The 68432-nt window shown below is 43.8% G+C and overlaps 17 protein-coding genes across 17 annotated transcripts; 9 read left to right on the plus strand and 8 right to left on the minus strand.

Moving 5' to 3' along the window:
- Nucleotides 1-3005: 3005 nt before the first annotated feature.
- Nucleotides 3006-4958, plus strand: K444DRAFT_590214 (HET-domain-containing protein; the record flags this gene model as incomplete). The annotated part of the gene is made up of 2 exons (XM_024878143.1): nt 3006-3276; nt 3333-4958. The coding sequence occupies exon 2, from the start codon at nt 3465-3467 to the stop codon at nt 4956-4958; it is 1494 nt and encodes a 497-aa protein (XP_024736276.1). The 5' UTR covers nt 3006-3276; nt 3333-3464.
- A 1281-nt stretch (nt 4959-6239) lies between these two features.
- K444DRAFT_410409 (uncharacterized protein) lies at nt 6240-7201 on the minus strand. Its single transcript, XM_024872606.1, has one exon. The coding sequence runs from the start codon at nt 6983-6985 to the stop codon at nt 6497-6499; it is 489 nt and encodes a 162-aa protein (XP_024736277.1). The 5' UTR covers nt 6986-7201; the 3' UTR covers nt 6240-6496.
- A 201-nt stretch (nt 7202-7402) lies between these two features.
- Nucleotides 7403-9067, minus strand: K444DRAFT_613343 (GMC oxidoreductase). Its single transcript, XM_024880329.1, has one exon. It carries the CDS (start codon nt 9014-9016, stop codon nt 7559-7561), a length of 1458 nt encoding a protein of 485 aa, XP_024736278.1. The 5' UTR covers nt 9017-9067; the 3' UTR covers nt 7403-7558.
- Nucleotides 9068-11146: 2079 nt separating this feature from the next.
- Nucleotides 11147-12459, plus strand: K444DRAFT_653003 (uncharacterized protein; the record flags this gene model as incomplete). Its single annotated transcript, XM_024885846.1, has 4 exons — nt 11147-11511; nt 11561-11819; nt 11863-11954; nt 12127-12459. Exons 1-4 carry the CDS (start codon nt 11299-11301, stop codon nt 12457-12459), a joined length of 897 nt encoding a protein of 298 aa, XP_024736279.1. The 5' UTR covers nt 11147-11298.
- Nucleotides 12460-12983: 524 nt separating this feature from the next.
- K444DRAFT_663807 (uncharacterized protein) lies at nt 12984-14241 on the plus strand. Its single transcript, XM_024886883.1, has 2 exons — nt 12984-13186; nt 13235-14241. Exon 2 carries the CDS (start codon nt 13416-13418, stop codon nt 13974-13976), a length of 561 nt encoding a protein of 186 aa, XP_024736280.1. The 5' UTR covers nt 12984-13186; nt 13235-13415; the 3' UTR covers nt 13977-14241.
- A 1267-nt stretch (nt 14242-15508) lies between these two features.
- Nucleotides 15509-15730, plus strand: K444DRAFT_490462 (uncharacterized protein; the record flags this gene model as incomplete). Its single annotated transcript, XM_024873198.1, has 1 exon — nt 15509-15730. A coding segment is annotated over one exon (222 nt), but the record flags the coding sequence as incomplete, so codon positions are not given.
- A 909-nt stretch (nt 15731-16639) lies between these two features.
- On the plus strand, nt 16640-19072 carry K444DRAFT_653004 (protease S8 tripeptidyl peptidase I). Its single transcript, XM_024885847.1, has 4 exons — nt 16640-16897; nt 16971-17234; nt 17284-17776; nt 17826-19072. The coding sequence occupies exons 1-4, from the start codon at nt 16683-16685 to the stop codon at nt 18855-18857; spliced, it is 2004 nt and encodes a 667-aa protein (XP_024736282.1). The 5' UTR covers nt 16640-16682; the 3' UTR covers nt 18858-19072.
- A 5827-nt stretch (nt 19073-24899) lies between these two features.
- Nucleotides 24900-25865, minus strand: K444DRAFT_410592 (uncharacterized protein). The gene has a single exon (XM_024872607.1). The coding sequence runs from the start codon at nt 25752-25754 to the stop codon at nt 25050-25052; it is 705 nt and encodes a 234-aa protein (XP_024736283.1). The 5' UTR covers nt 25755-25865; the 3' UTR covers nt 24900-25049.
- A 7695-nt stretch (nt 25866-33560) lies between these two features.
- K444DRAFT_630171 (HET-domain-containing protein) lies at nt 33561-35694 on the plus strand (the record flags this gene model as incomplete). The annotated part of the gene is made up of 4 exons (XM_024883163.1): nt 33561-33879; nt 33932-34717; nt 34826-35099; nt 35262-35694. The coding sequence occupies 4 exons, from the start codon at nt 33561-33563 to the stop codon at nt 35692-35694; spliced, it is 1812 nt and encodes a 603-aa protein (XP_024736284.1).
- A 593-nt stretch (nt 35695-36287) lies between these two features.
- K444DRAFT_613354 (uncharacterized protein) lies at nt 36288-37550 on the plus strand. Its single transcript, XM_024880330.1, has 2 exons — nt 36288-36543; nt 36627-37550. Exons 1-2 carry the CDS (start codon nt 36389-36391, stop codon nt 37393-37395), a joined length of 924 nt encoding a protein of 307 aa, XP_024736285.1. The 5' UTR covers nt 36288-36388; the 3' UTR covers nt 37396-37550.
- An 885-nt stretch (nt 37551-38435) lies between these two features.
- On the minus strand, nt 38436-39866 carry K444DRAFT_663813 (uncharacterized protein). Its single transcript, XM_024886884.1, has 2 exons — nt 39274-39866; nt 38436-39222 (listed from the first exon to the last, which is right to left on the minus strand). The coding sequence occupies exons 1-2, from the start codon at nt 39472-39474 to the stop codon at nt 38629-38631; spliced, it is 795 nt and encodes a 264-aa protein (XP_024736286.1). The 5' UTR covers nt 39475-39866; the 3' UTR covers nt 38436-38628.
- A 163-nt stretch (nt 39867-40029) lies between these two features.
- On the plus strand, nt 40030-43856 carry K444DRAFT_613356 (actin-like ATPase domain-containing protein). The gene has a single exon (XM_024880331.1). The coding sequence runs from the start codon at nt 40240-40242 to the stop codon at nt 43366-43368; it is 3129 nt and encodes a 1042-aa protein (XP_024736287.1). The 5' UTR covers nt 40030-40239; the 3' UTR covers nt 43369-43856.
- A 299-nt stretch (nt 43857-44155) lies between these two features.
- Nucleotides 44156-45911, minus strand: K444DRAFT_643457 (MFS general substrate transporter; the record flags this gene model as incomplete). Its single annotated transcript, XM_024884861.1, has 6 exons — nt 44156-44795; nt 44844-45056; nt 45107-45165; nt 45213-45313; nt 45360-45455; nt 45515-45911. The coding sequence occupies 6 exons, from the start codon at nt 45909-45911 to the stop codon at nt 44156-44158; spliced, it is 1506 nt and encodes a 501-aa protein (XP_024736288.1).
- Nucleotides 45912-46865: 954 nt separating this feature from the next.
- On the minus strand, nt 46866-48449 carry K444DRAFT_653008 (FAD/NAD(P)-binding domain-containing protein; the record flags this gene model as incomplete). The annotated part of the gene is made up of 3 exons (XM_024885848.1): nt 46866-47303; nt 47398-47512; nt 47577-48449. 3 exons carry the CDS (start codon nt 48447-48449, stop codon nt 46945-46947), a joined length of 1347 nt encoding a protein of 448 aa, XP_024736289.1. The 3' UTR covers nt 46866-46944.
- A 4219-nt stretch (nt 48450-52668) lies between these two features.
- Nucleotides 52669-54045, minus strand: K444DRAFT_630178 (uncharacterized protein; the record flags this gene model as incomplete). Its single annotated transcript, XM_024883164.1, has 2 exons — nt 52669-53970; nt 54043-54045. The coding sequence occupies 2 exons, from the start codon at nt 54043-54045 to the stop codon at nt 52669-52671; spliced, it is 1305 nt and encodes a 434-aa protein (XP_024736290.1).
- A 1609-nt stretch (nt 54046-55654) lies between these two features.
- K444DRAFT_530049 (glycoside hydrolase family 76 protein) lies at nt 55655-57665 on the plus strand (the record flags this gene model as incomplete). The annotated part of the gene is made up of 3 exons (XM_024874867.1): nt 55655-55742; nt 55797-56500; nt 56559-57665. 3 exons carry the CDS (start codon nt 55655-55657, stop codon nt 57663-57665), a joined length of 1899 nt encoding a protein of 632 aa, XP_024736291.1.
- A 9148-nt stretch (nt 57666-66813) lies between these two features.
- On the minus strand, nt 66814-67563 carry K444DRAFT_613361 (uncharacterized protein). Its single transcript, XM_024880332.1, has one exon. It carries the CDS (start codon nt 67121-67123, stop codon nt 66860-66862), a length of 264 nt encoding a protein of 87 aa, XP_024736292.1. The 5' UTR covers nt 67124-67563; the 3' UTR covers nt 66814-66859.
- Nucleotides 67564-68432: the final 869 nt, after the last annotated feature.

Consider the following 68432-nt stretch of genomic DNA (forward strand, 5'->3'; position numbering starts at 1 on the left):
TACGATAGATAGGATCAAGGATTAAAGGCTTACTGCTGGTTTGGGTTCGCAGGACCAGGACCAGGAGCAGGAGGCTGTACAGGGGGACCTATCTCGCCTCAACTTCCTTCTTGTTTCTTTATTAATACCACTACTTATACAAGAGCCTCTTATTGCTTTCTATCCCTTATAATTATACTATATAATAATAATATATTAAATAATCCAGCGCCTGGTAATAATCCCCCTGTGCAGCCTCCTGCTCCTGGCAGTGGTGGGGTAAACCTACCCCTGTCATTTTTGCCCTACCCCTGCCATTTTGGAACGATTGGAACGTTCCATTACCGATATTACCTAGTACCTGTCGATACCGGCCGGAACGTTCCGTGGAACGTTCCAGGGTGGAATATCGCCAAGCCTGCTAGGTAGTGCTCCTTAATCTACGTAAAGAGGCGCTATAAGATATTCGCATGGGATAAGTAGAACTTCTAGGGTTATAGCGCTGTTAGTAGAGCAACCATAATGCTCGGACGTTAATGCAGCAACTATTATAGGCCTCTTTAGCGAAGACTCCCTTGTAAGTACAAGGGAGAAGCTTGAAAAGGTGTGGTACCCCTTGTCGAAGGCGTAAATGCCTACTATTAGGGGAAGGGCCTGGAAATATAGGGTCTTATAGCGAGTTTACTAGCTTAATCTGTACGCTAGAGAGCCTAAACGTCTCCCAATGCCCTATATTCCCGATACTTTATGCCGTTGTCTTCGTACAGCGAATACTACCATGAAGCTTGACAGAGTCTCTAACGACTCGAAACCCACTGAAAGCAAGATCAGCACTACCCCAACTCGAGTATGGACAATAATCTCCTTCTACGAAACCAAACTGCTGCTGCCTTCCCAAGCCTGGATCAGTTCTGGTAGAGCTTCGGGTTTGCCCAGATGATTGGCTCTCATCAGAACAATATGGTAGATATGAACAGTCCGATTCTAGAACCTGGAAAGTATGAGGAAATTTTCCAGACACTTGCCAATGTGTTTATCTTGGACCGTCTTACGAGCATGGGGACACGCTTGCCCACGGTGTTTTGTAAAGACAATTATGAGTGGCCGGTGACTGCGGACTCGTTCTAACCACAGGCCTAACGACTCAGCAGATTACAGCCGGGATTCAGTGCCCAGGCAGCCACTATTCCTATAGCTTTCTCTTAGAAGAGCCACCAGGCAGCATGCTCTTATCCCCACTAGCGAAGTTGGTCTTCATCTCAGACATCTGTGCTTGCATCGCCGAACACGCAGATTCACCCCCCTCCAACAACAAGGATCAAGCTACACCACCTCCCGAGGCTCCCGCCATAACTGGCTCCATCAACGCCATTTCGAACAACAATTCACATCTCTCTCCTAATCATGTTCCCTCGAACCGAATCCCTACAACATCCTATCCTCCACTTCGTTGCACTAACTATTCTATGCGCTCTCATATATCTCTACAAAGGAGTCATCGACCATAAAGTACAAGTTACGAACATGGAAGCACTTGCCAAAGACTCAATGGTGAAGCGTCTCCAGGCTGCGTTGAAGATTGCTACGGAGACAACGGCATAAAGTGACGGGGATGCAGTGCATGCGCGCAAATACAGGGCTCTCAGGACAATATAAACCCAATTTCTATCAAAATTAACCACTAAAGCCACCTATATCCCCAGGTCTGTACCCTTAAAGTGCGCCGTAAGCCATAAATAAGGTTATGGAAGATCTTTATAGTTTATAGCGTTACTGGCAGGGTGACCATAGCGCTCGGACGCTATAAGGGAAGCTTTTATAGAGCTTTTTAGCGAGGCCCCTCCTATAAGTACAGGGGTAGATCTTAAAAAGTATAGTACCCCTTGTAAATATCTCATGGCCTTAAATTAGGTGGCAAGGACAGGGTTAAATTATATGTATCAGTACCTTCGCAGCCTAAATCTGCCGGTATACCCTATATCCCCGTCACTTTATGCCGTTATCTACGTACCATAATCCAGTCGATGACTATCAAGGAGACTATTCTTGTAAGTCCACTATTTGTGTCGACGGGGAAGTGCTTATAGTTCGAGATTCATTCGTTCTTATTATGGGCGATATATATTGTGCTATAATAGTCACTGCATACTACACGCCCAGGACCAGAGTATGTTGGCGTTGATGGAGACGCAGAATATATTGTTTAGAGGGTTGACCAAGACTGGAGGGAGAAGTGGGAGAGTGGACGGCGGAAAGAATACACCGTTTCCTGGGGTGACCCAAAGAACTTGTTGTGGTAATAAAGTATGCCCTAATGGTTTCCATCTATTCGCAACTTGGAAAGGGGAATGTAGCTGGAACACACGTTGGTTCTTTCCACTCCATACGCCACTGAATCAACGATTCTGCCTCCTTCTTTTCAGCCACTACATAAAGAGAGACGGCGACATTACATCCTATCGTATATTGCTGTTGTAATGAGCGTAGAGCCTTCAAGTTGACGCCAATGCCGAAGCCGCTCATTACCTTTCTAGCCACTCCTCAATCATGGGGGGTAGAACCGAGCAATTGTCGTTCAAGGCAAAGAATGTTCCGGGATTCGGTGTTTGCAACCATTAAGTGCTCGTGACTTTTAAGTCCACATAACCGTATTTCTATTGGCTCTGTGTTGTCGTCAGCTTCTAAATCGAGCGTCCGGGTTAGGCGGGGTGCATCGGGCAAACATACTCGGTGTTAACCCAACAAACCTCAGAGCCTGACCAACGGATCACGGATGCAAATTTAGAGCAGCCGCATAAAAAGACGACTTCTTCACTCCGTGGTTTAATAGCATTCATTTTCTTCTGCAGTGGGTCCTCGTTGCAAGACAAACTCTTTTGGAGTACGCAAAGAGACATACAAATGAGAAACAATACTCCCCTTCTGAAGTGACGATTCAAGATTTTCAAGACCTGGTAAACTTATCCACGGAAAGCGCAAATACAAGATTTTGCGATATTTGCCAACATGAATGCCCTAAAAGGGAGATCAGAATGTGAAAACTGTCAGGTCTTTCAATGGTTCGAACAGCGGCGGACCTTGAGCAGCATTCGTAAGAGCGCGAACGGGGGCTGCCTTGAATGCAAACTTCTCTCCGAATCTGCCGGCTTGTTCCGCGACAAATGGCTTCACCTTGAGAAAGAGGAAGAAGAACTTGTTCATATCGTTGTCTCGGAGAATTTCGCTACTCTGATATGGCCTTCCCAGACGGAAAATTCTGAAGATGAGAAAAAGCTGGAAATTCAGATAACTCTGGAGGTTGACTCCCATCAGTTCAAGTGTGGAAACTACACATGCTAATTCCCCTATTTCAGGAAGCCGGTCCGATTCTTGATTCCCCCTCCAGAACCTCTCGAGTTGTTGCGTTCAGTTCTGCAGCCGCCGAATGTATCGACTTTATCCAGTCAAAACTCGCCTTTTGCGATGAGAAACATGAAGACTGCAGAATGAAGCCTGGGAAAGACGTAGTATGGCCAAAGCGATTGTTGAAAATTGATGTTAGCGGCGATGTTTTGAAAGTCGTTCTTGTTGGGCCCTCAGACACGAGCCAAGAATACATTGCTCTCAGCCACTGCTGGGGAACGAGCAAGGACGGCCAACAGACAACATCGACGGTTCCTCCTAAAACGAACACAACGGATCTAGAAAACTACAAGTCCGCAGGGATTTCAGAATCGAGTCTGACCAAAACGTTTCGAGATGCTCTCGATATTACCCGCAAGCTTGGGGTGGAATATATATGGATCGATTCGCTTTGCATTGTCCAAGACGACGAGGAAGATTGGAGGATAGAGTCCCGAAAAATGGGAAGCATCTACGGAAATGCGTATCTTGTCATTGCAGCGACTCTCGCCAAGGACGGAGACCATGGATTGTATTGCGAGAGAGCCCAACGCCGCATCGAGTTTCAGACGTCCGCTGGTGAGCAAGTGAAAGCTGCTGTGTTCCTAAAAGCACACCATGACATATGGAAAAAGGGCGAGCAGTTTTGGGACGTTCAAGACTTGCCCCTGTTTGACCGCGCCTGGGCTTTCCAAGAACGTTTGCTGGCGAGGAGGGTGGTACACTATACTCCCACTGAACTGGTGTGGGAATGCTCATGCAGTATCGACTGCGAATGTGGAGACTTGCAGAACCCAAATACGAGTTGGGCTGAGTTTAAGCCTGGGAAGAATTTGAAGACCAAATATTCAGATGTTCTCGTCGACAGTAATATGGCGCGGCTCAAATTCTGGCATGATATTTGCGCTCAATATAGCGCAAGGCAGTTGACGTTTCCGAGCGACCGGCGTCCAGCATTGTCTTCGGTTGCGAGAAGAATAGATTTCCCAGGCATGGGAGGGGCGTATCTAGCTGGTATATGGAGAGACAGTCTGCCTCATGGGCAGTTTTGGTGGTCTGAGTTCACGAATCCAAAACTTTATCCCCTCGGTGCCAAGACTCACCGGAGAGATAAAAGTCATAAGATACCAACGTGGTCATGGCTCTCGATCGGAGGGCGCGTGAGTACGTGGGGGATTAGCCAGGCTTGTTTGATCGTGGTGGAGATTCTGAATGTTCATTACATTCCGGCGATGGATGGTGATGACTATGGCCCTTGCGGTGAAGGAATCATCACCCTCAGGAGCCCCGGGGCACCCATTGAGGTAGCTGAGTCGAAACTTCCAGATGGACCAAGCAACAAGGAAGTTCAGCTTGTGGGGAACCAAAACTCATACGATTTCTATGCTGACGAGAATCCTTTCGAACACCCAGCACAAAACTTGAAAGATTCACAACTGTTAGCTTTTCTATTCGGATACTCCCCCTCACATTCCCAAGTGTTTATCTTGAAGCTAGTTCCGGGCACGAGCAAGAGGTACGAGAGACTTGGTATAGCGAATCTGTGTCCACACGAGTGGTTCGCTGGGCAGACAGCGCGGGTGATTGAACTGGTTTAAGTCAGTTTATTAGCATTTCACGGTTGAATGAAAGGATAACAACCTACATGACAGCAAGATTCGGTTATTCTTGATTCGATTGTTCATAAATTTGGGCCAGGGAATAGACTTTACTTTCATTCTCATCTTTTTACCCAGCTCGCTGGGATACTTTTACGAGTCAATTCAAGTGCCGTTTTCAGAAGAATCATATTATGGGCGGAGCTGGAGAACAATTGGGGATTTTATGCTTTTTTGCTACTCGAGAATACTCTTCTCGAGGACATAAGGTAGGCAGGAATAACTGGAGGCTAAATTACTATGCCATCAGGCAATTTAGCGTCTTGTCAAATAAGAAATCGAGGATCTATAAATAACTCCAGTGTCTTGAAGAGCACAGAAAATCTCTTGGTCATCAGCACTCTTTAGATCAACACTTTCCCGACAAAAAAGCTCAGACCGATCGAACGGCAGTCAGAAACCCTGAAAAGTTTCTCTCGGGCGCCGATGTTAAAATTCCGCCATTGTCCTCTCGTAAACTTCACATTCCCTCCAACTTTCTCTCAGTAAAGGGGAGAACACCCACTAAAAGCGCCACATGAGAATACGGCCACCCCGTCTCCGTCTCCTTCCCAAGTCACTGCTGATATGCAATCGCAATCTCATGATTCTGTCTCTCGTTCAATCACCTCACATTAACAAACATCTCATATCCGCCCCAGAAATCTCGAATCTGCCCCGCAATTTCAGTCTTCATCCCATCACCAAAGTTCACCGATCTCAACTCGAAAATATGAGGTCTGTTCAGGGCACGTACCACGGCTTGGTTAATAGCACCTATTTCGCGAGAATCAATTATCAGAGGTCGGAATTCTTGCGCTGCACGCGTGATAACTGTATTAGGAGTGCTCTCTGCTCTTCGTCGGAGTCGGATTCGCTGAACTCATCTGCAAGGATGGGGCGAACGTGGATTGTAAGGCCGAGGGCGCGAACGATGGTGAATAGGGCGACGTCGATGCCATTCAGCGCATGGGGGAGACGCTAGTTTGCAGTCCAATCGGTGTGGGCATATTGGTATGCAAAGTGGAAACCGAGTGTGGTGCCATCTTTCATAAAGGCTGGTGACTCCAAGAATTCTTTGACGCTTTGATACAGGGATAGGTTTTCGGATCGATTGTTGGAAATTGGGGATTGACGGCGCCACCTAGATGCTCGGAGACGTAGAGTTGTTAGGTTAGAATTAATCTATGACCAGATGTAACGGGGAGTACTTCGTGCTCAGTCGCTCTAAAACGCGGCCCATTGAATGGAGCAATCGTTCGAGGCCTTGCTGCCTAGATCAGAGGTTCTCTATACCTTTGTGGGCAATCCGGAGTTGGCTACCTAGGAACTGTTAGTCCCGTTTTGAAGTACTGGGGCACCCTACCGTCATGGGGATTCGGTAAGCAAACAATAAGTGACCCAAATCGTGTGAAGCCTCGAGGGGTATTAACATACCCTTTGAACCTGTCAGCTGGGGTAGAGTACACATTCAGTTTGTAAAGCTCCGCCACAACGTCTCAGTGCTGCTCGTTCGTACTCTCGCCACTCACCTCCCGCCTAGCGATTCCTGACAGCAGTGCCTGTGCAAAAGCGTCGACGATGCCATAATTATATGGATTGAAGCTCGTCGAGAACTCAGAAGATTCCAGCTTCCCAGCACTTCTAATGCTATCATCAAGGATATTCTCACCACCGTAGCCAAACGTTGCAAGTTGGCAATCCTTAACAAGTTCTTCGAGGACTTCATGCTTTCCCTCGGGAACCGGAAACATGATCCTACCAGATACCTCACCGCTTGGAGCATCCCAACGGGTGATGACAGGAGGGGACATGATTGGAGTCTTCGTACTTGTGAAGTCTCCATGGCCAGTCATGCTGCGGATATCAATGGGAAAGGATCCGCCGCAGGAGAAATTGGCAGATGCTTGATATCCAGTTGCTGCGTCTGTGAGCTGCCCGATGAGACGACCTTCCGCCATTTGTTGGAGCGAGCGAGTACCAGCCATCTTGGGGTCTTTCTGGTGAAGTGGAAGAATCCAAGTCACAGGGAGGAGAACGAGCTAAGTTTCCCGGGGGTTTGAGCTTGAAGAATTGTCGGCAAGATGAAGTTGTGGGGGAGCTGACGAGACTCGTGAAACGAAGATATTCAATCTCGAGATTTGAATGCCCAGGTACGTTCAACTCATGATGGGTTGTTAGCTCATGCTGCGAATGAGAAGAAGTGATGAAGACCAGATGAGACAATGTGGAGGTCACGCCACATGAATCTCACAGGCGTATCACGTGATACGCCATGACTTGACGAAATTCTTTCGATTCTCGTTCGTCCCTCTCTCCCTTCTATATCTCCCCCACAACCACTTTTCCATCAAACCCTTCTTTGAAAATATTTACAATACTGAATAGTACTCATTATATTTAAAGCCAGCCCCGAGACGAGCGACTTCACGCTTTTCGCCCATCCAAGCTCGTCCTCAAAGTGGCGTGAGAAAAGGGACTCCTTGAGCCCAATTACAGCCTCGATACCCCCATCGCCAGCATAACTGGGCCCCGATGGCGCATTTCAGAGAACAAAATCTCTATGAATTCCCGATAATAATGTCCGCCGCTATCTCCGCGATGCCATACACTGCAGTCTGCAGATGCGCAGAGATGAGCACGGGCATGATGCTGGCGTCGACGACTCTGAGATTCCTCGTTCCATACACCACCAACTTCGGGTCAACTACACCTCCGTCTTTTTTTGGAAGCATAGCACAGGTTCCGACCGGATGATAAATGGTGAGAGTGGTGCTGAGAACGAAATCCTTCCATTCTGCGTCGGTATTTACCTTGTCCAGCCCAGGCTCGTACTCGGAATCCCACACGCCACTCAATGGTGCCGTGGTTGCGATTTGCCGACACTTTTTGGTCGCAGAGATGGCGGCTTGAAGGTCATAGTCGTTACTGAGATAGTTGGGATCGATAATGGGTTTTCCAAGTGGATTCGTGACGTTAATGTGGACTGTGCCACGACTCAGGGGGTGCATAACGGCAGCGAGAAGAGAGAAGAACCCCTTCCCGTACAATGGCGTTCCAACTGCGGGGTATCCTTTGACTCCTGTATACCCATCGCTCATGATGATCTCGAGTTGAGGGATGCTTTGGTCAGACAGCCACTCCAGTTTCTTCGTATCAGCGGCATGCTTCGAAGACCCCAGCGCAGCCTTGGCTAGAGCTCGAAGTGTCGAGTCGTTACCAATTGCTTGTTTCCACGTCATGAATGAGTATGCACTGCCAGTGTAGTCATATATTGAGTACGTGCCGTCGATCCAGAGCTGTAGCTGTTCGGCCGCGTAAGTGGTGTTGTATCGAAGAATGTCAAATGATGTGAAGTTTGGCTTGACTTGATACGAGGTCTGAATGCGTATATGGTCTTGAAGATTCTCGCCAACTCCAGGGAGGTCGATTAGTTGCTTGATATTTGCAGCCGCAAGGATCGTCTTGTTCCCGATACCAGACATTTCAAGGAGACCAGGACTCAGAAACGAACCAGCAGAAAGGATGACTTCCAGATTGGCATTGATCACAGTCCCATTTGTCAGCATCACTCCACTGGCATAGTAGCCGTGGGAGTCTCGCTTCAAGTTGATTTTTGCTACCGTAGTACCAGTCATGATCGCGAGGTTCCGGCCGGCGAGCGGGATATAGGCATTCGCGCTGTAGGACCTGTTGTAGTGGGTTGGGTCGATGCTACTTGGTGAGTACATAACTCCGAGAGGATTGCCACCCATATACGCTTTATTTGTTTTGATACCGAGGCTGTTCAAAGTCGGAACCCATGGTTTCTGGTGCGCCGGGATGAAGCGATTGATCGTACCTCTCACTGGGCCATCGAAATTTATTCCATCTTCATCGTTGCCATACCATTTGGTGTTGAAACTGGTAAAGTTTTCTGCTCTGTTCATCATTCCTTCGAAGGTATCAAAGCCCCAGCCGGGATTTCCAACCTCTTCCCAACCGTCATACTCGGTTGCTGATGACCTGTCATAGGTCATGAGGTTGAGGGCTGAGGACCCGCCGAGGACTTTTCCTCTGCTCTGTGACAGGACTCTGTTCTTGAGTGCTGGCTGGGGGATAGTGGTGAAATTCCAATCATACTTGGTCGCAAGCGTCGAGCCTTTCTTCCCAGGTACATTGATCCCAAGCTCATCGAAAGCCGCTGGTCCTGCCTCGATCAGGAGAATGTTAGAGTGATGTAAACCCTGGCTCAGCCTGGTCGCGAGAGCAACGCCAGCGGTACCTCCTCCGACAATTATCTGTATGGAATGGCTTGTCAACTGATATTTAATGCGACGATCCAATCCTTCATTGAGGCAGAAGAACTGATCGGAAGGTTACTTACATAATCGTACCCATTCCCGAGAGAAGCAGAATCCCTCGTCAGCGCCGTTCCAGTTCGAGTAGCATGGGTTGATGCCCCGAGGAGAATTGCCTTCACGATGAAGTTCATAGCCCTTCTGTTCGGTGGCAATGACAGTCTGTCACAGCCCGCTGTCTATCCTTCCCTTCACCCAAACAACTTTTCAACTGATGACGGAATTTCTAGTGCAAATACCTAAGGAAAGACTCTCAGGTACCAGACGAAACGCAATCTAAACTGTAGATTTCTTTAGATTGATCCGCTGCGGAGGCGGAGATGCGGGGTATTCAGACTTTATTGTCCGAACCAACAGTAGTCCCATTTTCCAAAATTATCAATCTGTGCCTGCATTTGGAATTCTCAGGGTCAAAATACTGAACGAAAGCGTTCTGTTCTCCGTCGATGCATGGACGGCTGGAAACGTTTTTGGGTAAGTCCGGCTTGGTATTACAGGTCAGCCTGTAGGGAACGATCCCCGAATGCCATGAATTGGTACCGATGCTGACCTGCATACAAGTGGACGCTTCCCGGAAATTCTTCTTTCAATGAACACGCGGTTTGGGCAAGTCTCCCCGAAATGAAGATCCTGTTTGGAAGAAACTGTGACTGAGAAAGCTTTCTTTCTTTCAAGCGAGGAGAATTGTTTCGAATGTAAGCTGCGGTTCGTTGCCATGAAATGGGGATAAAACCCTCCCAATCAAGACTGAACAGCCGCATCCTTTGCTTGGCACAGAAAAGGCTATTTCGGGCCGCTCCCGATCTCGTTCTTATAATCCGATAAGTACTAGTACTGCATCTCTTAGAAGATGCTGTTTTCCAAGCGAGTGCAGGCGAAGTCCCGCCCCGGCAAAGGAGGTTCGAGCGACTCCTTCCACCCTACAGTCAAGACAGTATCAGAATGCTCCTCCTGATTTTTCATTCCCGACCTCCACTCCTGAGATCGTCTGCACAACCTGGTGAAAATTCTTTCAAATACGGAGGTACCTGCCCGCAAAGATGCAGACCCAATCGCAGCACTCCCTCCATTCTTCCATTGAGGCTAAATGATGGGCCGCCAAATTTTCCATGGGGCCATCTGCATCTTTAGTACAAGGGGTACTGGGCAGATTGAGAAGATGTTTCGCCGTTGTAGCCCCGCTTATCCGGAATCCTGGATGCCGCTCATCTAGAGTCTGTGTGTCAGTGCTGGATTCTCATCTTGCAAGTACCGACTCTCTTTTACCACGACGCATTTCAAATTTGTGTCCTTCCTCTTTTATAATGGCTCTGTTTTGCATATCTAGTATTGAATCATTTATAGCGCTGTGTTCCTGTTTTGCTCCTCTGGCAATTGGATTCGTGGCTTTCGAAACTCCAAGACACGGGAGTCCTTTTACCTGAAGCGGGCTCGACGGGAAGCCAAGTCACTGTTCAAAATGACATGCCGCTGCACGCCACGCCAGGAGAAAAAATAAACGAGCTCCCCGGATGAGTTTGATACATCTCATTGGAGTCTCTAAGTCAACAGTTTAAACTGATCTATAGCATATGCAATGATCTTTAAACTTCCGAGAAAACCATACACGCACCTATGTAAGGAGCTGTCAAGTTTAGGTGGAACGCGAGGTCCGTGTCGACTCGGTCGCCCAGCTATTTACCATCTTGTCTACTTATGAAAGGAAGATCCAGGTTCTCATTTTTCAAGCTTCCCGATGTCCACATTTTAAGCTTCAATGCTACTTCGTTCTGTTAGCGGCTAGGTTATAGGCACGTTGTCTCTAACCCCGTAACATCGCTAGTGCCCTGCCTCCTGAACCTTATATAGGACGTTAATGGTACTATTACCTTCAGCCCTACGTCGCATCCACAACATCCACAATAGCATGAGAGCATAATTCGACGACATTCGTGTCTAACTACTCCGCGGTCACAATCCCCATGATGAACGTCAATGACCTCCCTCCCGAAAACGACGCCGGTCCCATTCTGATGTGGGTATCCGGCGTCCTGATGACCTTCATCATCATCATTACCGCTCTCCGCATCTTCGTCCGAATGAAGAATCGTATCGTCGGATGGGACGACGCTACGATCCTCGTAGCCGCCGCCCTCGCCGCCATAAGCCTCGGTTTTCAAAATCGAGCAACCCAAGTGCGGGAATGAAAAACACAGAATCTCCCTAACTCCGCACAATTACCAGACGATCAGTAAATACGGCTGGGCAGCGCAGATTCTTCTCTTTTCTGCAGTTGCCTTCCTGGAAGTCTCAATTTGTCTTTTGATATTGAGGATCAAAGATACGAGGGCGTTGAGGATGGTGGTTTGCAAAGTTATGGCGGGAGTATTGATAACGGATTTCGGATGGGTGATTATTTTGTTGGCGGAAATGCATCCGAGGGGGTCATCAGCAGCGTGCTGGCCGAATAAGATACGGATTTCTTCTATTTATGCTACGATTGGTATGTTCCCCTTACCGTTATCCTGACTGAAGCTAACGCCGAGCGGCATATCCTGTCGTGACTGATCTGGTTCTCTCCCTCGTTCCCCTGTTTGTTGTTTGGAAAGTCAAGATTCCACTACGGACTAAAATATGTGTTTGTGGTCTCATGAGTCCAGGTCTTGTGTTGTTCTTCCCATCCTTCCTTCCCCTTCCCGAACTTTGGTCTAATACAAACCAGCGCCACCGGCTTCGGCATCGCGCGAGCAGCCTCCCTCGGAATCCAAACCACCGATCTCTCCTAGATGTACTACATCGCGGCCATCTAGAGTCACATCGAACTCTTCCTCGGCATCATAGCCGCCAACCTTACCCTCTCACGCGCCGTCTACCTCTTCTTTTTCGCACCCAATCACAACCGTCCGATCAGCTCGCAATACACGCCGAACTCAGAAGCCCTTTCGCCTCGGTTCTCGTGTAGTAGGTTGAGGGGAGATTATGTGAGCAGGACGAATACGATTGTGGAGTATAATGGGAAGCGGGAGAGGACGATGACGAATCGGAGTAGCAATAGTGAGATTGAACTTGTGCCGGGGATTCAGAAGAAGACGGAGTTCTGCGTTAGTGAGGGCGAGGGAGACAAGGGGAGTGAGAAGGTTTGAGAACGGAGAATAACATTGCCTTGAACAAGAACGACCTTGGATAACTCTCCGAGTTGCGCGAAACTCCTTGCGGACCTGAGCTATGAGCATGAGTCAGGACGCAATGGAAGGGGGAAGAATAACCTTGAAGAGGAGGTTCCTCATGAGCCACTGTTGGAATTAGAAGCAGAGTGGCGCGTGAAAAGAAGAGATCCTATATTGCAAGGGTCGGGACAGAGAAGGAAGGACAAGGAGGCATGATGTCCAAAGTTTACAACCTTGGGGGATTAGTTGGACGAAGCTGTAAAAGAACAGGTGGTGAAGAGGCTTGGACGGTCCCTCCTCTGACACTTGAAGTCAAGAAACGACTTAATAGGAGAATTTAATGCATCAATGATCTTGTTAAGGAATAACCTCCACTGTGATTTTGGGTATTTGTGGTTAATCGTTCGGCTGTCAGCGTACTAAGCGAGAAATCAGGTGAGAATTGCCGAACGATTATTTAGAGCAGGAAAGTTTGCCTACAGTGAACAATGTGCTGATTGGCTCGCACGTCCATCGATCAGCCTTGTGTCTCTCGTGTTTTGGAGGCGTGACACTTCAGTGCTTCCTCGTAGCCTTGAGCCTGTCCCGACTCCCTTTTCGAAGAATGTACGCTTCTCGTGCGCGGCAACTCTCACCGATCCGAGAGGCCCAAGATATCCCAGCTGTCGATGCGACTTGAAGCGCGTGAGGGACGGCGTGGAGGGTTTGGGCCACTGGACTTCTTTTGAACATTCACTGACACCTTGAACAGATCTGCCAGAAGCTTCCTCCTTCAACACTCTGTCCATGGCATCGCCCAGTGCCTCCCAGCCATCCCCAGACCCATCAAAATGATCTCATCGAGTCATCGCCGCTCACGACCAGCTTTCGATACTCCGACCACTCGAGCAGCACATATCTCTTCCTTTTGATTTAGACAAATCGTGGACCAAATGGCACAGTCCTTCCTTCAACAGTCGCGGTTGCATCTGGGTGCAGGTAGATTGTTACGCCAACTTTACCAGGGTAGCAAAGCTCTGTTCGAGCTTGTCGAAATTCACATCAACTCTCCAGCAGGATATCTTCTTACGGGCTTGACTTTCTTCCTGGCAGGCACCTTCCGGGGGCAATGGCTACTAGGGAACATGAAGCCAGAGTACTTCAAAATCCTTAGCAGCTCAAAACGAGACCCGCTAGAAGCAACAATCGTACACACCCAGCTGACGGATGGTTCTATTACACTGTGGTCCGTGTCAATACCTGCCACTAATACGGTCAACAAAATACGTCTTCTTGAATTGATGCCGCGAAGCCAAGCAAACCCCACCTCGGTCAATTGCAACTTTCATCATTTTTCACTCAAGGAGATCCAGCCTTATGTCTGTCCTACACGTGGGGCAAGGGTGCAAACAACACTCATTCGATCTGGATTAGTGTACGGCGGCTTCTCACATCCCGCAAGGTGTACAAAATGTTGTTTGATGTGGGTACGTGGAAGGCAGAACCTATCTTGATCTGGGTGGATGCTGTTTGTATCAATCAAGTCGACCTCGAAGAAAAGAACAGACAAAGTAGGCATGATGAAGCCGATCTTTTCATGGGCATATCTGTTGTAGTTTGGCTTGGCGATTCTGCAGATTCCGGGATTGCGATGGAGGTGATTGACGACGTCGATATCACCATAGGCACTGCCTTGGCCGGTGTCACTCGTTCGGAGTACCTGGAAGAACATAAGGACTTGCCCAAAAAGGACACCAGCGGATATCGGGGTAAACCCATGTTAGAAGAAGTGCGCACGTCACTGAATGGCCTGCCAGGGCTGCCGAGTTTAATTCGAGAATGGATTTCGGGAAGAGTGTGATAGAGAACTTTTTCCCTCGCTGCCGAAGAGAGTTGTTCCAGAAGTATTCAGAACTTTGCAACCAACCCAAATTGGCGGCCTTGTTGAAGCTCCTCAGCAATCCTTGGTTTAACCGAGTCTGGGTCATTCAAGAAGTTGTGAACTCAACAGCGGTAATTGTCCGCTATGGACAACATCAGTTCCACTGGGATAAACTGGGCCAGGCTGTGATGGTATTTCTCGACAACGAGGGCATATCCACTATGGCGCAAGCCCGAAAAGACTATGGCCATCACACTCTTGACGGACTTGAATCGGCCCAGCTTATGCATCATCTGAAATGATCTTTGGCATTCGAAACGTATCTGACATTGTCTACGGAGTAAGGTACTAGGGTCCACAGTCAAATCTCAAGCCACGGACCAAACAGACAAGGTACATGCACTGCTGGCTTTCTCCAACAATGGATCAACGCAATTCCTGGTACCAGATTATACGAAACTGGTAGTAGCAGTTTACACTGAAGTGGCACGACATCTCTTAACAATTGGAGAGACATTTTTCTCCTTTAGATATGCGGGAGCAGGCTTATCGTGCAGCTTCAGACAAACGCGCTCCAAATACGGCTACACTTGGGCCCATTGTCAATGTGAAGGGAAGTGAGATTGATACTATTGTTCCATAGGGAGGTTGTTTGATACATCCAGTATCCACGCCTATGTCTCAGCTCTCAGCGACAATGAGACCTTCAGCTATCAAAAATCTATCACATTTATAGAAGGTTTCTCTGACATTGTTCGATTTTTAGACGAGGCCGACGAAAGTTTGAAAGAGTTGGGAGACACCTATATCAATGGACAGCCAATTCAAGAAGCATTCTGGAGAACATTCTTGAGTGATAGGGTCATGCAAATCTGCCCTGCGCTTGATGAATATGAGGAATTTATTCGGACGCTACCCAAATTTTACTGCAAACTTGTGTCGTATGCGACAGGAAGGGAGGAGAGTATCAGAGAAAGCCCAGAGTCTCCGGGTGAACCCCCAGATATACCAACCAAGAAGTTCCTCGAAGGGCTCAACAACGGCCGGGATGAAAGCAATGCGGCTATGTCCCAGTGGATCCCCGATGTTGCCTCTTCAGCAACGATCCGTGACCTCGCGACATTTAGTCCGAAAGCTGCACAGTTCTATTCGGCATTGCAAGCATTCGATCGAAAATTTTGCGTCACGTCTAAGGGGTACATTGGCTTGGTCCCACCATATACTGAGCTTGGAGACAAGGTGTGTCTTATCTACAGCGGAACGACACCATGTTTGCTTCGTGATGTTGGGAAAGAGAAGCATGCCTTGGTTGGGGAATGCTATCTGCATGGGATGATGAATGGCGAAATTTTGCCTGAGTCTGGTGATGAAACTTTGTTTTTCGTTGTGCTGATTGTGATCCAGCGTAAGATCCCAAGGGAACACGCAGTCGTGAACACATTTTTATGGTTGGAACGTACTGATTTTCAATTTTCAACAGGGAGTTTCTGCACAGCGAAATTCCCGTTTCATCAATTCTGGGCAAAATATTTCGTTTGATTTCGTGCTATCCGGTTTGGAAGTCAAGGGCATCCAGCGCAACCCCCATCTCCGCCTAAAGCCCGAATGCGATTGGACCTTGGTGATGCGCTATTATTCTTAAACGACGAATTGAAATGCCATCGGCAGGTTGGTGGTGACAGACATTACCAGATTTGGAGCTTTCCACTGGTGCAGGGTTGTGCCTTACAGGCTGCCTATTACGGTGTTGCTCCGACGTCTATCGGACGTTGACAAGGCCACATGCCCGATCGTGCGTGCAGGTCCTTGCAAGGAATACTACTCTCACAGTTGCAATTGCACATAGAATACTTGAACAAACATCAAGCTTGTTGCAAGACCTTTCGGGATGGAGTTGAAAGAAGGGTATTCTTTTTAAAGTTTTTCAATTTGAATAATTATCTGCAGTGGACAGAGCTTCCCAAACCTTGTCTTCTCATTAATATTACCATTGCCGATCCCCACCTTTCCAGGGGTTGGCCCTACCCTTTCATCATCGCTCCGTATCTGATAAGCATTGTGGTGCTCCGTACTGAGATACTTTGCCTGCCAATTACGGGCCTTCCTCCCAAAGCTTGTCTTCTTCTGGCAGTTGCTACCCTGGCCTCGCTGTGAATGGTATCCTGCTCATGAGCCTGGGCTTGCCATTTGTCTCCGCACGCAGCGGACTGCCCCGCTATGACAGCTCTGCAGTGAGGTCTTCACCGCAGACAAAAAGACAAATGCCCCAGAAAAAAAGCTCTCCAAGGTTGGCTGCGCTTTTTCATCTCCTTCAACTCTCTCTCCGGCCTGCTTCAAGATGAAGTCTATATTCTTATCCGCGGTTTTTGTTGCTTTGCTCAACAATTGTGGTGCAGCTCCAACTCCTGCAAGTTATGCGGTCCATGAAAAGCGAGCTTCGTCCCCAAGGCGCTGGAATCGAGGCGAGCGCGTCGATGGGGAAGCTATCTTGCCAATTCGCATTGGGTTGGCTCAGAATAGTCTGGAAGATGCAGAGATCCATCTCATGGACGTGTAAGTTTGATCCTCAGTTTCTCCCTTCTAGTAGGATTGTGCAGCTCCGAGACAATACCCTAACACTTCACAGTTCTTACCCATCCTCTCCAAACTTTGGCAAGCATTGGACTCAGGAACAGGTTCACGAGATGTTCGCCCCATCTGAGAAATCAGTTCAAGCTGTGCGCGATTGGTTGGTTGCCTCCGGCATCGAAGATGATGCCATCGTCAATTCTGAGGATAAAGGGTGGCTTGCTTTTGACATCCCTGCGCGGCAGGCCGAGGATCTTTTCCAAACCGTATACCACGAACACGTCCATTCAACTTCGGGACAGCTCAGAGTTGGTTGTGACGAGTAGGTTGCGCCTTGTAGAAAACCTCTAGGCTTTGCTAATTATTTGCAGATACTCCCTACCGTCTCATATTCGAGATCACGTTGATTACATCCTGCCCGGTGTCAAACATTCAGCCTCGTTGAGAAAGACTGAAGTCAAAAGATCTGAAGTTAAGAGATCTGCCCACAATCACCTCGGGCCTAAAAAAGCACCTTGGAATCCCCACCCCTCCTGGTCGATGCCACCTGGAGCTGGAAAACTCCCACCAAACCTCCAAAATTGTGGTGTAAACATCACTCCAGTTTGCATCAAGGCGCTTTATCAAATCCCAAATGCTTACCTGAAGGGCGATGTCAACCAGATGGGTTTGTATGAGAGTGGCGATGTGTATTCACAGGAAGATCTGGACTTGTTTTTCGCCGCTTATGCACGGAATGTCCCACAAGGCACTCATCCGAAGCTGGACTCGATTGACGGGGGAGTGGCACCAGAGCCTGTGACAAGTGAGTATGTTACTGGAGAGTCAGATATAGACATGGATCTTGCATTCTCTCTGATTTATGTAAGTTCAGTCCTTCCCATGACTTCTGCCCCGAAGCTGACAATTAAAGCCACAAAATATCACCTTGTATCAAGTCGACGATTTCGTTGAAGCCTTCACGGACGGTGGCTTCAACACTTTTCTCGACGCTCTCGACGGTTCTTACTGCACGTACACAGCATACGGGATAACAGGCGACTCCCCAGGCATCGACGCCACCTACCCCGACCCAGCAGATGGAGGATACAAAGGACCCCTCGCCTGCGGAACCTACAAGCCTGCCCGCGTAATCAGCGTCTCCTACGGTGTCTCGGAGTACGATGCCCCAGTAAACTACACCCGCCGCCAATGCAACGAATTCCTCAAGCTCGGCCTACAAGGCCACACATTCGTATGGGCCTCCGGCGATTACGGCGTCGCTTCTTTCCCCGGCGACGACTCCGCAAATGGGTGCTTAGGCAATGCCTCCCAAGTCTACAACCCGTCCTTCCCGACCTGTCCTTGGGTACTCAACGTTGGAGCTACACGTCTCTACGATTACCAAACAGTCAACGACCCTGAATCTGCTATGCAAGCCAATCTCGGCGTGGGCTTCGAACTCTTCGCTTCCGCCGGCGGCTTCGCAAACTACTTCCCCGTTCCCGACTACCAAAAGTCCGCCGTATCAAACTACTTCAGCTCCCACGAGCCAGGTCTACCATACTACTATGCCAATGACCAAGCAACGAACATCGGCGCCAACGGCGGCTTCTACAACCGTGCCGGCCGCGGCTTCCCCGACGTGTCCGCCAATGGCGCAGAACTGCTCGCATTCGTAGGAGGCTCGTTGGGGCATTGGTTCGGCACGTCGCTGTCGGCGCCCATTTGGGGGAGCGTGATCACGCTTATTAATGAGGAGAGAACGGTTAGGGGCAAGGGCCCGGTGGGATTTGTTAATCCGGTGTTGTATGCGAATTCCTGGGCGCTGAATGATATTAAGAATGGGAGTAATCCGGGGTGTGGGAGTAAGGGGTTCGCTGCGGTGAGTGGCTGGGATCCAGTTACGGGCTTGGGAACGCCGAGTTTTCCGAGGCTGTTGGAGTTGTTTTTGGGCTTGCCGTAATGGGTGGGGTTGAGGAGGAGTATATACGCTTGTAATGAATGATCTTGACTTCATCAAGCTTGATACGCCTCAGGTGCTCTCAAGCTTGCAGACAAGGGTTGTGCGAGGGCCGAATGCTTGATACCATGGAAGGAAGGAATGGGCTGAGAAACCACACACTTCTTCAGCGCATCGTGTTATATATTGTCTTCTACGCTACTACTCTTCGTCTCAACCCTGTTTCCCTTCGTCTCTATATATTCCACCACGTGGAGCGACCGCTCTTCCCCCACCACCGAGCAAGTTGACTCCACGCCATGTACCGCAGGTCTCTTCTATCAAAAGCTACCCATAATAGCACTCTAAGCACACTAATAAAAGTACAGCGGCTCGGGCGGTATGGGTGCACCGCAGTACGAATCATTGACGTAATCATAGAAACCCATCCTTCCACATCTGGTGCAGAACCAGTTGCTGTCTACCAGGAAGCTGGGGTTTGAGGACTTGATTGAAGGAGAAGGAGTGTGGAGAAGAAAGAGAATATGTATAGACTTATGGTTACCCTATCAAAGCGTATAGACTTTGAACTACATTTTGAATAATTTCGTGCCATAGTGTAAGAAAGAGGTTGCCAACGTGATTGAATGGGTTGGAGGTTTGGGGTGTGGGGAGGAGTGTGGAAAGTGATTCATGTCCAACTATAGATAGACACTGCTTTTCTGATAGTGAAAAAGGTTGAAGCTATTAACTTGGATACCGGGGTTTATTAGCTGGAACTCAATGACTCGGTGGGTATTTCAAAGACGTTGAAGACTTGAAGTGAGGAGGACGATCACGTGAAGAGGACAACTGTAGCTTAGTCAGAGTCCAATCTTGTCCAATCTTTCTTTCCTGCTTCCATCAACAACATCTCACCCCCTCCCAAAATCATCGGGAAGATCACGAAAGTGTGAATTCCACGCGACCTTATCACCAAGCAGTTCTCGTCAGGTCTTTCCAGGCTGTGAATCGAGCTCCGTAGTGGGGCTAGAGATCAGCGTTTCAGCCACCAAGACCCCTCATGCTGCTCCTCCAGCTCGAGTTCTTGTGTCGCCGAACTCGCTGAACCGTGTTATTTCCTAATTGCCAGTCTAAGGCTCGGTAGTTGAGCATTGGGGGGGCTGGAGCTGCGCGTCGGGTTTAGAGTCCAGGGTCGCGGATGGGATTGTGGGTCGGTCGCAATTGCTGAGGTTAGTCTTGATCGGACAGTTCAAGCCGCGATGTTTCTCACCATGCTCTCTTAGCAATGAGCTGGAACACTCTCGCGAGGGGACATGTATTGTCATCGCAGCTGCGGTGAACCTTTGTCGATTTTCCCTGATTATCATTCTCGAAGCCGAAGTTCATTCTCATTGCCATTTGTCAACAAGTGCTCCGGGATGATGAGAACCGTGCCTTCGTCCTCGCAAATGCCAGCTTATACTTTAGGCCCTGCGGCAAGCTGCCGGGGCGGTGCTGGTTGGGTCGAGTGCACCACGGATATGGATTGTTTTGCACTTTAATCCTTGGGTTGTATTTCAAATTTTTGTTGATTAGTCATTTACAAGCAGTTAGAACTGGGGTCATTTGCTTTCATCGCTCTTATTCGTCATTGTGTCATTATTCCTCACGATTTCTCGGTTTCTTTCTTTGCAAATGTTGTGACGTTCGGACTTTAAGGTTATTATTGCCGATGCCCGAGTGCGGCGGGGAAGATAAGATTATGTTGTCATCATCTAAACACTAGCATACCTTTTTACACTTTACAGGGGATGGCGTGAAACAGCAGGCAGTGCGGAGAGGCTGCCATCTCGGAGCGCAGTCGGGCTTCCGTGGGGGCTATGAGTCCCGAATCGTGGGATTTAGGTCAGATTCTTTACTCAGCCTGTCGATCCTCTTCGAGGCCCAACAGCCACCGAAACCCTGTGGTTGTCAGATGGAACCTTCCATGCTCACCTCATTGATAAGCTCCGGCAGCAAGGAGAAAGACGAGAAGAGGTCGCCGGTGACAATGTTTGCATTACTGCATGATGACGGGACGCACATCACTTCGCGATGGAGAGAAGCATACCAAAAAACACCTTCATCGTAAACCGAACTGGAAAATGGATAGGACCGCTCGGTCTCTATGTCCGCAAAGGACTATCGAGAAGCCTGGTCCAGGGCAGCTCTCTCCAATCGCTGCGGCGATCATAGGCCTCCACCATTCGCGATAAAACTTATTTCTATTTTCCGGAGAAAGGCCTCAGGAAACAGCGGGCTGACAGTTTTCTGGTACGAAGGCCCTGCACTAATCTCGTGCTGCATTGTCCGCCTGGTGACAAGGCTCCTGCTAGCCAATAAGGCGATGAATCGCGAACTGCTTCAGTCACAACACCATCAGGTCCAACGCATCAGTACTTCATCCAAATTCACCGTCACCATTTGCTGGGCAAGTGAAGCCGCATCACAGTCTCCAAATTGCAGATCGTGGTCTCGTTCACAACTTCACAGCCCAAATTCCAAGTCTCACCTTATGTCAAGTGTCTGAGGTTGCCGTGGAGTCAGCGGTGAGACGGTTTTCGTTGCATTCGCAAGCTTCGAGATAGCCTCTCTGGCCGGCATGTTCTATTCGTCAATTGCAGCTCTGTCTTCCACGACCTCCAATCCACGGCGTCAAGCTGCCAACGGCGTCGAATCCGCAAGTGCGCTGGGGTCGCGGTGTGGAGGGTGCGGGAGGCATGATGGCGAGGCTGAGCGTGAGCTTTCATGCGAACGGCGCGTAGACAAGGGCGCTCGTCCGCCCGGCGCCCGCACAGACGAACCCCCTGGGCACCCGCTGTCTATTTTCAGCTCCAGCCGTCTCTAGCTCAAAATCCTTCCAACATGAGCGTGTGTTGTCAAACATCTGCAGAAAGTTGGGAGTTTGATATATAAGCCTGAAGCGCATTTACCCATCCATCATGCACCCTGCTATCAGTAGACGATCATTTTGCTCTTATATGTGGCCGCCGTGGAAGGCCTCGCTGTCGCAAAGAGAGCATGGAATTGCGGGGTGGATCACGTGATGGAGCTGTTAACAGGACCTTCGACAATGACAGACCCCCCATTTTGGACGAGATACCGATAATGGACGATATTCCGATAATAGAGATCCAGAGTGCGACGGCGAGTGTGTCCTCGCCGGTAAGTACGCGGACAATCCCAGCACCGCTATCTCGAAGACCATCGCCTCCAGGTGCTGAAAGTCCAAGTCCTCCTTCGACTCCTGGACACCGGAGAGGGAAGTCAGAATCTCAGAATTTATTACCACCTACCTCGAAGAATCTATTTCAGTATTCAACGACAAGAAAATTTCGATATGATCAGCCAGAAGAAGATGGTCAAGAGGGAAGAGAATCACCGAATTGGGAGGGTGTAGCTGGAAGTCTGAACAGAACGAGAAGGCAAAAATGGAGAGATTTCTTGGTAGATGTTCTTGCGATAGCTGTGGGGCTGCCATTCTTCGCGCTTGCTGGCGCTATCATACGCCTAGACGGGAAGCCAGTGAAAAGACACCAAGAAAACGTCTTGAATCAATGTATAAAAGGCGTGAGTACGAAAAGCCCCCAATCGTCTATGTATGCTGATTAGGTGAAGGCTGCTACATTATTCCCTCTCGTTTTCTCCGTTGTTGTGGGCAGATTAATGGTCAAATTCGCATCATGGAAAGTCGAGCGCGGGTCAACAGTCGGATCTCTGGAACGATTAATGGGAAGCAAAACAGTTGGCGGTACCATTATCACGCAAGTCAGATTATGGCACTTCAGTCTTGTTGGTCTTGGTCTGATATTGCTGTGGTTGTTATCACCTGTTGGCGGTCAAGCGGTTCTGCGAATATTGTCAACCACGTCAACACGAACCGTCTCCAACGCGGCCGTGAATTATCTCAATTCTCGGCAACAGGTCTATGCGGGATTGCCAGCTTTCGACTCCTGGTATCCAGGATTTGCGGGCATCTTTACAGCCTCCTTACTCGCTCCGACGGCAGTGAAGGCAGGCCCAATTGATCTGTGGGGGAATCTCAAGATTCCATACTTTTCGGGTCTCGCAAACGTCACGGAAGACTCGAACGGCTGGAAGCAAACCCCACAAACCAACTATACGCCTTCATATTCATCGATTTTTGGCATTCCGATATCCGGAGTTCCAACAGGGAACGCCACGTTCAACGTCCAATCTACATTTGTGGAGTTATCTTGTTCGAACAGAACTACAAGCAGGACCAGGAGCCTGAATTTCTTCTCAAATCCCGGATTAATTTCCACAAACGGGCCTTTCGTATCTGCGCAGAACGTCACTTTCCAGACTCTATGGACGATAGGCTACCTTGGCGACAACATCACTGCCCTCACAAACAATATCACCATCCAAAGTCTCGACAGTCTCTCCAACCAAACCGAATCTGGGACCTTCCTCCCCGGTCTCCTTCTCTACCAAGACTTCACCGGGTCGCAAAACGTAACCTCAATCTACTGTGTCCCGTCGCAAACATACATCGAGTCCGAAATTACCTGCACGCAGTCCTCTCCCGGTGCACCACAATCCTGCGGCGTCACAGCACAACGCCTCTCGCTCCTCCCACACATGCCGAACACATTGACCTTGATGACCTATCCTCAAGTCTTCAACGGATTGAGTTCTCTCCTCCCGCGCTCAACACAACAATTAAACCACATCGATCTCCTCCAAAACTACCTCGTGCAACCTCTCTCGAATTCTTACATCCAGTCTACACCCTGGCCTTCCTTCACTTCTCCACCAACCGAGTCTCGACTCCAAAATATCTCGCTCCAGGATTTCGGTGACCGTCTAGGATCCCTGATTAACGCGTTTTTACACGGTGCTCAATTGAACTCCACTACATATTTAACTGGAGAGGCGCATAGTCTACCACAGCAACAGCTAGCAACAACTCCATCCTCGATGTCCGCCCAAATAAAAGCCCTCTCGCCATCCTTCACACTCCTCACAAACTCCACCATCCCCGGTCCGGACCACTACAGCGTCTCGATCCCGTTCCTCGCTCTCTTTCTCCTCGCCTCCCTCGTCATCCCTCTCTCGGCCCTCATCTCTATGATCCTCTCTCGTGTGACGCTATCGAGAGATTATCTCGGCTACGTCTCGTCTCTTGCGAGAGAAAGTCAATACGTGGAGTTCCCCGATGGAGGGGTAGGGTTAGATGGGTTGCAGCGGAGCAGGATGTGTTCTGAATGGCGGGTGCGGCTCGGCGACGTGGGCGATGTGGATGGTGGGTGGAGTATTGGGACAGGTGTCGCGCTTACGGTTGGACGGTATGCGTTAGGTGATGAGGCGAAAACGAGGGGGGTTGATGGGAGGAAGTTGTATTTGTAATTGCGATGGTGATTGCATATATTTTGTTGTTGTTTAGGAGTCAACGGGCGGCGTTGTGGTGGGATATGGGAATGGGATAAGAATGGGCGGCGTTACTAGGGCTTGTGAGTGACATTTTCTTGTACAGGATCGTTGGACTATACCCAGGACACAATGATAGGGAAAAGGGACTCCTGTGCAGAGGAAGTCAAGGGATACATATCTGCCAAAAACATAAACAAAGTCCTCTATTCCTTACGTGAGGACAAAACCCCCGCAACGATGCTTACTCATCGGTAGAAATTCCTCGAGTGATAACGAGCTCCTTGCTCAGGAGTTCAGAAATGGGCGCCCTCCCTACCCCGCTCACTCCAGCACTCGCCAGTCGCGAGAGCCGGGTGAGCGGGGGTGAGCGGCGCTGCTCTAGCTCTCGCAAGATGGTGAGGAGGGAGCGGCCTGGCGGGATCCGCCAAGGTAGACGTACAGCTCTGCTTCCCCAGACTGAACCTAACGAGGAAAGAGACCCACGAAATTGCTCTCATGGAACGTCAAAAGGAGTTGGTAGTGCTCATGAGATATTCTAGGAGACCTCCAGCCCCAGTTTTAGGCTAGTATTTGGGAGTTTCTAGAGTCACTCGAATAGGTGTGCGTGTATGTGTGTCCAAGAGGGGAGCAGGCTGAATTCTGAATTCTTGATTAGATTTCAATAAATTTTGGCCCCTATCATCTCCACCCCTTCATGCATGCTCTTCCATTCTCCCACAACAAACACCAAATATCCCATCTCTAACTCCACCCTATCCACTTTCCATCCTCTAGAAAAACGCCTTTCCCACCCATGCACTATAAACCGTGAACCGTCTTAACATGATCCCTCAACTTATCCCTCCGATAAAAGCCCCTCCATCCCCTCCTCTCGCACCCGACCTGCCAACAGTGAAAGCGTCTCTGGCTGGGAATATGCACTTTCTCGTGCCGTTTGACGTCGCCTGGTCGCTTGAAGGTTCGGGGGCAGTGCAGGCAGGGGTGGCGGTCTGGTGAGATGTGGCTGCCGCTGGGTGAGGATGGAGAGGGGGGGTTGGAGGGGGAAGAGGTGTGAAGTTCTTGGATGGATGGTGGTGGATGGGTGGTTAGGTGTGTTGCTTCACTGTCTGGGTGGTTGATTTCGAATTCCTCGCTGCGTCTTGGTTTTGGGCCGGCGAAGATCTCGCTCGGGTTGTGGCTGTCGTGGGAGAAGTCGTTGGATGTGGAGGCGGAGGAGAAACTCGTTTCTTGGCTGGATGATGGTTCATAGGAATTCGTTTCGAGGTTGTTTGATAGATCGGTTTCCTGGCCAGGAATGTTAAGACTGTAGAGATCGTGAGGGGCTGGTTGATCGTAGTCGTTGGATGAGATACTCATTTCTGGTGTGGTTGAAAGAGCATTTGGTGTCTCGAGGCTGTGAGGGAAATCGTATTCTTGGCCGAGCATATCATTGCTAAAGATTTGGTTCGGGTTTGCTGAGGGAATGTCGTTTGTGAAGAGATTTGTGAAGGGAGTTTGGGACATCCGACCCTGGCCTGGGCCAGCCTCGATTTGAGAGAGAAAGTCGAGATCGAATTCAAAACTGGCATCTAATGCCGCATCTTGTACAAGCTCGAGATCTTTATTCTACCTGTTAGTCTTGGTAGATTCTGTTACCGGAACGTCAATATCTCTACCAGTTCCATAAGCCTCGTTTGAAAGGACGGCTCTTGATCCACCAGGGTCTTCGAAAGGCAAGTTTTCATCTAGACCAAGAGCTGCAAAGCTGCCCATACCTGGTTCCGGCTGTAGGGTAGGAGGAGTTGGATTAATAATATGGGAGGCGGGAAGAACGAAGAATCCGTGAAGAACAAGGCTAGCCTTGCCGCGATGAGAAAATAATGAGGCCATATCGTAGAACCTAGTACCCAAACGCTCCGCCTGCTGAGATCTTGCAGAGTCCATATCAAAGTCCATCGCAGCTGATTCCATACGGAACGTCTTCGTTGCCGAGCTTTCTTGGGGATTGGGGACCAATTTTGAACAGCTCGAGGGGCGTTGCTGCTCCCGCCGTCAAGTTTCCTGTCACCGTGACTTTGTCGCCCTTCTCGCTCAGTTGAGGTCGAATCCTTACAGCCACAGCACCTTGAATCCAGTCTCCCAATGTAGTTCCATAGCCAATCCCCAGCCCTCGCAAGGGAAACCACCTGGCACACGTCCATTAGGTAAAAGTCTGACAATGACCGGCCGAATCCAACCACTCTGAATACGACTTGCCATCACCCTCCCGCAGGGGAGGTCCTTATCGCCAACTACGACAACTAGGGGCTCTGGTTGCCTAACATGAGAGACATGACTTACCCAAAAGAGTTGAAGGAAAATTGGGTGCTAAACTGGGATCTTCGGGCTCGAGCTCTCTCAAGCCGGGCGTCGCTCGATAGCACATTAGACGCCCCTATGCATACCGCGCGCATGCCTTGAAATGTATACGCCCCTCTGCATGAGCTTTCATGCACACGCCCTCATTTTTCAACTCACTATATATCCAATCGGTATAGAGAGTGTGGGATGGTGGAGGAGACAACTCGGTGAGCGAAAATGGCTACTTTGACGGCAATTGCGGCCGTTGCGGCCGCTTGATCCGTTCCGGCGGTCGGCAGCGCACTGGCGAGCCAGAGCAATCATCGAGTTCGGTGAATCGAAAAGATTTCGCTGAAGGCAAAGGCGCCTCAGTGTGGCGTTGGTCAGCCACATGAAGAGGGAAGTAAAATTCGTTGATCAAGTCGCTGGCCAGTAGGTAGAAATTGCGAGATCCGTTGGATAGTACGGTGCAAGATTTTCAGCAACTGTTGGTCTGAGAAGTGTTAGAAGTGCCCGAACTTGTTCAACGAGGAGCTTACCTGTGACTCTTTTCACACCGGCGGTGTTTGGTCTTCCAACGCAGTCTGCAACGAACATGTTAGATGAAGTACGAAGGTAGAGTGATGCCCGGACAGTTGCGAAGAACTGAGCACAAATTGCAGTTAACGCTTACCAGTGTGCAAGCTTGAGAGAAGAGGACTGGTCAAAGATAAAGGAAGTAGGAAAGACGAGGGAAGGGATTTATAGGGTGAGGCCGCTTATTTATTTTTCGTACTTATGCTGGAGTTGCGTTGACGTGTCGGGATCATGGCTGGATCAGCTGGGTGTGCGGTACCCGACAGCCTTACTTGGGGAGCTTTATCACTTGCAACCCAGGTGCCACGCTGTTTGAAGTCTACACCGTCCAGATCTCAGTGCATGACGCAGTACGCCCCAGCGCTAGTGAGGGGCATAATTTGATATACCCTCTCCACCCGCCGCCTTAATCTAGCCAATAAAACCATCAGTATTATGAAGCTATTAATATCGCTATCGCCTGTCTTAATTTTAATAATATTATTAATTATCCAAAAAAAATTCTCTCAAATACAATATATATATATATATATAGTAAAATAGGTCTATTTAGTACTATAAACCTTATAATTTAGTTAAAGCAAGATTGCAATTCTAAGTAAGAGCGAATATAGCAAATATTACTATTACTTTTCTAAAGGATCTCTAAATACCCTTAAAAATGCCACCTTATAATAAGTAAATCGCGATTTTAATTAAATTATAATCTAATTAATTTAATATTTAATTATATTTAATTCTAAGGCTTAATTCAAGTATTATATATATTATAATTTATTATAATATAAGTATCTTATATATTATATTTACTTAATTTTTAATATTATTTACTACTAATTTTAGTAATTCTATAATATAGTTATAACTTATAATTAATATATAAAAAATATAAATAAATTATTTATTTTACTTTTCTATTAATATTATTACTTTTATTTTATTAATAATACTAATATTTTATATAATTCTTTTTTATTACTTATATTATTATATTTACTATTATATTATATAATTACTTTAGTTCTTTTATAAAATTTAAGCTTATTATAAAATAATAGATATTTATTACTAAATATAAAAATAAAATCTTTAAAAGTAATAAAACCTTTACTAAAATATATTATTATTTTAATACTTTATAATAAATATATCTGCTTTTATAAATAATAACTCTTATATAATCTTATAATTAATATATAACTTTTTATAAATAAAATACTAAAAAGCCTTATTATAAAATATAATATAAACTTAAAAAATATAAAAGATATTATTTAGAAATAATTTGAGATTAAATTAAAAGATTAATAACTTTATAAACTATAGAATTAACTAACTAGTTATATATATATTAATATTACTATTATATAGTACTAGTTATATAGTACTACTATATGTAACTTAGTATATAGCCAGTATTTTAGTCGGGTATATAGCCTTTAACTTAATTCAAGCTCTTTATTACTATTATAATATTATCTTATTATAATAATTATTAAAGATTTTATTTAATTTTTCTTTTATATTAAATATCTTTATATTAAAGAAGTTCCTCTCTTATATAAGTATTTTATATAACCTCTTATTATAGAGCTTATAATAACTAGACTAAAGAATAAGTTTTTATATATCTTTATTAGGCTATATCTTTATTAGGCTATATATTTATTAGGCTATATCTTTATTAGGCTATATCTTTATTAGGCTATATCTTTATTAGGCTATATCTTTATTAGGCTATATATTATATAAGAATAATTTATTAAATTAATATTATTTATAGTTTTTAATTTCTATTATTTTAATAATTATTTTAAATATATTTTAAAGCTTAGTATTAAACGGAATTCTAATAGAGAAATGTTTTTTATAGCTTAATAAATTAATAAAAGAAAAAACAATTTCTTTTAAAGTACTTTTCTTATTAATTTAATTAAAACAATTCCCGATTTAATAATTATAAAAGCTAAAAAATAAGAAATTTACTATATATTAGATTATAATTCTTTGCTTTTAAAAGTAATTAAGAAATATCTTTTATTTTATATAAATATTTACTATTATTATTACTTAAAAAATAATCTCTTATTTAAAATAAAGGGCTTAAATTTAGTTATAATAACTTCTACTTTCTAGTACTTTTTATATATAGTAAATAAATATAAATATAATTAAATATTTTAGAATCTTTAATTTATTATAGGAAATATAAATTAATTATTTTTAGGCTTATAAGAATTAGAAAAACTAACTACTTTTAGAATATAATTATCTATATATTATAATAAAACATTAGTATTATATTATAATAATAATAATATATAAATAAATAAGAAGAAAAAAGATATAATATAAGTAGCTAAAGCTTAAATATAATAAGTATAGTCACGTGGGCCTATATATAACTACTAGTATATAATTATTATATAATATATGTCCTTAAAAAAGAAAGAACTATATAGTTCTCTATACTATATATATATATAATTTACTTATATATATAGGCTAACTTTTTAAAAAAACAGAAAATGAAATAATTTCTATCTAAAAAGCTCAAAAAATAGCCTTATCTAATATTCCTGAATTCTACTAGAATATCTAGCCTAATACTAGTAACTAAAGTATTCTAGTAATATTATATATATATATATTCGATATATAGGAAGTATAGGAAGTATAAGAGATATAGGAGAGAAGTAGAGAGCTATTAATAAGCTAAGAAAGGCTATTTAATAAATAAAAAAAGAGAAGGCTTATTAATAGAAAAGCAGGCTATTTAATAATAGGAGAATAGTAATTGAAGCTATATAAAATATATAGGAATATTAAGTTAAGAAGGCTATTATAGTATTTATATATACTATAGTTAATATAGAAGTCGTTTATAATACGAAAGTATTAGGAGAGAGGTATTAGTTATAATTACTAGAAAGTAAATATACTACTTTAATTTAGATAATAGTAATTATTATATAAATAGTAATAACTAAGAATTGATTTATTTATTAAATAGAATACTTAATTAAGAGATCTAATTAAAAGATATAGTAATATTATAGAGGTATTAATAGTCTCTAATTAATGGCTTAATTAAGAGATTAACTAGTTAGAATAAAGCTTTAGAGAGCTTACTAGAGAGATATAAAGAAATCTATAAGTAATTAAAAGTAAAAAAACTCTAATTAGATTAAATTAAAGAGTATTACTATTATTTGTTATAATAAAACATTAGTATTATATTATAATAATAATATTTTATTATAATAGGTTTCTAGTCTTTAATATAATTATATTATTAAATTTATTTAAAACCTTTCTTTTTTTAATTTCTTAATATTCTTTAAATAAAGGCTATTTTCTATTAATAAGATACTAGTAAATATATATAGAAAATAATTAATAAGAATAAAAAGAAATATATAAACTACTTTTTAAAACTAATTTATAAAGAGATTATAAAAGTAAAGAATAATATATAAGTAGTAATTATTATAAGCGAAATAGTTAATTTATAAGATTAATAAATTAAGGTATTTAAAAGCCGAATTATACTAGTTTCTAATATTACCTTTAATAGTTCGAATTAAGAGCTTTAATTCTTTTATTTAATTTATATAATTCGCTATTAGAAGCTCTTTTACTCTTATAAAAAGTTCTAAAATAATAAGTTCTTTTATTTATATACTTATTATTTTATTCTTAAAACTAATAAGAATATCTTTAATTATATAAGCGTGTTTTGAGACTATTATTCTTTCTAATTAGTATATAATTAAGGTATACGGAAAAGTAAAACATTTAATAGAAATAGTAATAAGATTAATTATTTAATAATTATAAAAGTAATTATTTTTAATAAAGTTCAAGCTAAATCTTTCTATAAATAGATTCTAGCTTTTCTTTTATATTAAAAGCTTAGTTAAAAACAAATAATATAATTTGAAACTAGATTAAAAATAGTAAAACAGGCTATAGTTATATAAGTAAAGAAATAAAATAGTAAATACAGGTATTATAAGTATAAGAAAAAGAGTATAAAATATATAAAAGAATATTAATAATAGTAAAATACTCTAATGAGATTAGTAAGAGTTAAGATTATTAAATTAGTATAAATAAAAGACTTTTTTTATAAAAGAAATCTTAGGAAATAAGTAATAAAATAGCCTAAATAGGCAATTTAATACTACTTAGATAAGGAAAAATAATTATATTATTTTTGAGCTTTTTGGTTTTAAAGTTTATAAAAAAAGATATATTCTTTAAGTTATTATATAATTATAATATTTTTTTTATTATATTTTGCGATTTTTTTACTTTTTATTAATAAGTTAGGATAATATTTTTATTTCTAAATAGAGGTAGCTATAGGATTTCTATAAATATAATTTTAATTATTTTATATAAATTTATAGTATTATAATATAAGTATGAAGTTGTAACGTTTTTGTAATTATATAGTAAAATAGGTGAATTTGAAGAACTAAAAAAATCTTAATTTTATTAATACCAGACTTATATACCCTTAATTAAGGCTCACTTTATAATTCTACTTAATTTCTATACTCAATAGGAGGATCAATTAATATACTAGCTATGGCGATTAATAGCTTCATAATACTAATGGTTTTATTGGCTAGATTAATGCGGCGGGTGGAGAGGGCACATCAAATTAAAAGATAACACAGCAGGGTATATCAAATTATACGCCCTGGTGAGGAGCATTTGCGAGATCCTTCCGTGGGCATTGGGCCATTTTCCTGCTGGAATAATTTCAAACTGCTCAAAATGGCCTCCTTGTGCAACCCGTGCAACCGCCACATGGCGCAGCGGGATGCAAGCCCCTGGTGCCTCCAAACCATTGAATTGAATGGTGCGCTGGGTTTTTGTTCCAAACTCACCCGCGATGGCACAACCTCAACTGAAGGGGTGTAGGCTTGCATGACTCTATTCGTTGGAAAACGCACTCCCTCCATGCAAGGCTTGACCTTGCAGCAGGCCTTGCTCACGGAATCTGGTCGTGCCTTTCACGGTCTTGACAATTACCCTCCATATCATCGCATCGTAGGCGTTAGGAACGCCATGCCCTTCCGTTTTCGTGCTGTCGGGTGAGGCCCTACGCTCAGATGTTCATCAACGCTCCATCATCCTTTTTTTAAAAAAAAAATTTATTTCAACCCTATTATGTAGGCACTCGGTCGGGGGTGATGGTCGTCTTTCATGCACGCAAAGCCTATCTGTGATTCGGGGTCTGCGTCTTTCGACGTTTGTTGGAAGCCTAGAGCACTTGCAATTGCCAGTCGACGCTGGGGAGGTAGCCTTAAACTGCTGCGACCCCCAATTCTTGCAATGCGTCCTTGATGGATGTCTCAATCCACACCAAAGTGTGCCGTTTTCCTTCGCCCCGTTATGGGCAGGGGATGCAACCTCTCTGCGCATGCCTCGAGATTGCAATGCATTTACTGTAAAGGCAGTGTATCATCTTGCAAGCGCGAGCATTCCCGACAAGGTTTGCTGACCCGGTGGGATACGATTCGATGAACCAAGGGATGTGAACAGCCTTTCCTTCTGTCGGTGTGGGTGAGCAGTCTTACGAATCAGGGAGAGTCTGCATCTTTGCATATGTTTAGCGACCATTTGAAGGTTCGGACGACTGATCAAAGGAGTAACACAGTCGGTTTGACGGTTGCCCCAGTGGGCGTATATAGGAAGGGATCACCAGCCAACCGCCCAAATCACTCAACCGCCCAAAAAATAGTTTTATTATGACCACACCACAACCACATCCCAAAATGAAGAAAATAAGTTAATATTCGTGATCTACGACCTCGCTTTAGTCATTCCACAGATTTTCAGAATTTTCTGAGCCCTTTGAAATTTTTCCAAACTTTTGCTTGGGCAGTTGAGTGATTTGGGCGGTTGGCTGGTGATCCCTTCTATCAGCATACTCTCAACCTCCTCCAATTGTTAAATCTTCTGCCCGACGAGTCGACGACTTCGTCGCATTCTATACCAAACGTTTCCAGACTCGGCACATGTCGACGCCATAGGACCCCCATTTCAGATCACAGCGTTTACCTACACTATTCCCACGCTCACATTTCCGCATCCCGTCCTTCCCATTCGCAGTGTCAACTGCACTGCCTCGCCGTCGTAACCCACCCGCTTTCCACTTCAACAACTGGTAGCCACACCCAAGCTCTGATTTGATGGCGCATCCGACATTAAAAGGACCAACCGCAGGCCAAACACTCTTCAAGATCAGACTAACCAGTAAGGTGTCGACGATGTTATGGTTACACACATACACAGCCTCAATCCCAGACATCAGAAGAGATTTAAATCTTCAGAATGTAGCCTTCTGTTCACTCACTACCTATTCACCTCTCGTGGAAATTCCGCAGCGACAATAAGATGGGCTCTGAGACTGGCGAGACTCGCCACCGGCGAACACGGGCAAACACAACGAAGCTTCCTGGCCCCTTGGATGCTTCGACCAAGTGTCCGAAATGCAACTGGCGTGCAAGTGAAGAAAGGAGAAGTAATGATCTTGAAACCGTTCTATCTCAATTCCAGGACACTTGCGCGATGTGCACGATCTGGAAACGGTGTATCCAAGTTTGTCAAGCGGCTGCTGGCCGAGCACGATACGTTATAGTGGAAAACAACCACATACAAATAGAAGGGGGCTTCGACACTATTACCTATGAGTTCTGTTTGTACAAGGACCCCGGTGAGTATATAATAAGAATGGTAGCTTGAAAGCTCTACTGACTCAGGCAAAGGTCTGCCGTGTCCCTTACCCCTCCCGGAGCGGCCTGATGTAGCCCATCGGGCTGATTCTAAGCAATGTTTAGAGTATGCCCGCTATTGGCTTACCAAGTGTCAGACGGAGCATGCAGAATGTTCACTCGCGATGCCTACGCAACTACCAACAAGGGTCCTCGATATCACACACAAACAGCCTTGGCTGTTTGTGAGTAACGGGCAAGTCGGCAGTTATGCGGCCCTCAGTTATGGTTGGGGGAGCAAGAGGAACTTCACCACTACCCGAGACATGTTAGATATTTTCACTGCAGGTATTCCGGTTGCGAATATACCAGCTACAATCATAGACGCAATTCAGGTAGCGAAGTCGTTTGGATACCAATACTTGTGGATTGATGCTTTATGCATCATTCAAGACGACCCGCAGGACTGGCAGAGAGAGGCAAGTCGAATGGCTCAAGTGTACGGCAATGCAGATCTTGTATTAGCTGCAAGCTCGGCGACAGATTCATACGAGGGTTTCCTCAACCAGGAACGCCGCCATCCCGGGGGATCCGTTTACTTTTATGACGAACGAGATCCTGCGAAGTCCTATTGTATCAAATATGGATTAGGCGCTCGTTACCAATGCACGCTTGACGAGGGCCCATTAGCCAAGAGAGCATGGGCATTCCAGGAGAAGATGCTAGCGCGACGTTATCTTTGCTATAGTCCTGAGGAATTGTCTTGGCACTGTAATGTCATCGAGACTTGCGAATGCTCTTATGGCAGACACTCGAAACATTTCCTCTATGACAGTCCTCGTAAGTCCTGGGAAAGTCCTATAAATGACAGCGACATGAATATAGCTCGTTTGACGTCGCCTGGGAAATCAACATCAGATATTCATGAACTCTGGATATCTCATATAGTGCCGATGTACACTATGAGGCAGTTATCAAGGCAAACCGATCGCATTGTCGCAATCTCTGCTGTGGCCACACGACTGGAGCAGAGGCTAGGAGACATTTTTCGATTTGGCTTATGGGAGAGCCGAATGGTCCACCAGTTGGGATGGGAGCGCTACATGCCCACTAATCAGTGCATCGCTGGAGTGCCAACTTGGAGTTGGGCATCCGTAAGCGGAGTCCTGAGTTATGACCCAGAAACGCATCGCGCGGGAGCAAACACCAAGTTCTACCCAATGTATTTTGGACTATATCCCCTCGAGTCGCACTATTTATCGTACGGCAGAGAGCGTCGCATATGTGTGTTGAAGGGGAAGGTGTTTGCGGCATAGATGCACTTTGACAACTCCCGTTACGGGCCGCTCCCACGTCTCTCAAAAGCTACATTTTGTCATAATAGGCGGAGCTTCGAAATTCCCAACGCTATCAACTGCTTTAATATGCGCTTGGACGCCCCCTTGGTATACATCAAATACCCGCGAAAAGATGCGACACATGGTTTTACAACCCTTCGAAATGATGCGATAGCACTGCCTGGCATTGCCTGGCGCTCAATATACGGAGCAGGTCCACCGTCGTCGCAAGTATGGTGTATGCCTTACTCGACAGCTAAAGCATATCTTCTTTACCCAGAAAGCGATAACGAAAGCGATATTAATACACCTTTTGAGTTTTTGCGACACAGGTTTATGTTGTTTGGCCGTTCGCTCCGATATCCGGGAGCATTCGAGAGGCTCGGTATCGCCATAATACATCAGCTCCCGCACGAGATAGCAAAGGATATGGGAGCATTCCTAGAGGAAGTAGCACCTACATTAATCTCGATTGTATAAGTTATACAGACGTGCACGGTTTATCACTTGTTCTCCAGATATTGTCTAGGATAGTATCTGTTCTATTTATTGGCTCCTATACAATAAACAATAGTGCACCGCTTTGTTTCGTAACTGTGCTTAAGGATGACTACTTACGAGGCAGAAAATAAAGGAGTGTTGCAGTTGATATCTCTTAATTAGGCGTAGCGCGATCGCTTTGCTTAGAGCCTGTTTCGCACGGCCCCACGTCTTTTAATTACTAGTAATCATAATAACCAAATAGTAGCTTTTGTTACTCGATAATTAAAGCTAGTATTTGACAAATTAAAAGTGGTTCGCAATAAACAAGTACTCAATAATTATTATAATTACGGAGGTTTTAGCTTTATCTCCGTAGCTAGGACAGCAACCCCACCTACCCCGCCACCTACCACGCCACTTCCATCGCCAAAATCTCTCCTCTCAGACCGAAACCATGGCCCCAGCTCCCTCAAAGCTGGCCACAAAAGGAGAAAAGAAGTGGGCTCGAGCACTCCGCGCTCTCCCTCTCCTCATCATTCTCTATGGCGCCCACCGCACCTTCGGGACCTCCCTCCGGTTGCTCCAACCGCTCATCTCCTCCGACAGCACCCAACTTACCCTCGACGCTGGAGTCATCGTGCCCTTCAATTCAAAATATTTCGGAATCTCAGGACTCGACGATGTTATCGCAATGTTCACCGCATTCTTCACGCCGTCAATCGGAGGTCTCGATCCCATCGGTAGGCTACAAGCCATTGCCTTTCTCGTGGATCTGATTCCGCTGCAGGTTATTTGGATGGTTGAGGGGTCGAGAGTCGGGGATGTTGGGAGGATTACCGCGAAGTTGTAAGATTATGTCCCTTCTTTTAATGTATAATGTGTATGAGTCACCAGGAGGGAAGAAGGAGTTGACATCGCTGGTGACACAGTCGCACAGCAATCACGCTCCTCACCCAGTTAGGTGGAATTGCTTATGTAGCGCCGATATACTGCTTTCTGCACTACATCGAATCACCACTCTCTCGATATCCGACAGAAAAAGAGAGGAGTGTGAAGAGGAACGAGCTTAAGACGACACTGCCGACGATTGGGCTGGCTTATATCGCGCCAACAGTAGCGATGTTCTCAGTCCCGGGCCTCGTAAACAGACAGTGGATAAACGGTGTTTTCTTCCAGCCTTTCCCTCTCTATGCTGCCGTTGTGCAACGACTACTTGCACGATTCGCTAAGCAAATTGAAGGGGAGGAGGAGAACGTCAAAGACAGAGGAGAGAATGAGAATGCAGATCTCTCCGGTCTGATAAACCTTGCTTATGGACTTTCCGGAGCTGCGTCCGCGGGAGTTTATCTTTACCTATGGCTCTTCTCGCCTGTCCCTATGTCACGCATCTTTTTCTCTAATCTTCGAAATCCCGAAGCAGAGCACACGATGCTTTATGGCGCCGCGAAGGTGTTGAGGTATGATCAAATTTGTTCTTTTGGTGCCGGGGCAGTGTGGACGTTGTTGCACTTCTGGGATCTGAAAAGAGAGGGCTTGCTTAAAGTGGGATTGGGGAGGATCGTGGGTGTGTTTGCGGGGACGATGGTGGTTTGTGGACCGGGGGCGGGCATGGCTGTTATGTGGGCGTGGAGGGAGAGTGTTTTGAGGGCGTGGAAGCCGTCGGAAGGTTTTGATTCGGCACCACAATTGGCTGAGTAATACTCTTAACTTCCATATGTTGTGCAACCCGGAAATTCGCCATAGGGCTACGTGCCGCTACCTTTTTATTGACTTTAATCTATTTGATATCAGGCGAGGCTTTCCTTGTCCATCGCGAGCGCTCGGATGATGTTCCTCGGGTTCCACGGGTTCCACGAACCCCACTTCGAACGGAACAGCACTGCATCTTGCAGTATTAGGAAAACGTTCTTATTTAGTTTCGTATGCACCTCGGTAGTCCGATGGTTGGTGACTGCAGATTGTTAAGGGACTAAGTGGTAGCCATCCATTTCTACTCGAGTGAAGATCTTCGGACCATGAGTTAGATAATCTGGGTAAATGAAAACTAGCCACAACTGTTATTTCCCATTCTTATCTTTGTCCTGTGGTTGATTTTTTAAGTTTAGAAAGGGCATAGAACGGTGTGTGTAGACACGCCATGGTCGGAGAAGTCGATATCTATCTATTCATTACAGCACTCTTTTGCCTTGGTTGTCAATATGTTTTGCTGCGGAATAGGTGGTCTGTGTTGGCAGTATTTAGAAATGCCGAGAGGCGGAGCCTTGGCTGAATATGGCGAATGGAGTGGAGGAAACACGATGAGGAAGTGGATAATTGCTGCCAAGCAGGATAAAACACAAGTTGGCTTGGCGGATATTGGTGGAAGAGTGCAGATAGCAAAGAAGAATCAGGATTGTTCTTGAAGATTTTGACTTCAAAATCGTCTGAGCCAGCCTAGTCGATAAAAATCATTCCCTTTCTGCTCGACGTCAGGCCTTGTGGCGTAGATTGATTTCCCCTTTCTCTCCTTATATTCTCACTTGACTTGGCACAATCTTTCCGTCTATGATCCCTGCCCTCTGAATGGGATACCCTCAACAGTACTTGTGCAGATCCCTTTGGTTGCTTCCGAAGAATGCAAAAGCGTGACACATAAAACTGAAGAAAAAAAATGAAGAAAAAAAAAATAAAAAGAGTAGGAGATGTTCCAAAAGCAAGTTCACAAGCAAGAGAACGCCAGTGACCGCACTTGGGAGGTTCCTGAACTTTGTCAAATAGCATTGTCATTTGACTTCATAAAACACCATACTCTATGGAAAAGCTCAGTCTCACGTTGATTTTGAGACACCATCCTGCCAAAGCCAATAATTCATAACTTCCGTGCGGTGATCAACCGTTCTGCAAAGCCAGAATGCAATGGTACGCTTAGAATTCCACGTAGGTCATCCCAAGTCAACCCTCTGGCTTCACAAGATTAAGCCTCTGAAACATCCCAACATGGTTGATCCCCTCCTCGATCCACGTACCCATCCCCTCATCAACTTTAAACCCCCATTTCGCCCACGCTTTCGCAACCTGTTCCTGAGCATGGACACATATCAAACCCTTCCACACAGGTATCTCGTCCAACAATAATGCTCCCATCTTCTCCATTCCCATATTCCTGATTGAAGGGTTGAAATATGTTGGGTTTTGTTGTGCCCAGCTCATTGCTGCGCTGGCTAGCAGTTTGGAGATCCCGGAACCACGGAATTCTTTGACTACAGCGATACGTCCGAGTTTTATGTATGGTTCGCTGCCGTCGTGGTAAGTGGTGGGACGGTCGACGATATATGGGAGGGGTTCGGTAGAGGGTATGGAGCTGGTTTCCAGCGCGTCTGCTGCATACGAGGAGCCGGGCTCGGGATGTGGTGGGTGGGGAAATGGGACGAGTCGAATTGTACCGATCGGTTTGGAGGTAGTTATGCTCTGTTTTGCGCTGACAATGTTTCCATCTGCGTCTTGCCGTTCGGATGCCGTTTTGGTATTGATCGAGGCATAGACAACCTGGAGCAGTATTAGCTCCTAATACAGTGCCGAGAGACAGTCGCAACATACCCAGTGGCAAGCTCTAGCATCATCTGCATCGAACTCGTTGTCCAATGGTACACCTTGTTCTCGTACGAATACTTCCTCCCTGATCTCCATGGCGTCCAGGAAAGTCTTTGGGATATTGCCAGGCTGTTTGGAAGGAGGGAGTTCGCGATCGTATCCATCTAGGTTCGTGGGACCTATGAAGGCAATAAATGGAGTTCCCATTGTGCAAGTTGTATATTATCTTATCCGCTCAATTGAGGTATTCTCTTGTTCGAAGATGATTCTAATTCTCTGAAGAACGACTTGAGTCGTCGTTCCGAAGTCTTCATTTGTAGTTGCCAATTCCTAGAAATAAGTCTCAAAGTGACTATCTTTCTGTCGTGAAAAGCCCAATACGGGAATGTTCTACCACGGCGGTGACTGCATGAAGATCCTCGAACTGACGAAATTTCTGTTCTGCAGTGCGCTTCCAATCGTTGGCGTTAGTTGCTCTTCGAACTGTTAATTGTGTGTAGCAAAGAAGGAGTCACAGCAGACTTTGCAACAGCTTGCCTTTCATGCTGATTACATGCGTTGGCGAGTTGGCAGATGACAGGTCGGATCTGCGATTTTCGACGTTGATCGTTTGGAGATGGTCGAGTCAGGAAGGCTTTTTCAGGGAGGCGACATGACTAAAGTCTTACGTCATCTTGTTGCCTTGACCCCAAGGCACTCATTCAAATGCGGCCGCAAAATTGTTCCGTCCAAGGCCAGTTCATTGGAAAAGTGTCCTTTCTGGTTGCGACAAGGATAGCTCCATCTCTTTGTCAATTCACCACTACTTTGCAAGCTGCTACTCAGGACTTGTGGCCACATTTATGTCGTCCACTTAGGCCTCATATAAATCCTCTTTCCTTCCCCTCTTCGTCTCGGATTGCTTCACTCATTCAGCAGTCGTCCCTCCCACAACCACCCAGCATGGCCCCCAATTTGCGGCACTCCAACAAAATGCTACGCTCTCCAGTGCTGGCATTCGTATGCCTCTTCTTTCTCTTCAGCTCCACCGCACTGGCTGCGTCTGCAGTAATAGGGGTTGACCTCGGGACCGAATACATCAAAGCAGCTCTCGTCAAGCCAGGAATCCCTCTCGAAATTGTCCTAACAAAAGACTCACGGCGGAAAGAGATGTCCGCCGTAGCTTTCAAGCCTTCGAAGAACATCAAGAGTGGAGATTTCCCAGAACGAGTTTATGGCTCCGACGCTCTTGCCTTGTCAGCTCGATTCCCGGGCGATGTATACCCAAACCTGAAGAGAGTGCTTGGACTTGGGGTAGACAACTCGGTCGTGAAAGAATATGCCTCGCGGCACCCCGCTTTGAAACTAGAGGCTGAGAAAACAAGGGCGACTGCGGCTTTCCGAAGCGGTGCATTCCCAGCGGACGAGGAAGCATGGATGGTGGAGGAAATACTCGCAATGGAGCTACAAAGTATCCAGAAGAACGCAGAGGCAATGGCAGGGAAAGATAGTGTGATCAAGGACCTGGTCGTTACAATCCCACCATTCTATACGGCACAGGAGAAGAGGGCTGTAGAATTGGCTGCGAAGTTAGCAGGACTGAGACTGTTGGAGTTGGTCAGTGACGGATTGGCTGTCGGGCTGAACTACGCTACTTCTCGAACTTTTCCGAGCATCAATGAGGGTGGAAAGCCGGAATATCATATGGTGTTTGACATGGGTGCTGGCTCGACAAAGGCCACGATATTGAAATTTCAAGGACGGACAGTGAAGGATGTCGGGAAATTCAACAAGACAATTCAGGAGGTTCAAGTTCTAGGCAGCGGTTGGGACAGAACGCTTGGTGGAGATGCTCTCAATGCGGTTATTATGGATGACATGATTACCCAATTTGTTGCATCACCGAAAGCTAAGAGCTTATCACCAACCATTGAGGCTGTCCAAGGCCATGGACGGGCTGCAGCAAAGCTTCTAAAAGAAGCAGAAAAATTGAGGCAAGTTCTCAGCGCCAATGCCAATACACAAGCCAGCTTCGAGGGTCTGTACGAGGATATCGACTTCAAGTACAAGATCAGTCGGGCGGACTTCGAGAAGATGACGGAGGCTTATGCGGCCCGTATTGGCGTTGCAGTTCAGAAGGCTCTCGACATGGCCAATATGGATGTCAAGGATCTCGATTCCGTCATTCTCCATGGAGGCGCCATTCGAACCCCCTTTGTACAGAAGGCTCTTGAGAAGATTGTCGGAGCGTCAGACAAGATTCGATCCAATGTCAATTCTGACGAGGCTGCTGTGTTTGGAGCTGGATTCAGAGGTGCGGGCCTTAGTCCGTCTTTCCGTGTCAAGGAGATCAGAGCATTCGAAGGTGCTGCATACGCAGCTGGCATTAAGTGGACCAACATCCACGAGAAGCCGCAACACCAGAGACTTTGGCAATCAACCTCGTTCTTGGGAGCCGAGAAGCAGTATGCCTTCAAGAACCAGAAGGAATTCACAATTGATTTCTACCAGCACATTCCTTCATCTGAGAATGTCTCACCTGGATCAGCGGAGAAGGAGCTGCTGACACTCACATCCCAAAATCTGACTGAATCTGTTTCCCGCCTTAAGGACAATTTCGGCTGTACTGATGGAGACATAAATGTCAGACTAACCACTCGTCTTTCTCCTGTCAATGGTGAAGTTGAAATTATCAAGTTCATCGTGGATTGCGAGGTTGATGTGTCGGAGGAAAAGGAGAGCATGGTCGATAGTGTCAAAGGCCTTTTTGGATTTGGAAAGAAGGATCAGGTACCACTCGCCGAGGATGCCGGGGAGACAGAAACGGTATCTGAAAGCACGAGCACAACTGAAACTAGCACCTCTTCATCCTCGTCCTCAACCTCAACCCCATCAACGTCCTCTGCATCAGCAAAAGAGTCGAAGGATGCCAAAGATACGAAGCCGAAGCAAACCAAGCGACTCGAAGTCATTCCCTTGAAATATACGACTGAAATGAAGGGTCTTCCACAAATACCCACCGCAGAGATCAAACGCATGAAAGACCGTTTACAGTCCTTCGATGATGCCGATCGTTCGAAGCGGTTGAGAGAAGAATCACTCAACCAGTTGGAAGGTTTCACCTACAAAGTTCGAGATCTTCTCGACAAGCCCGAATTCATTGGAGCATCGACCGAAGAGGAGCGTGCTAGTCTCGAGTCCAAATCCAAAGCAGCGAGTGACTGGATCTACTCAGGTGGTGCTGACGCCAGCCGAGAGGAATTGAAGGCCAAGCTGAAAGAGATGAAGGACAGCGTCACACCAATCGAATTCCGCATGGATGAAGCTGCAACGCGGCCAGAAAAAATCAAGGCTCTCCAAGACGCTTTGAGCCAGACCAAACAAGTCATCGCCGGCATTACTGAACAAATCCATAACGATACAAAAGCCCACGCATCATTCAGTTCATCTAAATCAGCAGCTGCATCAGCAACCACAACCGCCGCCCCGACCTCTAACGAATTTGAAGGCCTAGAAGACGAAGAAGCAACAGAGACTACCTCTGCTCCGATCGAAGAAGAGACCATGGACCCACCCGTCTACACCAAAGAAGACCTTGTCAAACCCCAAGCACAATACGACACCATCTCCAAATGGTTAGCAGAAAAGCTTGCCGAGCAAGAGGAGCTCTCCGAGACCGCAGACCCCGTCCTCCTCACCAAAGACCTGACCGCAAAATCTAAAGAACTGACGGATATGCACGTCAACCTGATAATGAAGTCTATGAAACAACCCTACAAGTCCAAACGTCCTACCCCAAAGCTGAAGAAGAAGGCGAAGAAGACTTCCACGAAAAAGGCTAAAGGCTCCAAGACGGGGTCAGCAGAGAAGGCGGAGAAGACTTTGGGTTTCACCGAAGATGGGATGCCCAGCTTCAAGATTGGCGAGGATGGTGAGATGCCAACGGAGGAGGAGATCATGGCGTGGATTGAGAAGTCGAAGGCTGAGAACGCGGCTGCTGATCCCAAAGCGCAGAATGAGAGGTATTATGCTGGGGAGCAGGTCGTTCCGGACGATGAATTACCGACGACGGATGAGGTCAAGAAGGATGAAGAGAAGGTGGGGAAGCACGATGAGCTGTAGGTGGTAGGTAGTATAGATTTGGAGTATTTAGCGTTTGCATTATATTTTCACCATCTTTTGAATTATGTGAATTGCACGAGAATGCTGGTGTACCAAGTGTATATCCTACTTCGAGTCTTCCCCTCTGAACGGCCAGTTGCTTTGTGGAAAGGTTGGCTTTACGCCTGTGCAGCCTAAGTTGAATTGAAAGGTGAATCGGGATAGAGTCGGAAGGTGAACTCGAGAGAGAACAACTGGGAATTTACCATTGCATGTGAACTCGAAGTCGGGCTATTTCGTCTACTTCATCGACCGACACAACGGAACTCGAGGCTCAACCCCGCCGAATCCGAGCAAATCTCGTTGCTTAAGCAAACGTGGCGTCTCCTGCTGTATGTAATCCCAGATCAACAGCTGCCTTGACGCGAGACTCGCTGACCTTGCTGCTTTCTAGCGTCCAGCTTCGTTGTCCAGGGCCGAAAGCGACCAGTCAAGACCTGCTCCGAGGATTCTAGTAATTCCTTCGAATGCTGGACCTTGGGTTCACGCCTACAAATGGCAGCAGTGTCAGCGCAGCAAAGAAGTTTCTACTTTGAGGGATATCATTAAAGTATAACTATGAAGGGGTGGTTCAGAAATAAATGTGTATGAGAGAAGACATCTAGCCCCGTGTATATATAGTGAAAGAGCTTTCGAATGTTATAAATGCGACACTATCCAATAAGTAGCTGAAATACATAGAACGAAATAGGAGAAAGATATCACTCACAAAGGGCGTGAGCCTATGTCCTATCAAGGGTTCCAGCTCTCATAGTATGTATCTAAAATCCGGGTGAAGATCTCCCAAATCCCGCAAAACCTCCGAACTATTATCCAACTTCGCATTATCCTTCCCAGCATCCCTTCTCCGATTCGCCATCCAGCAATACAACTCCAAAGTAGTACTCGCCACCACCCCCAAAATATTCAACCCCAGACCGGTGCCAAACCCGGTCTTGAACCGCGGTGTTTCGTCCGTGATAAACACATTACTCGAAACCAGATTCCCACAATTCCCAAAGCCAATCATGAAGCCAGTAGCGAACGCAGCTTTGGCATTACCGCCCATGTTGTTGGAGAGCCAGACGACTAGGATGGGCATCTGGATGTATGCGGAAGCGGTGATGGCGAACATGCCGAAGTAGCGGGCTGAGACGGCTTTTACTTGTGCGAGTTCGATGGACCAGCCGACGATGCCGATGGCAGCGCCGAAGATTAGGAAGATGTATCTGCGACCTAGCCTTCCGGAGAGGTAGGCGCAGATCAAGAGAACGCAGAAGGCTACTATGTACACGGGGATGGTGTGGACTTGGGCTTGCGCATTGGAGTAGCCGAGGGACTTGAGAATGGTGGGTTGGAAGGAGACGATAGAGGAGGCGGCATTGTCGGCACCGAAGTAGGCGAGTGTTCTTGAGAACTCTTAGTAACTATTCCAGAGAGGGAAGGGGGAATTGTACCCAAGCAAGATCTTGGGATCCAGGAGACATTCTTTGATTACGAGGGAGCTGTAGTGGTTTGGACGGGATTTTCCGGCGTCTTTCTTAAGCATTGCTAAGAGGTATTGCTTCTCCTCTGGTTTCAAGAAGGTGGAGTCCTCGGGATAGCTTGGGATACAAAGGAGAGCGATACCTACGCCTAGGATGGTGATGCAACCTTCGATAATGAAGATCCTGAAGACTAGTCACCTTTGTTCAGCATAAAATCGGCCTGCTCATCTTACCATCTCCAGCCAGCATAGCCGCCAACTTTATCCATAAGCTCAATTGCATAAGCCAGGAACTAGAACCATCAGCGATTTAAGGATCAAAACGCAAGATACTACATACGCCACCGAACGCCCCAGCTAGGACAGCAGCACTAAAGAACACTGCATATCTGATAGAGAAGTCTCGGCGTTTGTAGTAACGACTGATAAGATACGCGCAACCTTCAAAGTCAGTAGGTGCAAATATCAGTTCGACTATAGAACTCACCAGGGGCAAAGCCAGATTCGAAAACTCCCATCAAGAATCGGCATGCAAGAATACCTTTGAAAGTCTTTGTACAGCCCAATCCAATCGTGCATAGTGCTGTGAATTCTTTTAGTCAAGAATTAGGCAAATAGGCAAGTAGTTGGGATGTCTCTTACCCCAGCAGAACATAATACCAGACAAATACACTGATGGCTTGACAAAGCCCTTCTTCATGAGCATATTGCTGGGGACAGCGAGACAGATGTAAGGGATGTTCAAGATCCAAAGAGAGGTGTTGTAATCATTGCCCTTCATTCTTAAATCAACTGTCATACCCTCGATCTTCGCGTTGGCGATGTTGGTACGATCAATGAAAGTGATCATGAACAGGCAAATGAGTGGTGGGAGTAGCTTGAAGTCGCACTTCCAATTGATTGTCTTATCCATAGCCTCATCTACATTGAAGCGTTCATCTTGATCCTCCGTGGCAGAGGTATTTGCTTGGTTGCCTTTCTCCTCGAATTCCTCACTCGCCTGAGGGCTGTTTGGCACCTTGGTATTCGTGTCGTCCATTTCCGTGGGGTCCCAATTCAACTCCTCAAAGCGTTGAATTAGATAGATGAGGGAGAAAGTGGGAGGAAGAAGTGACGGGATGAATGTGAAGAAAACGTGGTCTGGTCTTTATCCAGCATTGACTGGGGTGGTTAGCGGCCCGTAGCTAATACTGCAAGAAAAAGCTTTCCTGCTATAAGCGACATTAAGAAGCACGCCAAATCGAGCAGGTGACACCACCGGCAGAATAGCTTTGATTGTCTCTCAAGGACGAAGCTGGCGAATAAACATGAAGCATTTTGAAGGGAAAATGTCAGCCGTAACACAGCACTACTGCAAGAACAAGGTCCCTACTGCAAGCTGCAGCAATTAACCCGTGATGAAGGATGCAAAAGAGGAGAGGCTAGCGTGGGACATTGCCGCTATTACACTGGGGCGAAGGAATATTGATATATAGTGAGTAGGTATTAGTATAGCGCTAGCAGGGGCTCCTTAAGCTTAGCTTAATAAAGTAGTAGACTTCGCAATACTAAAATAACACGCTTTTTCGCGTTTTTACCCTTCTATTATCTTATTAAATTACTAGTAATTATTTCGAGGAGAATAATTAGTATTTTATTATAGAAAATTAATATTTAAGTAGCCTTATATAGGATTGCTTAATAATTACCTTAGTTATTTTTAAAGATTAAATATAAGTCGATTTATTCAAGTCATGTGACTTTCGTGACTTTCACGTGATTATTCATAAATAGCTTTTCAACTTTACTCAAGCTATTTAAGCTACTACGTTACTTATATTCTATTTAATTTACTCATGAATATTCATGAATAACTTAAATAGCTTGAGTAATCCTTTGACACACTGGATTTGGTTGATAATGGGTTTAAACGATGTGGAGTTGTGGTTATGAACGAGATGAGACCATTCTTATAGTAATAGAAGACATGTGTAAAAGCATAATCAAATTTTTTCCCAGTAACAGTCTACTTCATGAAATACAATTCGATCGTTGACTCTCACCTAACACAGCCAACCTTTCCCTTTTCAGGTCTAAGCGTCCACAGCACATTTCTCACCCTGCCGAATACTCTCAAATAACTCTCTCGCTTGCACCAACATACCCTCTAAATCCACATTCCATACCCAACGCGGATTAACATCCATCTCCCTTTCCAAATACTCCTGCCATGCCTCCCTATTCCCATTCGCAAGATCTGGCAACTCGCTCTCAAGTTGTAATATATGTCCCTGTGCTCGTGATTTCCTCACCAAGTCCTGCGACCTGGGTCGACGGAGAGCGTCGTAGGCAAGGAATGCACATTTTATGTCTGAGGCGGATTTGATTAAGGAGGGTGTTAGAAGGCCGGAGAGGAGGTGCACATCTTCGATTGCACAACCTGCGCCGGAGCCTGGGATCTTTCATTAGTGTCGCGATGAATTGTTCGAGCATCTTGGGTGTAGATGTCTGAAATTGGATGGAGTCAATGACCTTTCTTGACTTACCAAGGTGGGGAGTAGTGGCGTGTGCTGCATCTCCAAGAATGCAAAGGTTACCTTTAGCATAGGTGGGTGCCGGAAGGTGGTTGAACAATGCCCATTTTTCGGGTTCGTCGATAAGCTGGAAGAATAGACAATGAAAGGGAGATAGAAATGGAAGTGAAGAGGGAGACAAGAGTTCATACCTCTAATATCTTGGAAGCCCTATCACCACAGCCTGCGAAATCCTTTAGTAAAGCCTCTCGCGAACTTGTAACAACCCATTGTCTCTGCGTCCATGGCGCTCCTCCACTATCTTTGAAAGCGACGATGTTGAGCATTTGTCCACCGCGAATTGCAAATGTTAGCACATGCCTTCCCTTCCCTAAATAAATCTGACGATTCTCGACATCAGGCCCAACAGCTTCAATTGCCTTCTTCATCTGTACCATTTTCCTATACGCATACTTGCCACTATACACAGCATGCGCGCTCTTCTCATCCTCACCCAGAAGAATCTGTCTACACGCGCTCCGTATCCCATCACACCCCACAACCGCATCCGCAAACGCATCTGTGCCATCCTCAAACCGGATTCTAGTTTTCCCCGTTCCTCCATTACCAAACCCGGCGTCTTCGGAGTCTTGCACATCAATGAGCCTCTTCCCAAACTCAACCTTCACCGTCCCAGAGACTATAGCCGCCAAGCTCGCCAATAAATGCACTCTACTCGCATTACAATGGGCAAACCCCTTCTCACTCTCCACCTGCAGCACCAGCTTTCCCGTATCAGCCCACCGGAACTCATACCACAGATGATCCTTCTCTGGCCAGAGATTTGGCGTCTTCACTTGGTCGTACGCCGCGATCAGCTTGGGGGATATCAAGGCCATGGCTTTGAGGGCATTGGGGCCGAAGCCTACGCCGGCTGAGACCGCACTGAATTCGCGGCGGGATTCGTAGATGGTGAGAGAGAGGTTGGGATTGTGTTCTGAGAGGGCGATGGCTAGTGTTACTCCGGCGATTCCGGCGCCGATGATGGCGATGCTGAGTGGTGGTGGGGATAATGGGGAGTCCATAGTTTTAATAGTTGCGTGAGAGGGGGTTGCGGTGAAATCTGCAAGAGGGAGAATTTGAAGTTTTGAGATGGAAGGATGGGTAAAGACTTTGGAGTACTTGTACACACCGCAGATGAGGGATAGAAGGTGACAGACTCTGAATGGGTCGAGGTGATGGAATTGATAATCGTCGCCTTCTTGCAATATTGAGATAATATTGAAGTGAGCTTGAGGTTGTCGTTTGCAGGGTTCCCCCCAGTGGTTAGCTTCAGGCCGAGACCCTTGCAAGCAGGTCAGGGGATTTCTCGCCCGGCCTATTTATCTCAACGTTCATTCTTTTCTTCATCAACACCACGACCTACGATCGTGCTCTTCACCTTTGATCTGAGAAATGGGTTGGCGAATTGCTCCTGCCTGGTCATCATGACCGAGAGCAAGTGTGGCGGCCGTATTATACCCTGGGTTGCGTTGCGGTGGACTTCTTGTCTAACCTAACTTCCATCGTCGAGAAGAAGATGCGTTCTTTGGGGCAGCCGATGCGGGATGGGAAGGCGTACCGACCTCAATGTTAAAGGATTAATGCCTCCTGAGGTCCTAGGAAGGGGAGCTTGGTGAAGTTGAAGGAACTCAGATTGAAGAAGAATACGGACGATAAGGATGAGTTAAATGATGTGGCTTTGAAGAAACACCTCCCACGTATTGGGACCGAAAAGAGACAAGTAGATCAAACCAGTCCCATTTGGTCCACCATGCACGCAAAAAAGGAAAGCTTTGGCGTTGGTATCCGCCCCTTTTGCTCCTCCTTGTCGCAGATCATTAACTGCATTATCGTTGATTTTTGGTATCTAGCGCCCGGTTAAAGGGCCACTAGTCGAAGGGGTCTACGCCACCAGGAGCAATATATCGGGAAGCGAACCCAACTTACCAGCCACCCTACGTCAAGTTGTTTCGGACTATACAGGCAGGCCTACCCTTGTACTGCTAGGAAAGGGAGGTGCAGTATTGACCATCGAGGATATTCATTTTTTGTAAGGGATATAGGTTCTTTTTAGGGATGATTTAACCCGCTAATGCGGTCATTCTTCGTCAATGAATGGATCTGTCAAGTCCTCCACAGAGTTTGCCACAGTTTGCCCGTCATTTTCGCCTCGTTCTTGATCATTTTCCATGTCTTCTTCTTCCGATTCGGTATCCGTACTCGGTGGTTCCGTGCGGATTAGGCACTTCGGACCTTTCCGTAAACTTAGAGTCCGCGGGTTCTCCTTCCAAAGGGACATGAATAATAATTCGTTATAGTGCTTATTTCGGTAGATCTCATTTTGAGCCAATACTTTTTCACATAGCATTTGTTTCCGTAGCATTGTTCTGAAAACTAGAACAGCTAATTCCGGGTTCCACGGTTGGTACGGCTCTTTCCATGCAACTGATAGGTAGCACTTGTCGCAGATCATTAACTGTGTGCGTAAAGCTGACGGAAAGAAGATGAGGGCTGAAGATGAGACACGGAATGATATTCTCCCCCCTAATTAAATGTAACAGTGGGTCAAAGGGCACGGGGTTTTTTTCTTGTATGACAACTGGACCGTGCCAGGCTAGTTTTACGGGGACCCACTATTACATTTATTTAGGGGGGGTGGGGGAGGGGGGTGGTTTTACATTTCCCTTATTCCGGGTAAAGAAATACCGCGGCCATGCCCTTACGACCTTGTCAAATGTAACATAAATCGATTCAACATGTATGTATAATTTAAAGTGGATCTATCTTCTGCGTCTCATTCACAATACCGCATACTACGGCCACAAAGTGCAATGTGGTCTTGAAATTGAGCTAGTGGGGTTTGGATAACTGCTAGCGACTGCGTCCTGGAGCTTTTAGACTCGCAGAAGAAAGCGAGTTACGAGGGGAATCGTTTCATTGGGGACGCGTAAAAACCTGAAGCCAAGAGGATGTGCATCATCATTTTAACAAAAATAATTACATGGGTTGACCTCACGCCAAAACCACTCCTTTCCTCTAACGAGACGGTCCCCTTCAGCGACCACCAAGGCCAACTCTTAATCACGAATGTAATTCTATGAAGAACGCTTTGAATTGCAGCGTCAAGCAGACGTCGTGCTCTCTTCCATGGTTGGGGGATCGAGCGCTTTCCGTTTCCTCCATCTTCCAAAGCACGCAAACACTGACTTCGACCAACTAATAACGACCTCGAACACGTTCAAGAAAAACGTCCTGAACGGATGGAGCTTGGTGTATGCCATTTCCTGTATTAATTCGTCCATACGAGCAAGGGATGCCGCTTGATGCATGCTCAATTTCCGTCGCTCTTCTTCAAAGTCATCTCGAGCCTCAGAGGATTCAACCTGAAGCTTTTCCAGTTCATCCTTGTTGTGGGAAAAGTCCTCTTTGACCGTTCTGAGTTGTGTCTGGGTACGCGAGAGATCGTCCGTTGCCGTCTGCAAAGATTGGCGTAGTTCTGCGCCGTTGCGCCGTTCGGATGATAGTTGAGCATTGAGTGTCCCCACCTCTTGGAAAAGCCCTGCGTACTTCTCCTCGAGCTGAGCCTTCGCGTCGCCAATAGCCTTGATATTCTGGTCTTCGATACTCAACCGCGCATGAAGGCGTTTTGCCTCCTCAGACAATGTATCTCTGGCTGCTTCGGCTTCCTCCAAGCTGAGCCCAAATCGGTCGATGTTCTCTGCCGCAATTTGGAGCTGAGACTTGAAATCGTCCTTCTCTGACAAAGCCGAGTCTCGTTCACTTTTGATTAGAATCAGTTCTGACTCCAGTGTGACTTTTGCATGAAGTTCGGTCTCGAGTCGTAAGGTCAACTCAGAAGCCTGATTGGCAAGGGTCATCTCGGTCTCCTTCAACTTTTTCAGTTCTGAGCGTATGGAGCGATTTGTCTGCGCTTCCTTCTGCAGCGTTGTTTTCATATTCAGACGTTCATCCTTCCACCCAGCTTGAAGTTTCGAAATGCGCTCCTCCGTTTCAGCTACGCATTTATCATAGGAGTTTGACATTTTCTGGGCGACTTCCTTGCTGTCCCTTTCTTCTGCCTTTGCTTGTTTGAGTTTCGCTCTCAATGAGGATACCTCCAGACTCATTGAGCCTATCGATTTCAGCTCCTCCTTTCTTCGTGAAATCTCTGCTTCGAATTTTCGCTCCAACTCCTCTCTCTGTGATCTTTCCTCTTTCAACATTTCTTTCAGTTCTCGATTCTTGTCCTTCAGACCTCTACCACTCTCATAGAATTGTGCTGCATCCCGAATAGCTACCTCCCATTCGTCAATCTTCTCGAAGGCTTGACCCTGATGGTATTTTTCACAAAGACTCAATTGAGCGAGACGTTCTAGTGACTTTACCGCCTTTGCAGGTGCTTTGGTCTCGAATTCGTCCAGTATGGAGCATATTTGAGAGAATTTCTTGTTTGGAATGTCCCACCGACATCGCTTTCCATATATGTTGTTTCCAACACAGGTCATGCTACTGCTGTCTCGACTGGTGATGTTGAGACTTCGATATGCATCCCATTGTATCGGCGCCATGGCACAATTGACAGGTCCGGAGAGGGGAAATGGTGGATAGCTAGTATGAATTTCGTTGCCTTCAGCAAGAGAAGATAGCTGAAGCAACCGTGAAATAAATCATTAGGAAGCAATCTTGGAAATCTTCCCCGTTATAACCAATAATCTGCAGACTTTGAAACGCTTTTCGGGGCGGTTCAAAGGGACGAGACAAGGCGGCCCGGCCACCAACTGTTGGGTTTTAGCCATTTCCAAAACCATCTACTCGGCGCGTATTGTGAGAGTGCAAGAAAACAGAAACGTCAAACAGTATGCATGAAATTTCATGAATGGAATAGCGGGAACATTATTCGATTAGAATTTCGGTCTGGCGGGACAAACCCGCTTTTTTGTGGTCGCAAACCCTGCTGACACCCTGGTGACCCTTCTGATCCCACCTACCCCTGATGTAGCAGAACAGTTTGAACCGAACTGTCGGTACCTCTTCGTACCTTCCACCAGTAGTAACCTGTGGAAGGTACGAACGGGTATTGGTTCAACAGCCAGCTGGCACGGACGAGATAGGGGTTATCGAACCGGCGAGAATGACAAGGCGTAGGATATCAGCCTACTTGAATAGTGCTTGTGCACGGCGATAATTAGTGTTTTATGGATACGAGTTCATAAGAGTGGGACTGGTATTCCTGCCATAACCCCTTATTTCCCCTTCCCAAGCTTAAGGCGTGCTTGCCGTGAGGTTCGCGGAGAAGAAAACAGCGCTATCAAGCTTACCACTGCACCAGCCATCGAACTTATGCAGTTCCATCCGGGTCTTCGCCACCTGCATTGGTACCGTCACCCATTCTGCCACACCAAAAAGCCCCTCTGTCGTGCTGGCATTGAAAAACTTCTCGCCACAAACTTCAACAAAACTGTTCTTTCCAAGGGTAGTATGTTTGCCGCAGGGCGTTTTTTTGGTTTCCAGGGCTGCAGCTAGTATGAGAAGGAATGCCAGTAATCCTAGAAAGGCGGTGTAGACTTTATACCAACAAGACGTGATACATGGGATTATCGTCGTTGTGGAGCGCCCGAGGATGATATACGCGCTGAGAATAGTGGCAGACGCGCAGAGAAAGACGGTGTAGAATAGATTGAGGCATAAAGCTGTAACTGTGAAGATTACACCGCTCCGAAGGGACGTGAAGCAAAGGCTTATTAGAGCGAAGCCAGCGAGTGGGAGTAGGAACAGAACGCGGACGAGGATGCCGCGCCAGTTTTGTGCAGCGTATTCGCTCTTAACCAATAAGGAGGGTGACGCATCCAGCAGGCCCATGGTCCTAAGCGTTTTCGGTTGTGTGAATGGACGGTCCTGAGATCGCCGAACATTGGAATCTCGATTTGATGCTGGGACTTGCGGGATCTTCACGTCAGTGTTGTAGTCAGCGTAAGAGTAGTCTTCAGTCAACCATATTGCGGCTGGCAATCTCAAAAGCCCGAGTAAGGCCAAGGGGAAAAATATAGAATCGATTGCCATTTCAACGCCCCAATTCAAGGGTTTGACCAATAAGCAATAGATAGCTTGTACACCCTGCAAGGTTATCGTGAGCGTCTTTGCTGAAGTCGCAGAAAAGAAACTGATCCGTGCGCGACTTGGTATTCTTGTCAAAAAGACTCGACTGCTGCGCATTATAGACTCCGATCCGTCCCAGCCTTTTGCTGTCCAGAAGAGGGCATTGCTTGCAGCCATATCCTCGGCATTCCACGATTTTGCACGAACACGTCTGTCAGTAATGACGAAGTATCGCCAGATGATCGAAGTCGGATTATAATGGGTAATTTGATCGTGCCACTGGGGCCGCTTATGCTCAAAATAGGTCGGGGTAGGTACACCGGCGACGATGTGCATGACCAGAGGAGCGAGACAAAGGGTTAGGAGAGCGATCCATTCCGAGAAATCGATGTTGTTTCGCGGTTGGAACGAGAAATCGACAGCGCGTCGAAGGATGGCACTGCCGGCCTTTTCGACATACGCTGTGAACTGGCTGCTTTTAGAGACAAATAAAAATATCGATATTGTCTTTCTCAATGAATCTTGGAATGTGGTACATACCATAGCTTTCAGACACTGTAAGTTTAAACTTGTGTGTAAGATGCATACAAAAGAGCCTCAAAGGGAGAGAGCCAGCTCAAATGCGGTACATCGATATATGAAGGTATACGAAGCCCGTGAGTAGAGGATATCTGGAGGACAAGACGGTGCAGCCAACGCTGAAATGGATTACAGAAAACGTACGGCCAAGAAAAGGGCGTCGTCAGCCGGGCAGTGCAGGTTTGTATGCCGCCTACGCTGGCTAGGCTGAAGCCACCCAGCAGCATCACGTGCGTCGCAATGCAGTCAATAGAAGAATCAGAATCGTCTATTGGCTGCACATTTGCACATTGATTTTCCACGGCTAAAGAAGCTTAGCGTGGATTTAGAAGCTGAATCAAATTTACTCTTAACGTTACGATTGTGGAGATGGGTCTGAAGCGTAGGTCGCGCGAGGGCGATGAAAGGCGCCAGCAGTATTTTGCCCGACGTGTTCGGATGGACTCTACTCAACAGCCACAACTGACATGTGGGCCAGCAAAGCGCCTAGCGCCACCATTTCACATCCGTCCAATTATCAGTTATTTCAGAATTATGTGTGATTTGAAATCTTGGAAGCTGCATAATTAATTCTTGATCGTTAAAAGTATCTAATAGTGTTAGCACTGATCGCTCGCTATCTCGCCATTGATTCCTTAGTGTTAAGCCCAGTATTCTTGTTCCGGCACGCAGGAGCGATTGCCATTGCCATGACTAACCCCCTTTTCATTGGCGAGACGCTAAGTGAAGCTTAAATGCACCTCCTTGCTTGTCGACGCTTGGCCCTCCAATTATGTAAGGCCGAGGAAACCCTCAAGCTTCCGTCAAGCTTCGTCAAAAGCTTCAAATTTCGCTGCCTCTTCGGCTGCCGACTCAGCCTCGATCGCTTGAGGAAGGAATCTCCGAGCCACCCCTGCAGCGACCCTGCACGAACCCCGCACCGCAACACGTGATATCGAAACTCAATCAAAAGCAGCTGGTGCAGCACAACGCCAAGACGAAATACGAAGTGGTTTTGCTGTGTTTTCTGCCGTGCTGCGCTGTGCCGTACCGTGTCCCTCGTAAAAGCGTACGTCACGCCACCTGTTCTGCTGACCGCCTTCCCAAAGGGCTCCCTTCTCCTGGCGACCGCGATTCCACGAACCATCTTCGTCGGGACCCTGCGCGGCCCAGCGCTGCTGATTCGCGCAGCCTTGGGTTTGCCTTGTTGCTTTTGTGAATCTCGAGCAGACCAGCAGACAGGGATGCCGCACATCGTGAGCACGCATTGGAGCGCCCGACGAACCCGACTTTTGCCTGTTTTTAACCAGAACGCAAACCAGCCAGCGTGCAGGTTTTCGACGGAAGCCCCAACCACCATGCTTTGCGCCGCACCAGCATCGTGCAACGACATGTCGTCGACCTCTTCATCGTCCTGACTGTTTGGCCGGAAAGCTCTGCAGTTTGCGGACGAATTGCGCTCGATCTTCACAGGAGCATCACCTTCGATGTGTTGACTGTGCTCGTAGAGTCAGCCCACACGTTCGTTTGTCGTACAAGCTCGATATTGACCCGGACACACACGACCACAACAACCGATGCGACAGTCGCAAAAATGGTGCAATTCAGGAAGAGTCTGGCCTTACTATGGCTGTGTACAATACAATGTACAACTGCCATTGATGTGGACTGGACGAGTCCCCGTATGCTCCAAATTCAACCCCACCCAGCCTCGGCCACAGCTGACAAAAGCATAGAATCGGTCAAAGACGCAGCCGCCACAATCGCAGCAGGAATGATGAGCTACTACGTCGGAAACCAGTACGGGCAAACGCCTGGGATCTTGCCAGGACCATACTACTGGTGGGAAGCAGGCGCAATGTGGGGAGCGATGGTCAACTACTGGCACTACACCGACGACACGAAGTGGAACGACTTGACGATGCAAGCTTTACAATGGCAGGTCGGACCACACAACGATTTCATGCCTCCCAATGCCTCGGCATCACTAGGGAATGATGATCAAGCATTCTGGGGCATGGCCGCGCTGCAAGCAGCAGAATACAAATTTCCCGACCCGGTATACCCACAACCTTCCTGGCTGTCCCTCGCGCAAGCGGTCTTCAACGAGCAGTCCGGGCGCTGGGACACGCAGCACTGCAACGGGGGGATTCGATGGCAGATCTACGAGATCACGGGCTGGAACTTGAAGAATTCTATATCGAATGGATGTTTCTTCAATATCGCGTCCAGACTGGCAAGATATACGAACGACGATATGTATGCGCAGTGGGCGGAGAAGGTCTGGGATTGGATGTGGCGGATCGGGCTAATTGATTCGAATTATAATGTTTTTGATAATACGGAGGCGGATCGGATGAATTGTACGACGATCGACCATACGCAGTGGAGCTATAATGCGGGGACGATGCTCATGGGAGCGAGTACTATGTGGAACTACGTCTGTGCACCCCTTTCTGCCTTCTCCCCCCACACACCTTCCCACTAACACGTCACAGACACAATCCGATCTCTGGAAAAACAGAACCAGTAACTTGCTAAGCACATTAGTCTTCGACTACTTCCACGACGGTATAATGAAAGACATCTGCGAGCAAAACAATGCCTGCAACGTCGACCAGCACTCCTTCAAAGCCTACCTCTCCCGCTGGCTTGCCGCAACAACCCAAATGGCACCCTTCACCTACTCCATCATCGCCCCTCTCCTTCTATCCTCTGCCAAAGCAGCAGCAGCCCAATGCACCGGGGCCCCAACCGGCAACGTCTGTGGTCTAAAATGGTACAACAACGGGACCTGGGACGGCACAGCTGGCGTTGGTCAACAGATGGCTGCGCTGGAGGTTGTGTTGGGGACCATGGTAGGCAAGGCAGTTCCGGCGGTTACAAATACGACGGGTGGCACGAGCCCGAGTAACCCGCACGCGGGGTATAACTCCTCCTCGATCCCGCCGGGGGAGACCGTAAGTCCGCCGACGAAAGCGGATAAAATCGGCGCGTGGTTCCTCACGGCAGTATTCTTGGTCGGCGCGTTGTATATGTGGTGGTTTATGAACACTAGTTCGCATGAGTGGCGGTCGCGGCCGACTGTTGGTGGGAAGCCGGGACGGCGAGGAAGGACCATATCCACAATCGATGCGCGACGTTCGGGCGGTACGGCCGTGGCTAGGGGGGTTGAGGCGAGTGCTGCGAATGGAGGAGCAAAGTACGGTGGCGCGGCGTCGAAGGAGTATGCAGCAGTCCTGCCGGTCCACGAACTAGGCAGCGCAAAAGGGGCTGCGGATAGAGGGTCGAAGAGGCGGTCAAATGTCCTCACTAAACCCGACCGCTCCTCCACTTTCTCGTCCACGGGCGTGTTTCCGAGTGATAGGAATGGCCATGCGAGGAGTGCGAGCTATGTGTCTGAGAAGGCGGCGAGGAACAGTCTGAGAGGCCTGCCACCGATACATGAGAGGGAGAAGGAGGAGAGGCGGCGGCGGCGGAGTAATGGGCTGCACGGAGACGATAAGGAGAGGAGGAGTCGGGGGCAGAGTTTTGGCGAGGAGAAAGAGAAAGCGAGCAGAGGGTCGCGATTCAAGGAAGAAGAGATGCCCAGTCGGCTGGACTAAAACGGGGAATCGCAGGGAAGAGGCGGGTATTACGAGACATGGATATGGTGTTATGAAATGACTGTTCGTGTCAGGCGTTTCGGGTATATATTGGTTGGCATTGGAATTGCATTTCTTGATGGATAACTCAAGAGGATTTTGGGAGACGAGATGAGAGGTGCGTGGCTGTGAATAGCGGGAAGGGGAGGGGAGCATAACTGGCTGCATTGTGGTGTGATAGGTACAACAATGAATTATATCTGCCAACAACCAGCTATCTTGTTGGGGTTCTCAACTACGAACCAGATCCCACCTTCACCTGCCTAAGCCGCCATAGCGCCATCATTCAGCTTTGGCCTCCTCAATATGCATATTCCCCCTTCCAACCCCCTTTTCCGCGATATCAGGAATAGTATTCCTGACCGCGGCCCAGTCACATTCAAACGCCGTTGCAATCTCCTCTAAACCACGCCCCTTCGTCTCGGGAAAGAACCCCCAAACAACACCAAACAGTTCAGCATCAAACACAACAACACAATATAGTACATCCATGATATGTTCTCGATGGCGATGGGACTCACGAACTGGCTGACGATGAGGCCGACGTGGGATGATAATGATCTTGATATCCTTAGCTAGAACTGTCGTCGATACAGGCGCCCTTTCCAGCCTCCTGTCGCATCTTCTCAAGCGGCTCCAGCTTCGGCGCAGGTGTTCAGAAAGTTCTAGCCGATCAAGTGGGCTTGGGGTGTGGGGTACCTGAACCGCCTATCTCGCAAAACCATCGTGATGAACTTGACGATGGTTAATCCCAGCCCAACGCCACTTATATGTGGCGCAGTATGAGAGATGGTCGGTTTGAACCTATTTGAAATAAATATTACTTATTATAATTGTTAAGGGCTCTAGATATATAATGATTCTTGTGCCTCGCTTAGCCTAGAACAGAAACATATACAGTATCTCCGGTGCACCTTTCAAGAATGTTTATTTACCAGGCAAATGCAGTCTATACGCATATTATTTAACACTTTAAAGTAAGCAAACGTGGCCATTCTAGTTATCTTCGAGCATATATTCCCCGAGCTTTTCTATATCGCAGACAATACTTTCGCACGAGCAATCCTACTTACCCTAATAAGTATTATAATGTCTTCCGTACCGAGCCCTATTGCCCCCTACTCGAGCTCCCATGCGACTACCGATGCTATCACTACTCCTTCGATCGGGAAGGCTGTGGCCGGCCCACCTCTCGTACGTATAATTCTCGAGTCATATAGTAAGGAGATACTTAAGTCTATAAGCGAGTAGTTTCTTGATTACGCTATCGAGGTACGACTCTAAATAATTAGCGCAAGTGAACTAGTAAAGCTACTTACCAAGGCAAACAGGCTTGGGTATTAGAAGACAGACATCGTTAATAACGAAAATGGTTCTTGTCCTATTCAGGAAGGCAATACAAATTCACGATTAAAGCCTAATATAATCGGAAGCTCAGAGCCACTAGCTATAATTACTAGCCAGTATTGCCCTCGCTTTATAGCTCTGTCTTAACTACCCTCCGTTAAAAAATCTCGAGCCTCAAGTTATACGAATACAGCCTAAGTCCTGTAAGACGAGCCTCTCCCGGTGGACGCATATCTCAATGCCCCCAATACCCAAAGGGCTACTCCTTTCTGGAAAGAAGGTGACTATAGTATTCAGAGTATACAGGGTATTACGGATATGCAAGATGAGGCATTAGTAGCTACTGGACTACTACGAAATAGGGACAAAGGGAGTTCTCAAGGACCGGATCCGTAGCTCATGTTCCAAGGTCTCGCAATGTCTTGAAAAGAATACGGACACAGAATATGGGAGGTAGAGTGTAGAACCAGGGTCCTAGAAAGCTAGTTCGAGCATCGGCTGGAAAGTCATCTCTGTCGATTACTGCCCGCCTCTCGAGCTTGTAGTCATCTCTGACTCAGAACCGGAACTAGAACCTGGAGATAATGGCGATTATTAAACCAAGGCGCTTTCTGGTCCCAACCCAATACCCTAACATAAAGCAAAGCCTGGAGGATTAATTAGAAGAAGCTAAGAAACGATAAACTTTGCAGGCTCGGCAAAAATACCTGAGGCATCGATACCGGTATCGATACTGGATGGTATTAGTCAGGTATTGCAAGAAATCGATAGTATTAATACCAGAATCGATTCTTATCCCAAAAATTAACTCTTTCTTTTATTATTTAAATTATATAATAATATATTATTATATAATTCCTTTAATTCCTAGTCTTTCTACCAAAAGAATTACTTGCTATTATTAATAAAAGTTAATAATATCTTAAATTTAAAATAGCTCTTATATTTGGAGAATTAAGCCCTATATTCGTATTTCTTATCCAGCTTTAGGTTGTTTATTGTTCGGCTAATCTCAGTTGTGTAATAACTAAGATTGAGCCAGGGGGAGGTATTATGTTACTAGGAGCCAGATATCGGGAATTAAACCCAATTTACTAGATTACTTGTATCCTTTATTTTAGTTTAATGACTGGCCAAGCGTAGATCTTGACTCCATATAGTAGGGAGAAGTTATACTCTCGGTCTATTATATCTTATATTACCTTAATTCTTAGTATTCCTATTTTGATTCTGATTTTGTTTCCCACTCTGTATTTTTATCTGGTCCCAGATAATGGATTCTGTTTGTCTCAGGTTTAGGGTCTTCCTCTCCTGTATTCGGAATTCTCTATAGGAATCTCGGCCTGTGAATAATACTTAGTTATAGCGGGAGTTCTCTCTATCTCTCCTCAAACTTTATTGGGTTTATTTCCCGGTTTTAATATCTCTCTAGTATATAAGCTGCCCGGTTTACTAGAATCTGCTTCTTAATTATTTCTTTATAGTTATTTCTAGCTATATCTGGTTCCTATAGTCTATAATTAGATATAAAGAAGTATAATAAGAAGTTTTTTTATTAAATATAATATACTATAGTTTAATAGAGAACCTTTTATCTTTTATTTTTAGGATCTTTTATTCGAAATAGGCTAAAAGCTATAAAGATAATAAGCTTATTAATTATTTTTGGGAGAATAAGTCTAATTTCTTGTTTTATATTTCTTAGATTTATTAGAATTAAATTAAGCTTTTTTTAAACCGCTTTTATAACTATATACTCTAGTTATATATATTATATTATTAGATCTATTCTATAGATTAAATATATCTAAAGCTCTTTTATTAGCTAGTTTAGGTCTTTTCTTATTTTTATTCTATTATATAAGAAATACTATATTAGATTACTTGTTTTAAGAACTATAAACTTAGTATTTATTATTTTTTATAATTATTCCGAACTTTTTATTATAAATGGCCTTATAGTTCTATTATTAAAGTTAATATTTAAAAGTTTTCGATTTATTAATATTTTATATACTCTTATAAATTTCCAGATTTAAAGGCTTTTTTTTATTTTTTTTATTTTATATCTAAAAATAAAGCTTAGTTAAGATTAAATTAAATAAATCTAGTTTTATACTTTTATTTTTAAGAAAACTTTCTATAATCTTTTTAATACTTTTTTTTAGTATTTAATCTTTATATTATTATAAGTCTTTTTAGAATTATTAGTTCTATTTTTATAAAGTTTTAGATATTCTTTATTACTTTCTTATTTTTGGCCTATACTTTTTCTTATATATTTAATTTCTATATTTTGGGTTCTGAATTTATTATTTAAGTAATTTATAAATAATATTAAAAATATATATTTAGTATATTATAGATATCTTTTAGTTTTTTTTTATAATAGTAGTTATAATAAATATTATAAACTCTTTTTATTAGCTTTAAATAAAGGCAAATTTATAGAATATAATTAATTTAGAATATAGTTATTAAATCTAGGATATATTAATTATTTTATAAATTAGTTATAAGACTATATTTGCTTAAATTTTTTAATAATTAATTCTTTAATAATTTGGGTTTATATTAACTAAGGCATTTATATTACTCTTATTATTATAGTTATAGCTAATATTATTATTATAATATTTAGATTAAAGTAGCCTAGGCTTTTATTTTCTTTTAAGAAATATATATAGAAGTCTTTAATTATCTTTTTTATAACTTTTTTCTATATTATAATATAGTATTCTTGCTTTAGTTTTTTTTTTATAAATATTTGACTCTAGATTTAGGAATTATATTATAAATTAGATCTTTAATATTATTAGAGAGTTTATTACTAGAATTTGACTTTTTAATAATAGATAAAATTTTCTTAATTATTTTCTCTTAAAATTCCTTTATTTATTATTTAATATTTATTTCTATAAGAATTCTAAGATATTTATATAAGTGCTTTAAGAAAACCATTTATATTTCTTTAACTAATATATAATATATTAAGCTAATTTTTAGAAGAAAGAGTTTCCCTTAATTAATTTTAATAGCTATAGTCTAGTAATATATATCGAGTATTTAAAGAAACTTAATAGTTTTTTTCTGGTTTTTTAGAATAATAGTAGTATTATTTATATATATAATAGTTTTTATTATTTTTATTTTAGTTTTTATTTTTATTATTTATTATTATATATATAAAAGCTTTTATTATAATAATAAAAAGTAAATAGCTAATAGAATCTTTTTGCCTTATTTTACTCCGGATTTTAATTCTCTTATTTCCAAATTTTAGTAAAATTCTAATAGTTTTTATTACTTTTTAAAGTAATTAGTAATTTATTCGGTTATATGTTTTTTTTTAATTCAGGAATAAAATATAAATATTATTACTTATTTCTTTTATTTCTTTATATTTTATAATTATATTCTAAATTATTTATATATTATTATTAATTAGTTATCTAATTAGAAATATTAATTATTATTTTTTAATAGTTGGATTTAAGGCTTAAATAAGCCTTATTATTAGTATTTTAGTATATAGCTTATAGTTTATATTTATAAATATAAGAGGCCTATAATTAGCTAATAATAAAGAATTATTTTTCTTATTTAAAAAGATTATATAATACTTATATTATTAATAGATTATTATTCTTTTTATTTATAGTAATTTTTAGAAGTCTTTTATAAAGCTTATATAATAGATTATTAATTTCGAGTAATTTTTTTAAAATCATTCTTTATATAAATACCCTTATTTCTTATACTAGAATTAGCTTTTTGAATTATTTTATTTTAAAATTAGATATTTAAGTATTTTTTAAATAGTTTTCTTAATTTATTTCTTATTATATAGGGTTTTATAATAGGCTATATAGGTTTTAAAGATTTTTTTTGGATTTTGTTTTTATATATATATATATTTTTTAGATAATTCTTAATTATTTCTATAATCTTATTTAAATTTCTTTTCATTCTTATATAAAATTCTTTTATAAGTCTTTTTACTAGTATTATAAGTATAATTTTTATAATTTTTCTAGTTTAGATAATTTTCCTAAATATTAATAGAGCTTAGTTTATTCTTAAATTTATAGCTAATATATCTAAAAAAAACTCTTTCTTTTTCTATAGCTTATATTTTTATTTCTCGATTTTAATTTATATAATATAGGGTTTTTTTTAATTACTTCTTTTCTTTTTTTATAAACTTTTATATTATAGCTTTAAAGCTATTTTATTTTTTCTAGAAGTTTCTTATAAATAATATATATAGTTTATTAATAATAAAATCTTTAACTTTTTTCTTTTTAGAAGTTTTAAATTTAAATATTATTTTTTAGAGCCTTTAAATACTAGAAATAAGAACTTGATTTAAATACTAATTATTTTATAATTAATATTAAGTCTTATAAATTAGATATTTTAGTTTATAAATAGCTTTATTTAGTTTTCTTTTATATAGATTTTATTAATTCTCGATATCTCTATTCTTTTTTTATTTTATTTTGGCTTTTAGTAAAATATATAAGCTTTAGAATTAGGGTATTATTATTTTTACTTATTTATTATTTTGCTTTTTTATTTACTAAAAGCCTTTATTAATTTTTTTTAAAGTATTAATATATTTAATACTAATTTCTCTTTAGTCTCTATAATTAATTAGCTTTATTAGATTCTAGTTTCTGGCTATTATATTATTATTTAAAATATAATTTAGGTTTTATCTCTTTTTAATTTTATTATTAAATTATTCTAGTTTTTTTTTATATTTATTAAAATATAAATATTTAATATAATTAGATTTCTATTTTTATATTTTAATAAAAAATATAGTCTTTATTATTTTTTGGTTTAGATATTTATTAAATAGTTTTATAATTAATAATTATAATAGTTCTTTCTTATTTTTCTTTATAGTTTATAATAATACTTATTACTTTATATTAGGCTTTAAGTTCGAGAGCTATTTTTTATTAAAATATATTTCTTGAATTATTATAATATTTATATTTATATTTTATATTAGATTATATAAGTTATAGAATTTGGCTAAATTATTTAGTATTTATATATTAATAGAAACTATAAAAACATTATTTATTAACTTTTTATAATAGTATTTAATAATTACTATAGCTAATTAGCTAAAGGAAAATAAAATATTAAAGATACTAAAAGCAGATTAAAATAATAGATAATTCTATAAGGCATTTTTTTTAAATAATTATTTATAGATCTTATATTTAATCTTTAATAAGTTCTTAGCTAAAAACTTATATAAAAACCTATTCTTTTTTCCTTTTATCTTAGGAAAATATATTTTAAATTTTTAAATTTCTAGTAATTACAAGAATTAAATTATTTTAATAACTTCTTTTATACTTTTATAATATTAAAGCCCAAGCTAAAACTTGACTTTTAAATTCAGATTTAGCTTTAAAAACTATATTTCAATATATTTAATTATTACTTCTAGTAGAATATTATTAATTTAAGAGGTAATAAAAGTTCATACTTTAATATTTCTATAAAGAAATATTTGAATTATTTACTTGCTATTATAATTTTATTAGTAATTTATCTTATTAAAAAACTTTATATATTTATAATTTCTAAGTTTTATAATTTAGCTAGTTTTATTATTTCGAATTATAAACTAAATGGTTTTTATATTTTCATTTAATTCTAGCTTAAATATTTTAATTATTCTTTTTAAAAGAACTTTCTCTAGCCCTATTCCCTTATCTTTTATATATATATTTTTAGCTTTTTTGGGAAATATATATAAATATAGTAACTATTTATATATATTAATACTCTTATTTCTTTTTAGTTACTTTAGCTAGCTCTTTTCTTATTTATCCGGTATTAAGTTCCGATCTTAGTAGCCCTAATATACTTACTTTTAATAGGCCTTTATACTTGAAAGAAGATTTACTAATAGAGAATAGGCCTTTATTTTCTTTTCTTATAGGTATTATATTTATTACAAGTTTTATATTAGACTTCTTTTATAGTTTTACTAATAGATAGCCAGGCTTTTTAGTTATTATTAGGATATAACCTCTTTTATAGGCTACTCTTATTTTATTCTTTAGAGTAAAAGTTCTTATTTTACAAAGTATTATTCTTTATTTAATACTTACCTAGAGCTCTAATAGCTTCTTATTAAATTAGAGAAAGGCAGGTAATAGAATCTTAGTATTCGAGTTATTTTCTTTATAATTTTAAAGAAATTAGACAAGTTCTTGGTTAGCCTATATTTGGGTAGTAATTTTTATTACCTTTAGGCTCAGGTAATAGATAATTCAAAGAAATTAATAAAGAAGTTAGAGGCTTTATTCGGAAATATAAGTAAAGAGGCTTCTCTGGCTGGGTTCTTTATAAATAATCTAATAATTATTTTTTCCGGCTCTATAGCCTTGCCCTTCCCTTTATTCTTTTTAGGCTTATATTCTTTTCTTTTTATTTTCTTTACCGGAACTATTTCACTTATAGGTTCTATTATTATTATTTCGGATATATTTATAATAGAAATAATAGAAATAAGGTCTTTAGCTAGTAAAAGAAGTCTTTATTATTTCTCGGATTATTTCTTTTTTCGAGCCTTTTTTATCTCTTTCTTATTTATATAGTCTTTAGTCTTAGTAGCCTAATTAGTTAAAAGTATAAGAGTTAAGGGAATTCTTTTATTTTATTTATTAATACTATTTATAGTAATACTAGAACTAGTAGCTATAGCTCTTACTTTAGTATTATTAGATTTGCTTTGGTTTATCTCTTATAATTATTCTATAATTATCTCTTTACTTATTAATTTATTAGTCTGGTTCTTAGTTTCTTGCCTATTAGCTAAGTTCTTAAAAGAAGCTCTGTTTTTACTAATATTATCTTGGTTATAGCTTAAATTAGTAGATTTTATATTAATATTATTAGTATTAGATAGGTCTGTATTTAAGTATAATTATATTATTATTAATAATTACTTTATAGTTATTTAATATTTCTATATACTTAGAATAGAATAAGAATATCTTGGGATCTCTAGCCAAGTAATTGTCTATTATTGGGGTAATAAAAAATTTTCACGGCCCGGAGTAGTAGTGAGGCTATCTCTAATACTAATATTATTGGGCCTTGACCCAATTATATTCTCTGAGATATCTGCTCAGAGTTCCGAGAACTTGAAAGGTACTATATTTAACTATTTTGTAACCCGATCAATATAATTCTCTTTGCATTAGCTATTCTGATGGTTAATCGAGCTATAAGCCTGCTCTATAACCGTATTAAGGCATCAAACTTGTATAGGAGAACGCATACTGGTGGTATGCGTTCCCAGGAAGAGCCTAATTGAATTAGTAATAGCTTTTGCAGGAGGATGCAGACCTTTCCAGCTGCTTCAGCTATCCATCAGCCCGTTGAGCTCCCCCCGGGATTCGTATTTCTTATCAAGATGCTAAATATATAAGCGAGCCTCACGAAAATCTCAAAAGCTTATTTTTACTTAAAATAGCCGCATTGAGATGGTTTTAGTCTAAAATATAAGATAAGTAGCTAAATAGAAAGCCTAAATCAAGTAGAATATTTGCGCTACCAAAAGTTTTCTTATAAGGGAAGTGGCTCTAAAGTTAATTGCAATTAAAGGGGGGAATTGGGTTCGGGGAATCGATACCTTACGATTCTGGCATCGATACCTATCGATACCGGAAATTAAGGAATTTTTGCCGAGCCTGCGATAAAGCAATGGGAATTCTAGATTGACAAACTGGACGAACAGCTCGAGAAGTCCCAGAAGGAAGTGGGGAGGCTTAATACTGAGCTCCACCAGAGAAATGCTCAGGTGTGGAATTTAGAAGGGGTGGGATTACAAAACGAGCAAGAAGGTCAAGATAGACGCAGTCTCTCACTATCCCAAGAGGAAACCCGCATCTCCACGTCGTCGCTGGAGAATGACCATCTCCGAACTCGACAGGAGTTGTGGCTTCTTCAGGAACGAGTAGGAGCGGAAGGAGCGGAAAGAGTGGAAAGAGCCGGAGGAGCACCAAAAGTAGGTCGACTCTGTCAAGAGACATGGCAGCGGGCAACGTACATTCTTATATTCGGAAGCATGAAGACGGTGGACGGTGAAGCATGGATAAGTATGAAATTGTTAGGGTATGAGCGCAGAGTGCATAATATACCGCGCGAAGGAAGGACCGAACGCCAACGAAGCATTAGCTATATCGGAAACCGCGCCCGGGGTCGGAGTTTAAGGGAAATGCTTATGGGGTAGGATATGTACGATTATAAGACCAGGCTTATTTACGGGGGCATTGGAGGTCAAGTCTGAAGGCGTTTTTCATTGTAAAAGTAGGCATGGATTATGAGGAGACTGGCACAGGATTGAAATGGGTGGGTGGACGGTGTATAGTGGTTTTGGAGCATCTCGATGAGAATGAAAGGGATTTGAAGCTTGGAATATCTTTCAGTCGTCCCTAATAGGTCATATGGTATTCCACATCCTAGAAACAGGAGCTCCCTCTTGGACTCGGGAAGCACACTGGGCGATCTCGTGAAGGACTAAAAAGCGGCACTGAATTTCTAATGTCTAAAGTCAGGTTGGATCATTTCAGCCACTTCTCTGGGAAAATGTTCCTTCGAGCTGAAGTATATTCAAAGTCACTCTCCTTCTATCTCGGAAATCCCGAGATACTGTACTTTTACCTCCTGTGAACTCGGAGAGATGTCTAGCTCTCACTTGGGACATTGAAAATTGGTGCCGCTTTTCTGTCCCCCAGTACTGAGGCCATTAGCAGGCTAGTCGACAAAACCGAGAAGCGAAAAGTGATTTTCTGATTTTTTGATTTTCGCACCCGTATCCCCCCCCCTATATCTCACTAAAAAAAAGTATAGTATATACGCCTTATTCTCGACTACTCCTAGCCTCCCCTTAGCTTGTATAGTCCGTAAGGCAAATTCTATAAATTATAAGATATATCTCTCTTACTTTCTATATTCTCTATACTATTTATATTACTTAAATTATCTATATTTTCTTTATCTTCTTCTTTTCTAGTATTTTTATTCTCTTTTATTATAATCTTCTTTCCTTTTATCTTCTAATCTTATATCTGTTTTTATACTTGCTTTCTATATCTTATAAATAGTTAAGGCTTTAATATAAAGAATTTTATAGATATAGAATAAGGCTTTCTAGATTTAATAAAATTAGTATTAAATTAATAAAAAGTATAGATTTTACTATTATTATTATATCTGTAATTTATATAAATGCTATTAAAGTTATCTTTTATAATTATATAGTATTTAAAAGGGCTTTTTAATCTCTTTTTATTACTATAAATAATATAAGTTTAAGAGAATTTTGTTTTATAAATATAA

The sequence above is a fragment of the Hyaloscypha bicolor genome (assembly GCF_002865645.1).
Source record: "Hyaloscypha bicolor E unplaced genomic scaffold K444scaffold_86, whole genome shotgun sequence".
Taxonomy (NCBI): domain Eukaryota; kingdom Fungi; phylum Ascomycota; class Leotiomycetes; order Helotiales; family Hyaloscyphaceae; genus Hyaloscypha; species Hyaloscypha bicolor.

Bases quoted from the DNA above. Each gene is read 5' to 3' on its own strand.
- K444DRAFT_663807 (XM_024886883.1), top strand. From the start codon at position 13,416: ATGGCACAGTCCTTCCTTCAACAGTCGCGGTTGCATCTGGGTGCAGGT.
- K444DRAFT_410592 (XM_024872607.1), bottom strand. From the start codon at position 25,754: ATGTCCCAAACTCCCTTCACAAATCTCTTCACAAACGACATTCCCTCA.
- K444DRAFT_613361 (XM_024880332.1), bottom strand. From the start codon at position 67,123: ATGTCTCTTGACAGAGTCGACCTACTTTTGGTGCTCCTCCGGCTCTTT.
- K444DRAFT_663813 (XM_024886884.1), bottom strand. From the start codon at position 39,474: ATGGGAACTCCATTTATTGCCTTCATAGGTCCCACGAACCTAGATGGA. The intron at 39,223-39,273 runs GTATGTTGCGAC...ATACTGCTCCAG, and splicing joins ATGCTAGAGCTTGCCACTGG to GTTGTCTATGCCTCGATCAA.
- K444DRAFT_653004 (XM_024885847.1), top strand. From the start codon at position 16,683: ATGAAGTCTATATTCTTATCCGCGGTTTTTGTTGCTTTGCTCAACAAT. The intron at 17,235-17,283 runs GTAGGTTGCGCC...AATTATTTGCAG, and splicing joins CTCAGAGTTGGTTGTGACGA to ATACTCCCTACCGTCTCATA. The intron at 17,777-17,825 runs GTAAGTTCAGTC...TGACAATTAAAG, and splicing joins TTGCATTCTCTCTGATTTAT to CCACAAAATATCACCTTGTA.
- K444DRAFT_613356 (XM_024880331.1), top strand. From the start codon at position 40,240: ATGCTACGCTCTCCAGTGCTGGCATTCGTATGCCTCTTCTTTCTCTTC.
- K444DRAFT_613354 (XM_024880330.1), top strand. From the start codon at position 36,389: ATGTTCACCGCATTCTTCACGCCGTCAATCGGAGGTCTCGATCCCATC. The intron at 36,544-36,626 runs GTAAGATTATGT...CTGGTGACACAG, and splicing joins GGGAGGATTACCGCGAAGTT to TCGCACAGCAATCACGCTCC.
- K444DRAFT_410409 (XM_024872606.1), bottom strand. From the start codon at position 6,985: ATGGCTGGTACTCGCTCGCTCCAACAAATGGCGGAAGGTCGTCTCATC.
- K444DRAFT_613343 (XM_024880329.1), bottom strand. From the start codon at position 9,016: ATGACCTATGACAGGTCATCAGCAACCGAGTATGACGGTTGGGAAGAG.